This window comes from Sus scrofa, chromosome 15, assembly GCF_000003025.6.
Source record: "Sus scrofa isolate TJ Tabasco breed Duroc chromosome 15, Sscrofa11.1, whole genome shotgun sequence".
Classification (NCBI taxonomy): Eukaryota; Metazoa; Chordata; class Mammalia; order Artiodactyla; family Suidae; genus Sus; species Sus scrofa.
This window is the reverse complement of record NC_010457.5, coordinates 2,812,591-2,884,679: the sequence shown is the minus strand read 5'-3', so window position 1 is coordinate 2,884,679 and position 72,089 is coordinate 2,812,591. Positions and strand designations below refer to the sequence as shown.

The 72,089-nt window shown below is 42.1% G+C and overlaps 1 long non-coding RNA gene across 1 annotated transcript; it reads right to left on the bottom strand.

Annotated features, from left to right (window-relative positions):
• Positions 51,713-65,927, bottom strand: LOC110257069. Its single transcript, XR_002339245.1, has 3 exons — positions 65,649-65,927; positions 55,716-56,298; positions 51,713-53,804 (listed from the first exon to the last, which is right to left on the bottom strand). It is a non-coding gene; the product is annotated as an uncharacterized LOC110257069 (long non-coding RNA).

Below are 72,089 nucleotides of genomic sequence, written 5' to 3'. Positions count from 1 at the left end.
TGATTTTGGAAGTCTTAGCCATGGTAGTCAGAGAAGAAAAATCAAAGGAATCCAAACTGGAAAAAGAAGTAAAACTGTCACTGGAAATGACATGCTGGTACTATGCATAGAAAATTCTCAAGATGCCACAAGAAACTTTTAGAGCTCAATGCATTCAGCAAAGTTGAAGGATACAAAATCAATACACAGAAATCTCTTGCATTTCTACACACTGACCATGAAAGGTCAGAAAGAGAAATTAAGGAAACAATCCCATTTACCATCATACCAAAAAGAGTAAAATACCTAGGAATAAACCTACCTAAAGAGGCAAAAGATCTGTGCTCTGAAACTCCTAAGACACTGATGAAGGAAGACAAAAATGACACAAAGAGATGGAAAGATATACCATGTTTTTGCATTGGAAACATCAGTATTGTCAAAATGACTATACTACTCAAGGCAATTACAGATTCAGTGCACTTCTTATCAAATTACGGATGATATTTTTTGCAAAACTAGAACAAAATTTTTTAAAATTTGTGTGGAAATACAAAAGCCCTTGTTAGTCAAAGCAATCTAGAAACACAAAAACAGAACTGAAGGATCACATCAAGACGGCAGGTTGACAGGACATGGAGTTCACCCTCTCCCACAAATACATAAAAAAAGAAACTCTACCTGCAGAATGATTCTCACAGAACATCTACTGAATGCTGACAGGAGAAGACCTCAGGCTTCCAAAAGGTCAAGAAAATCACCACATAGGTGGGTAGGACAAAAGGAAAAACAAAAAAGAAGAGAGAAAAAGGAATCAGGGCAGCACCAGCATCCCCTGGAGGGAACTGTGAAAGAGGAAAGATTTCTGCATACTGGGAGGTGCCCTGACTGGTGGGGAGATCAGCTAGCAGAGAAGGGGAGCTCCAGAACCCTGCAGAAAAGTGCAGCAGCTGGTCTGAGAAGAGCAAAGCAGAGAGAGGTCCACACAGAAGGTCAGTGCCACCACCTAGCACATCCCAGCCTGAGATACTCAAGCACTGGGGCGGGCAGGTCCCGGATACTGAGGCTTGGGCTTTGGAGGCCAGACCTGGGGAGAACACTAGTGTTGGCTACATGTAACCAGCCTGAGAGTGCTAGGGTTTGGTGCACCACAGTCAAGAGAGTACAAGAGGAGGCCTGGGCCTGCCAAAGAAGCCAGCTATGGTTATTGGCAAGCACAAGAGGAGGGGAGCAGGGCTGCCTAGAAACTTCTTGTTGCATGCAGGCTACCAGGCAGCACCTGCATGGGGTACAGGGGTTGGCACAAGCCACACAAGCCATCTCAGGGTCCAGAAGCGGGCTTGGCTCAGCACTGCCAAGAGTCTCACAACCAGTCACCACACACCGCCTCCCTGGGAAGGTGCACAGCCCAATGCCACCATCATTGCTACTGACAAGAGCCCTGTGACCAGCTGCCACTCATCACCCCCATCTTCCTGGGAGCACACATGCCGCATTGCTGCTGCTTCTGCTGGGGGCCCCACCACTGGGTGCCACTTGCCCATCTCACCTTTCTTGGAGTGAGCAGAGGCTGTGCGCCTGCATGTCCCCTATCAAGGGGACAGTGGTCTGCATAAACTGAGGAAAGGGACAGCAAGCATCCAAACCAAAAGCAGCCCTTACGCTGAAAACATGGTAAACACACAAGCTACCAGGGATGCTCCTACATATCAGTATGTCTCACTACAGACATATTGCAGTCTCAAAGCCTAGAGTAGATAACTGTTTCCCCTAAACAGAGTAAGAAAAATATAAGCCAAATGAAGAAGCAGAGGAACTGTTCTCAGTTTCAAACAAACAAACAAACAAACAAACAGGAGCATTCCCCTGAAGGAGCAAACAATGAAACAGACCTCTGCAGACGGACGGACATGGAGTTCAAAAGGAGGTAATGAAAATACTGAAGGAATGAAAAAAGGCTATCAAAGAAATGCAGATTACTGTAAAAAGGAACTAGAAAATATGAGGAAGAGCCAAGAAAAATTAGAAAATTTATTTGCTAAAACAAAAGCTGAGATAAAGGCATTGAAGACCAGCATGAAAAATGCAGAGGAATGAATAAGTGACTTGGAAGATGGAATAATGGAAATAACCCACTCAGGACAGCAGATAGAAAGCAAAATGGAACAAAATGAAATATAAGAGCTCCATGGAACATGTCATATCTATGCACATTATGGATTCCAGAAGAAAAAAGAGAAAATAAGATGGAAAAAATAGTTGAAAAAATTATGGTTGAAAACTTTCCAAGTCTACAGGTAGAAACAGGTATCTATGTAAGGAAAGCACAGAGGATCCCAAACAAGATGAACCCCAAAAGACCTACATAAAGAAATAGTATAATAAAAATGGCAGAAGTTAGAGAGAATTCTAAAGACAGCAGAGAAAAACAAAGAGTTAATTACAAGAAGGCCCCATAAGGCTATCAGTTGATTTCTGCATGGAGAGCTACAAGCCAGAAGGGAGCAGCAAGATATATTATTAAAAGTTCTAAAAGAGAAAGATCTGAAATTTAGATTCCTCTAACTCAGCAGGATTATCATTTAAAATAGGAGAAATAAAGAATTTCTCAGACAAACAAAACTAAAAAGAGTAGAGCAATACTAAGACTGCCCTAAAAGAAATACTGAAAGATCCCCTCTAAAGAGGAAAGAAGAAGATAGCAGGAGGAACAGTAACAGGATAAACATGAGGATGCAAAAAAGGACATCAAATCATAAAATGTGAGGGAGGAGAGTAGGAAAATGTAGACTTTTCAAAAAATGTATTAAGGCTATATGACTACTAGGTTAAAGCAAACATATGTGGGAAGAGGATAACATACTTAAACAACAGGGCAACCACAGATCAAAAACAAACAATAGATTCACGAAAAGCAAAAAGAAGAGGACACAAGCATAAAATAAGTCATCCAACCACAACAAGAAAAAAAAAGAATATAGGAGAAACAAAGGGGCAACTGGAAAACAGATTTAAAATGGTAATAAATACATACTTATCAAGAATTACCTTAGATGTCAATGGATAGAATGCTCAAATCAAAAGACACAGAGTGGCAGCCTGGATTAAAAAAAAAGACCCTAAAACATGCTGCTTACAAAAGACACATTAGGGCAAAGGACGCATGTAAATTGAAAGTGTGGGTATGGTAAAAGATATTTCATGTGAATGGAAAAGACAGGAATGTGGGTGTTGCAATACTCATGTCAGATAGAATAGACTTAAAACAAAGGCCAGGAGTTCACTTCGTGGCGCAGTGGATAACGAATCCGACTAGGAACCATGAGGTTGCGGGTTAGGTCCCTGCCCTTGCTCAGTGGGTTAAGGATCTGGCGTTGCTGTGAGCTGTGGTGTAGGTTGCAGACGCGGCTAGGATCCCGCCTAGCTGTGGCTCTGGTGTAGGCCGGTGGCTACAGCTCCGATTCGACCCCTAGCCTGGGAACCTCCATATACCACAGGAGCGGCCCAAGAAACAACAACAACAACAACAAAAAGACAAAAGACAAAAAAAAAAAACAACAAAAAAAAACAAAGGCCATAAAGAAAGACAAAGAAGGACACTATTGATAAGAGGATCAATTGAGGAAGAGGATATTGACACTCATCAATTTATATACCCCTAATAGAGGAGCACCCAAATATGTACGACAAATACTAACAGATGTAAAAGGAGAAATGGATGGAAATACGATAATACTAGGAGAACGTTAACACCCCACTGACATTAATGGACAAATCCCTAGAGATAAAATCAATAAGGCATTAGTGATCCTAAATGACACAATAGAAAGGTTAAACTTAATTAATCTATTCTTAGGGCATTACCTCCCCCCAAAAGTAGAATATACATTCTTTTCATGTGCACATCAAACATTATCTAGGATTGACCACATACCGGGGCAAAAAATTAACCTCAACAAATGTAAGAGGGTAGAATTTATTTCAAGCATCTTTTTTGACCACAGTGGCATGAAACTATAAATCGACTACAGGAAGAAATATAAGAAAAAACTAGCTACGTGGGGACTAAACAACTTGCTACTGAAAAACCAATGGGTCAACAAGGAAATCAAAAAGGAAATTAAAGAATATCTTGAGGAGTTCCCATCATGGCTCAGTGGTTAACGAATCCGACTAGGAACCATGAGGTTGTGGGTTCAATCCCTGGCCTCACTCACTCAGTGGGTTAAGGATCCGGCGTTGCCATGAGCTGTGGTGTAGGTTGCAGACACAGTTCGGATCCAGCATTGCTGTGGCTCTGGCATAGGCTGGTGGCTACAGCTCTGATTAGAACCCGAGCCTGGGAACCCCCGTATGCCATGGGTGTGGCCCTAGAAAAGACCAAAAAAAAAAAAAAAACACAGAATATCTTGAGACAGGGAGTTCCTAGTTGTGGTGAAGCAGAAACAAAGCCAACTATTATTCATGAGGATGCAGGTTTGATCCCTGTCCTCATTCAGTGGGTTGGGGATCCAGTGCTGCCATGGATTCTGCATTCCTGTGGCGGTGGTGTAGGCCGGCAGCTGCAGCTCAGATTCAGTTTAACCCCTAGCCTGGGAACTTCCACATGCCCTAAAAAACAAACAAGAACTTTGAGACAAATGCCAATGAAAACATAACCACACAAAATCTATGGGATACCACAAAAACCATTCTTAGAGGAAATTTCAGAGTGATACAGGCCTTCCTCAAAAAACAAACAAACAAAAAATCTCAAATCAACAACCTAATCTATAACCTAAAAGAATTAGAAGAACAAAAGCTAAAGTCAGCAAAAGGAAGGAAATCATAAACAGAGAAAATAAAAGAGAGATTAAAAAATAGAAAAAAATATCAATAAAACCAAGAGCTCATCCTTTGAAAGGGTAAACAAAATTGACAAACCTCTGGCCACACTCACCAAGACGAGAACCCAAGTAAACAAAATAAGAAATGAGGAAGGAGAAATCTCAACTTATACCACAGAAATACCAAAAAAAAAAAAAAATTCAGGAGTTCCCGTCGTGGCGCAGTGGTTAACGAATCCAACTAGGAACCATGAGGTTGCGGGTTCGGTCCCTGCCCTTGCTCAGTGGGTTAACGATCCGGCGTTGCCGTGAGCTGTGGTGTAGGTTGCAGACGCGGCTCGGATCCCGCGTTGCTGTGGCTCTGGCGTAGGCCGGTGGCTACAGCTCCGATTCAACCCCTAGCCTGGGAACCTCCATATGCCGCGGGAGCGGCCCAAGAAATAGCAACAACAACAAAAGACAAAAAAGACCAAAAAAAAAAAAAAAAATTCAGAGAACATTATGAGCAATTATATTCCAACAAATTTGAAAACCCAGAAGAAACAGACAACTTTCTAGAAATCTATAGCCCACCTAAAAATAAATCAAGAAAACAATAGATGCTCTGAATAGACTGAGCACTAGAAATGAAATGGAGTATGTAATGAAAACACTCCAGACAACCAAAAGTCCAGGACCAGATGACTTTGCAGGCTAATTCTACCAAACATACAAAGAAGAACTTGTAACCCATCCTTCTTAAAATCTTTCAAAAGACTGAAGAAGGAACACCCACAAAGACCTTCTGTGAAGCCACCACTACTCTAACACCACAACCAGACAAAGATACTACCCAAAAAGAAAATGATAGGTCAATATACTTGATGAATATAAATGCAAACATTCTCAACAAAATTTTCGCCAACTGAATCCAACAACACAAAAAATGATCATACACCACGACGAAATGGGATTCATCCCAAGTTCACAAGGATGAGTCAACATACACAAAGTCAATGTAATATACCACATTAACAAAAGAAAAGACAAAACCCACATCATCATCTAAATAGATGTAGAAAAAAAATTTTTTTTGTCTTTTTGCCTTTTCTAGGGCTGCTTCCACAGCATATGGAGGTTCCCGGGCCAGGGGTCTAATTAGAGCTGTAGCTGCCGGCCTATGCCAGAGCGACAGCAACTTGGGATTCGAGCCACGTCTGTGACCTACACCACAGCTCACGGCAACACTGGATCCTTAACCCACTGAGCAAGGCCAGGGATCGAACCTGCAACCTTATGGTTCTTAGTCGGATTCATTAATCACTGAGCCATGACGGGAACTCCGATGCAGAAAAAATTTTAACAAAATTCAATACCCATTCATGATTAAAAAAAAATCTCTTACCCAAGTGGGTATAGAGGGAACACATCTCAACATAGTAAAAGCCATTTGTGACAAACCCACAGTCAATATAATATTCAAAGGAGAAAGGCTAAAAGCTTTCCTGCTAAAATCTGGAACAGGCAAGGAAGCCCACCTCTCACCACTTCTATTCAGCATTGCTTTGGCTAGGACTCCCAATGCTATCAGACAAAAAAATAAATAAATAAATGGTATCCAAATTGGAAGAGAAGAGGTACAATTATCACTGTATGCAGATGACATGATACTCCATATGGAAAATCCTAAGGTCTCCACTCAAAAACAACTATGATAAATTCAGCAAGGTAGGAGGATACAAACTTTATGGAAATCTGTTGCATTTCTTCACACTAACAGGGAACGAGCAAAAAGAGCAACTATAAAAATGATCTCTTTACAAATCACATCAAAAAAGGAAATTCTTAGGAAAAAATTTGACCAAGGAGGTGAAAGACTTATGCTGAGAATTAGGAAACATTGATAAAGGCAATTGAAAATGATTCAAAGAAATGGAAAGATACCCCATGCTTTTTGGACTGAAGAATTAATCTTATTAACATGCCCATACCACCTAAAGCAATCTACAGATTTAAGGCAATCCTTATCACATTACCCATGACCATTTTCACAAAAGTAGAACAAAGAATCCTCAAATTTATATGGAATTATAAAAGACACAGAATTGCCAAAGCAATTCTGAGGGAAAAGAACAAAGCTAGAGGCATAGCTCCCCCAGACTTTAGACAATAATACAAAGCAACAGTAATCCAAACAGCATGCCATAAAGCACACATATTCATCAATGTAACAAGAGCCAAGAAATAAATCCACACATACCTGATCAGTTCATCTTCAACAATGCAGAAAAGAATATACAATGGCCAAAAGACAGTCTCTTCAGCAAGTGATGTTGGGAAAGCTGAATCGCCACACCTAAATCCATGAAGTTAGCACACTCCACACATCACACACACACACACACACACACACACACACACACACACACAAACCCACACAAATCCACAATGACGTGAAGACTTAAATATAAGGCATTACACCATAAATCCCCTAGAAGAGAACATAAGCAAAACATTTTATCACACCAATCATAGCAAAGCAAAATGAAAGGGAAGCATCACCTCACAACAGCCAGAAGGGACATCATCAAAAAGGCTATAAACCATAAATGCTAAAGTGGGTGTGGAGGAAAGAGAAATCTGCTACACTGTTGGTAGGAATGTAAGTGGGCTCAACAACTATAGAGAAAACTATGGAGGTTCCGCAGAAACTAAAAACAGAATTATCATATGATAGAGGAAGCCCATGCCTGAGAAGCTATCTGGACAAAACAATAGTTGGAAAAGATGCACCCTATGTCCATAGCAGCACTGTTCACAATAGCCAAGACATGGAAACAACCTACATGTCCATCCACAGATGAATGGATAAAGAAGATATGGTACATATATAGAAGAGAATATGAACCAGCCTTAAAAAAGAAGAAAATAATGCCATTCTGAGCAACATGGATGCAACTAGAGATTATCACACTCAGTGAAGTAAGTCAGAAAGAGAAAAACAAGTCCCCTGTGATATCACTTACTTGTGAAATCTAAAATATGGTACAATGAACATAGGGGTGCGTGTATCTTTTTCAATGAAGGTTTTGTCTGGATATATACCCAGAAGTGGGATTTCTGGGTCATACGGTAGTTCTATAGTTTTCTGAGGTACCTCCATACTATTTTCCATAGTGGTTGTACCCATTTACTTTCCCACCAACAGTGCAGGAGGGTTCCCTTTTCTCCACACCATCTCCAGCATTTGTTATTTGTTGGCTTGTTAATGATGGCCATTCCGACTGCTGTGAAGTGTAACTCATGGTGGTTTCGATTTGCATTGCTTTAATAATCAGTGATGTTGAGCAATTTTTCATGTACCTGTAGGCCACTGGTATGTCTTCTTCAGAGAAATGTCTATTCAGGTCTTTTGCCCATTTTTCAACTGTGTTGTTGGTTTGTTTGTTTGCTGTTGAGCTTTATAAGTTGTTTGTATACTTTAGAGATTAAGCCCTTGTGGACTGCATCATTTGAAACTATGTTCTCCCATTCCAGAGATTGTCTTTTTGGTTTTCTCCTGGTTTCCTTTGCTGTGCAAAAGCTTGTCAGTTTGAGTAGGTCCCATTGGTTCATTCTTGTTTTTACTTCTATTGCTTTGGGAGACTGACCTCAGAAAACATTTGTAAGGTTGATGTCAGAGAATGTTTTGCCTATGTTCTCTTCTTGGAGTTTTATGGCGTCTTGTCTTTTGTTTAACTCTCCCAGGCATTTTGAGTTTATTTTTGTGCATGGCGTGGGGGTGTGTTGTAGCTTCACTGATTTACATGCAGCTGTCCAGTTTTCCCAGCACCACTTGTTGAAGACACTATCTTTTCCCCATTTGATGTTCTTGCCTCCTTTGTCAAAGATTAATTAACCAAGGGGTCTGGGTTTATTTTGGGGTTCTCTGTTCCGTTCCATTGGTCCGTATGTCTGTTTTTGTACCAATATCACACTGTCTTGGTTACTGTAGCTGTGTAACATTGTCTGAGGTCTGGGAGAGTTATGCCTCCTGCTTGGTATTTGTTCCTAAGGACTGCTTTGGCAACACCCCTATGTTCACTGCAGCGCTATTCATAATAGCCAATACAACCTAAAAGTCCATTGACAGATGTATGGATTAAGAAGATATGCTACCTATACACAATGGTATACTGTTCAGCCATAAAAAAGATCCAAATAATGCCATTTGCAGCAACAAGGGTGGAACTAGAGTCTCTCATACTAAGGGAAGTAAGTCAGAAAGAAAGAGACAAATATCATATGATATAACTCTACGGAGGACAGTAGCATTTTACTAATAAAATAGCAAGGCTACACTGGAATATCTTACAGCAGCTGGAACTGAAGAGTGGCAGAATGTGACACACCAAACTAGGACCCTAGGAGTTTAGGGCCTGCCACCCCCAAAGCATGCCAATCTCGTATGTTGAGTATCTTGAGCTGTTGGCACTGGCAAAACAGCAAAGGCAGGGAGAGGCTTTCTCCAAACTCCCCTACCTGCCTAAAGGCAGAGTATCCAAAGACAACTCACTTGCTATAACCCCCCACCCCCCACCCCCCACCGGGAGTGTCATCAACCAGGGAAGATTGGCTCTTAGTACAGGAGAGACCAGAAGTGGAAACAAACTTTGTCACAAACTCTCCTACCTCCCATCTATTCTTCAAAGGCCCATTCCCACTCCTAAAAACAATTTACTCCCCCCTAAGAGGCCTATATCCTCCTCTCCTTTCCTTATTAGGATGGGCTTTTAATTCTGAAATCTCAGCCACCTGAGGGAGTTACTAATTTTTTCCCTGGTACCACCCATATATATCTGAGGTACACATGTTAATACAATTGTTTTCTCCTATTAGCCTTTTACCACAGGAATCTCAGCCACGAGCTCAGAAGGGTAGAGGGAAAATTCTTCCTCCACTACAGAATAAATGGGGATCACTAGAGGCAACAGCATGGATTAAATCTCAGTGTTGAACAAAAGCAGCCAGATACTTCCATCCTATGACTATGTATAATTGTATGTAATAAAAATTACATCCTATGACTATATAGGATTTATTGGTATAATGTAAATGTTTTTATGTTTTATAATACACTTTAAATACATAAACGGAATACAACTCAAACCAAGCCAAAAATAAATAAATAAATAAATAACATTTTAGAATTCAGAATAAGGTACTTTTTTTTTTGGAGGGGGAGAATCACATTTTACTTACTATCTCTCCCCTGCCACCCTCCCCCAACACTGAGCAGATAACTGACCAATCCAGGATGACAGTTGCTGGCGGGGTTCCAGGTGGAATGTTGGGGTTCGTTGTGCCTGGTGGATCCATGGTAACTGAGCAGAGCCCCTTGCTGGATCCGTGCCATGGAGGGGCTGCCGTCCTCTGTGGAGCTTGGCTTCGGGCTGATCCTTGGGAAGCTGAGGGAGGGGCTGGTGTTGCTGCTGCCCAGCGGCTTTGGTTCCTGGTTCACCATCCAGAACCTCCAGTGGGAGACAGTGGCGTGCAGGTCTGTTATCATCTCCTTCGTGGTAGGTCTCTTCTTTACATTGCGACTGCTTCAGTCTGTTCGAAGTCGACTTTACCTGCGACGTGAACAGCAGCTGGCAAAAGCACTGGCTGCACAGATTGAGGAGAAATGCCAACTCATTGACAAGATTCATGCTGCTCAAAAGGAGCATGCCGAGGTGGAGGCATCCTTAGAGAATGCCAGGCTAGAGACAGAGTCATTCAATGTACCTGGCCTCACTAACACCCACAGAGAGATGCTGAGGATCAACCTGATTTTGATGGAGGACCTTGATTCTCTGGCCCAAGACCTGGAGAACGAGAGAGTCAAGCAGACCAAACAAGAACAGGAGATGGTGGAGATGTTCAAGGAGCTCCAGGCCCTGGAAGAGGTCATGAGAACCACCCCTCTACAAGGGGCCTTTCCCAACCAGGAGCACCAAGCACCAAGCCCTGATGGCCCCTTCCCCAGCAGTGGGCCTGGGTATTAGAGCCGACCTCTCCATCCCTGCCACTCAGGCCTCCCAAGCTGCCAGGTCGCATCCATCCCCTCTGAGGGATCCTCAACTGAACTACGCCGAGGCCGGTGGTTGCAGGGAGGCTCTTCAAACTTTACCTGCTGAGCACTGAAGTGAGTTCCTCCCCAGTTATCTTCTACCATCTAAATGTATTTCAGGTCCAAAAACACACCAAGAAATGTGGGACTTTTTCTATATTCACAGAATGCTTGGGTTCTTTCATGTCTGTGGCGAAAGAAATATTGTACTGAAGAGACTAATCTTCAAACTCAGTTTGAAGCTTCCTTAAGCCACATTTCTCAAAACAGTTTTGCTAACTCTTACGCAACAATCTGACAAGTATATAGTATTTTCTGTAGAAATACTGCATTATATCTTTGAAAGTATATGCAGTTCACCAATACAGACTTTTACTTGGAAATAGCAATATTATTTTCCTAGAATTAAATTCCCAATAGTTGTAAATTGGTGAAAGCAACATTTTGCCCATGTTTGTATCATTAAAAAAAAAACCTCTTTTGAAATAAATAGTATGCTTAGAAATAAGCTTTATCATTTAAGATTTACATTCTAATATGACAATGGTTACATTTGAAAAATCAAACTTGATAAATTCCATGCACTTTGTTTCCTTTCCTTACTGAAGTCTGAGCCCAACAGTCACTACCTTTATTTATTGATGGCGTCCTCTCATTAGGCATTAAGCACAGGCGGGTTTTTTTTCACAGTGGAAGGGAGGCAGCGCACAACACTTTTACAATTGGAGGGAATCACACAAGCAACTGACAGAGGCAGCCATCATGATGAGGTGAAGGAGAAGTGCCTGTGGTGACTCAGTGGGGTAAGAACCTGACATCGTGTCTGAGAGGATGCAGGTTTGATCCCAGGCCTGGCTCCGTGGGTGAAGGATCCAGTGTTGCCACAAGCGGGGGTATGGGTCCCAGACATGGGTGGGATCCCAAGTTGCTGTGTCTGCGGTGCAGGCTGGTGAATATAGTCTGATTTAACACCTCATCTGAGAACTTTCCCAGGCCAAGGTTGTGGCCCTGGCCACTGCGCCCCGGGTCCTCTCTCAAGCCTGATAGCCACGCCTCCCCAGTGCGTGGGTTGGGGGGCGGGGGTCCCCCAGTCCACTTTCCGTGGTCGCCTCCCCCTGGCATTAGGAAGTGAGTAACTGTTCTTCTATTCATCGCCAGTGTCTCCAGAAGAACTGGTGCCATCCCCCTTCACTTTTCCTCCTCCTCCTTTCCTTCTCCTTCCAAGGGGTGGAGAGCCCTCCCCTTCTCAAGAACTCTTCCTCTGCCTGCTGGTGGTGGTCCTGGCCGCCACTGGCCGCTCCTCTTCCCTGGCAGCTGTAATGCCCGCGATGCCTCCAGAGAGCCACCTGCTGGGTTTCCGGCCAGCCTGGCCAAGCGTGTCCCCTGATTGCACCCCAGGTCTCCCAAGAACAGATTGTGTTGGCCAAATGCTGGCCCATCTTTCCAGAATTACTGTCGTTGCCCCTTGGATACCCTTTCTCCAAAGCAGACACGCTGTTGCCCCAAAGGATGGAGACTGCTACCCTCCTCAGGACTCTTCCTCTGCCTGCTGGGGGTGGTCATGGCCAACGGGGGCCACTCCTCCTCTGGGCTTCCGCACTGCCATAAAACCCAGGCTACCTGGAGAGACCCCACCTGCAGGGCTTCTGAGCATGCCTAGTTGCCCCACAGGTGCAGCCACGACTCCCATGTGCCTGCTCCATGAAAGCCCCACCCCACACCCCCTGTGGGCTCCCCAAAGTGGAGAGACTCACCCAGCCAGCTTGGCCACGTGTCCCCTCATTGAGCCCTAGGTCGTTCAAGAACAAATTTTGTTGGCCAGTTAGTTTCATCGTGTTCTCTCCTAAGTTGGTTTCCATGAACGGCTGTAAAGGACTGGAAGGAAGTAGAACCTTGGGCACAACTTACTGATGAAAGGCCATCAGCTCATTTACGACCTAGCACTCCGAGGAAAACCTTTCCCTAGAGAGCAGCCTGACACCTTTATTTTTTGACATTTAGTGAAGAGTTTGTTCATACAGAGCAATATACTAATTAACAGAGGGCTTCCTGGCTTTTCCTTATCTCCAAGTTTACACCTTGGGAGTAAATGAGACAAACGTGTGGAAAAAGACACAAGTGTGTGTGCTTGCACACACACAAACAAGCACACAGTTGTTGCTGTTTTAATCAGAGAAAAAGGATCTTGCTAGATAGGCTAGCTTTTGAAATATCATGTATAACTCAAGAGAAAGGAGAAGACACTAAAATGGGAGAAAGGAAAAAAAAAAGAAAAGGGGAAATGCTAGGAAGAAGGGGGAGGGAGAGAAAAATAAATTTCTTTCTGTACTTTAAGCTAACTACATACAAACAAGTTGAGAACATCTCTAAGTGGCAAAGATACTAAGGCTGCCTCACAGCTGGGTAAGGGCATTGTAAAGAGTATGTAAGGAAAGCTTATGGGAGAACCCCACAAGGAAGTGAACTGGGAGGTTTAACCAAGAGACTTAACACCCGCCTTGCCTGAAAAAGCATTTCCATGCCTTTTCAGTTCTGCTCAGCCTCAGTCCATCCTCCTCATAATTATGTAGCAACAATGTGCCCTATGTTCAAGCCAGCAGCCCTGCTAATGCTGCTCCAAGCATTGCTTCTCAGTTTCGCTTCTATAACCTTGCTTGCTCAGTTTCTTCGGCAGGAACATCGTCTGCTCCAGGAATGAGGAGGTTCCGGATTGCTTGCATGGGAGAAACAAGACCCGATATTGTATAAAAGGTGCTGAGAACAAAGACCCGGTGCTCAGACTCTGGAGCTGACTCCTCTGAGCCTGCACTGGTGCCGAATAAACCTTGTTTTTCTGCATCTCCAAGTGCCATTTACCTCCTTCCACGGCCACGGTTTCTGCAGGTTCTCTGGGAGCCTCTTGGTTCTCATCTCCAACAGGCATCAAAGTGTGTAGTACTCCCAAGAAGCCTGTGGGACCCCAAAACAATGCTTGATTATCCAGTCTTCACGGAGTCTTGTAGCTTCCACACCAACTTCTTTGAGCTTCCCATACTGGGCTCCGCTACCCAACATCCACTCAGCTCACAGGCTCACCTTCAGACCCTGGAGAAAGCAGCTGGCCCTTAACTGTTCACAAGACGGCTGACTCCCCCAGAATAAGGTTACTTTTGGAGAGAGTGATAACTACAAAGGGGCCCACTGGGCAGCGGATGTCTCTGGGGGCTGGTAAGGTTCTAGTTCTTCATGTAGGTGGTGGTTATAGAGCTGTGTTCCACATGTGAAAATTCATGGAATCATACTCTAATGTGCATACTTTCCATAGGATGCTACACTTCAGAAATTTAACAAAAATGTGAAAACACAAACTATAATGAGATATCTCCTCACATCTGTTAGAGTGGCTGTTATAAAAGTAAAAAGGAGATAGATAACCACTGTTGGTGAAGATTTGGAACAAAAAGAGAACATTCATGCACAGTTGGTTAGACCAGAAATTGGTACAGCCACATGGAAAACAGGATGGCCATTCCTCAAAAAGTTAAAAATAGAACCATGATATGATTCAGCTGTTCCCCTCTAGGTATATATTCATGTCCAAAGGAAATTATATCATTATCTCAAAGATATACTTACACCCCCATTTTAAATGCAGCATTATTAGCACAAGCCAAGACATGAAAATCACCTATGTGTTCACTGACAGATGAGTGGATAAAGTAAATATATGATTATACACACACATACATGTGTGTGTGTGTATGCATGTATAGTGGAATATTACTTAGCCCTCAAAACGTCCATCAACAGATGAATGGATTAAGAAGAGGTGGTGTATATACACAATGGAATACTACTCGGTCATAAAAAAGAACACAACAATGCCATTTGCAGCAACATGGTTGGAATGTGTGAAGTACATCAGAAAGAGAAAGAGAAATACCATATGAGATCACTTATGTCCTGAATCTAATATGAGGCACAAAGGAACCTTTCCACAGAAAAGAAAATCAGGGACTTGAAGAATAGACTTGTGCTTGCCAAGGGGGAAGGGGAGGGAGTGGGAGGGACTGGGAGCTTGGCGTTAATAGGTGCAGACTGTTGCCTTCGGGATGGATTAGCAATGGGATCCCGCTGGGTAGCACTGGGAACTCTGTCTAGTCACTTATGATGGAACACATAATGTGAGAAAAAAAAATGTATACATGTATGTGTACCTGGGTCACCATGCGGTCCGGTAGAAAAAAATACATATAAATAAATAAAAGTTAAAACAAACAAAAAAAAAACCCAAAGTACTATCTTAGGAAAAAAAAAGAAAAATCCTGAAAGTACTGGAGCCCGTATATTAGGTAGCTTCTAAAAGGCACTAGACACTAACGGAAAAGGTGATTTTCTCATTTTAAAAATTCCATTTTGAGCAGAAGCCTCAGTCTGCACTGACTAGGAAACTTGTATATAACGCATAGCCTTTCTGAGTTAAAGAACAGAAAAACAGAGTTACTACAAACACAGTCAAGGCAAAAGGAGGAATGAATTTGGGGAAGGAGAAAGCCAAAGAAAGTTAGATTCAGATTCTATTTACAAACTCTATCGAATGCACTAACACTGAACCATTTCAGTGTGGAACAGATTCCAGTATGCCAGACAAAGCTAGAACTATGAAATAATATCTGTATTACCACCCATGAGAAAGAGGTTGTAGTTTGAGTCAAACTATGTTAATTTTCTGCTAAAAGAAAATAGGCAAAAAGACAAAATCAACCCTCTGAAGGAGAATAGAACAATATTCAGACTTCTTCACTGCATGATTTTATAACATCCAAGATAGAGTCCAAAATTCATTGATACACCACTGTCCAAGAAAATTAGAGCAAGCCTTGAAATGGTAACAGAAAGTAGTTCTTAGGGCCATGCCTGCAGCATATGGAAATTCCCAGGCTAAGGGTTGAATCAGAGCTATAGCTGCTGGTCTACAGCACAGTTCATGGCAACGTGAGATCCTTGACCCACCAAGACAGGACATGATTGAACCTGCATCCTCTTGGATGCTAGTCAGGTTCATTGCCGCTGAGCCACAAATGGAAACTCCTAGATTTTGTTCCCGGTGAAGTTGTGCTGATCCTTAGAGTTGTGGGAACTCAGCTCAGGAAACATTAGGGTTGAGATAATCATTTAAGCAACACATTGCCATACAACCATTATTACATGTTTGCCATATAAAGGACAAAGCCAGAGTTCCCGACGTGTCGCAGTGGTTAAGGAATCCGACTAGGAACCATGAGGTTGCGGGTTTGGTCCCTGCCCTTGTTCAGTGGGTTAACGATCCCACGTTGCCGTGAGCTGTGGTGTAGGTGCAGACTTGGCACGGATCCCTGTTGCTGTGGCTCTGACGTAGGGTAGTGGCTACAGCTCTGATTCGACCCCTAGGCTGGAAACCTCCATATGCCGCAGGAACGGCCCAAGAAAGAGCAACAACAACAACAACAAAAGCCAAAAGACAAAAAAAAAAAAAAAAAAAAAAAGGACAAAGCCTATATATCACTCCTTTAAATATGAGGCTTTAACGTCAACTCTTCTGGTTATCAATCATGCAGCTTTGGTCACATTACTTGGTTTATCTGAGTTTGATGTCACCTGAATACGGGAACAATATCTCTCTCACATACAATAAATGACATATTTTTAACACAGTGGCCAGTATGTATTTCATTTGAATAACAAATTCAAAGAAAAAATTGTATGCAATGATGATAACACCCTTTAAAATTCATTGTGACTTTTGGAACCCTTCTAATTTTACTGGAATAAAGCTGATGTTGAAGTATTAAAAAAATAAGAAAATATATGATTATACACACCTATACTTGTGTGTCTATGTATGTGTAATGGAATATTATTCAGCCATCAATAGGAATTAAATCTGGTCATTTTCAACATGTATATGCCTTGAGGGCATTATGGTGAGTGAAATAAACCAGAGAAAGAAAGACTATATGATCTCACTGATATGTGGAAACTAAAAAACAAACACAAACCACCAAGCTCATAAGAAAACTTATCGGTGGTTACCAGAGGTGGGGGTGGGTGGATGAAGTAAGTAAAAGAGATCAAAAGGCAAAAACTTCCAGTTATCAACTAATTAAGCCATGAGTATGTAATGTACAGCATACTTCCTGCAGTTAATACTACTATATAGTGTATTTGAAACTTGCGAAGAGAGTAAATCTTAGAAGTTCTCTTAAGAGTAAGGAAACTCAAGTCTAGGAAGAACAGAGTCTCCCAAACAGGATAAACCCAAGGAGGAACACACCAAGACACACAGTAATAAAACCGACAGAAATTAAAGACTTAGGTATTAAAATCAACAAAGGAAAGGCAACAAGCAGCCTGTAAGGGAACCCCTCATAAGACTGTCAACTTATTTTTCAACAGAAACACTGCAGGCCAGAAGGGAGTGGCATGATATATTTAAACGGATAAAAGGGGAAAACTTAGAACCAAGAATACTCTACCCAGCAAGGCTCTCATTCAGATTTGATGCAAAAATCAAAATTTTACAGAAACACAAATGCTAAGAGAGTTCAGCACAACAAAACCGGCTCTACAAAACATGCTGAAGGAACTTCTCTAGGCACAAGGAAAAAGCCACAAGTAGAAATAAGAAAGTCACCGGTAAAGGCAAACATACACTAAAGATAGGAAATATTCCACACACACAATGTAGGATCAAGCACAAATGTAGTATCAAAACCGGCAATCACAAGAGGAGGAGGGTACAAATGCAGGATATTTGAAATTCATTTAGAAGTAAGAAGTCAGCACTTTAAAACAATCTTGTATATATGCAGACTGCTATTTTAAAACTTCATGGGAACCACAAATGAAAAATCCATAAAAGATGTGCACATGAAAAAGGAATATACACATAACACTAAAGACAAGTCACAAAATCATGAGAGAACAAAATCTGGGGGGGGGACTACAAAAAAATTAACAAAATGGCAATAAGAACATATATATCTATAATTGCCTTAAATGTAAAAGGACTAAATGTTCCAACCAAAAGACACAGTCAAAGACACAGGCTGACCGAATGGGATATTCAAACAAGACTCATATATATGCTGCCTAAAAGAGACTCACTTCAGGTCTAGAGACACACAGAACTAAAATTTGCAGATGGAAAAAGGCATTTATGTAAGTGGAAATCAAAAGAAAGCTGGAGTAGCAATACTTATAATTTCCAAGTAGACTTTAAATTAAAAACTGTTACGAGACAAAGAAGGTCGCTACATAATGATCACGTGTATCAATCTGGGACCAATCCAAGAAGATTTAACAACTGTAAAAATACATGCATCCAGCAGGAGAACATCTCAATGTATAAGGCAAATGCTAACAGCCCTAAAAAGAGAAATTGACAGTAATACAGTAATAACTGGAGACTTTAACACCCCATTTACACCGATGGACAGATCATCTACACAGAAAATCAACAAGCACACACAGGTCTTAAACGACACCCTAGACCAGACAGACTTAATCCATATTTATGGAATCTTCCATCACAAAGCAGCAGAATATATAGTCTTCTCTAGTGCACATGGAATATTCTCCAGGATAGATCATATCTTGGGACACAAATCAAGCCTCAATAAGTTTAAGGAAATTGAACTATCCAGCATCTTTCCCAACCATGATGCTACAAGATTAGAAATCAAGGTCAACGAAAAGAAAACAGCAAAAAAAAAAAAAAATGCAAACAGCCTGGGGGCTAAACAATATAAACTACACAAGCCATGCATCACTGAAAAAGTCAAAAAGTAAATTTAAAAAACACCTAGAGATGGGGAGTTCCTATTGTAGCTCAGTAGTTTAAGGACACAACATTGTCTCTGTGAGGATGCAGGTTCAATCTCTGGCCTTGCTCAGTGGGTTAAGGATCTGACGTTGCTGAAACCTGCAGTGTGGGTTGAAGATGTGGCTCAGATCCAGTGTTGCCACGGCTGTGACATATCCCACAGCTGCAGCTTCAATTTGACCCTAGCCGGGGAACTTCTATATGCTGCTGTAAAAAGAAAAAAAAAAAAAAAACAAACCTAGAGACAAATGACAATGAAAACATGATGCTCCGAAACCTAAGGGTTACAGCAAAAGCAGTTCTAAGAGGGAAGGTTATTGCAATACAATCTTAGGAAATAAACAAACAAAAATTTCAAACAGCCTAACCTTATAACTAAAAACAACCTGAAAAAGACAAAAGTTGGTTCTTTGAAAAGATCAACAAAATTGAAATTTTTTAGCTAGTCTCATCAAGAAAAAAGACGGGGGCGGAAGGAAGAGGGCTCAAATCAATAAAATTAGAGACAAAAAAGAAGTTACAACAGATACCATAGAAATGCAAAGGATCATAAGAAACTATGGCAAGAAACTATATGCCAATAAAATGGACAGCCTAGAAGAAACGTACAAACTCTTAGAAAGGTACAATCTCCCAAGTATGAACCAGGAAGAAATACAAAATATGCACAGACCAATCGCAAGTACTGAACTTGAAACTGATTTGACAAATAGGAATTCCCATTGAGGCTCAGCAGGGTAAGAACCTGACTAGGATCTATGAGGATGTTGGTTCTGTCCCTGACCTTGCTCAGGGGGTGAAAGATCTGGCATTGCTTTGAGCTGCAGTGTAGCCTAGGAACTTCCATTTGTCTGTTTGGAGGGGTGGCTCCAAAAAGACAAAAAAATAAATGCATTTTTTAAATAGAAGAACTTCCAACAAACAAAAATTTGGGATGAGATGGCTTAACAAGTACATTCTTTTGTCTTTTAATTCTTGGTCTTTTTACGCCCTCTCCCATAGCATATGGAAGTTCCCAGGGTAGGGATCAAATCAGAGCTACAGTTAGTTGTTGGCCTACACCACAGGAACACCAGATCTGAGCCATGCCTGTGACCGACACCACACAGCTCATGGAAATGCCACATCCTTATACCACTGAGAAGGGTGCCAGGGAGGGAAACCACATCCTCATGAATACTAGATGGTTTTGTAACCCACTGAGCCACAACAGGAATTCTCAACAGGTAAATTTTACCAAATATTGAGAGAAGAGTTAACAGCTCTCCTTCCGAAACAACTCCAAAAAATGGCAGAGGAAGGAATACACACAAGCTCATTCCATGAGGCGACCATCACCCTGACACAAAAACCACACAAAGATACCTCAACAAAAGAAAATCACCGGCGAATATAGACAAAATTCCTCAAGATATTAGTAAACTGAATCTCACGATTAAAAGGATCACACATCGCGATTAAGTGGGATTTATCCCGCAGATACAAGCATTCTTTGATATCCACAAGTCAATCAGTGAGAAATGTGACATTAACGAATTGAAGAATCAAAACTACATGATCATCTCAACAGATACAGAAAAGGCTTTTGAGAAAATTGAACACCCATTTTTGATACAAACTCTCCAGGAAGCGGGCATAGAGGAAACCAATTTCAACGTAGTAAAGGCCATAGGTGACTAATCCACAGCTAATATCATTTCCTCTAAGTTCAGGAACAAGACAAGGATGTCTATTCTCTCCACTCTTATTCAGCATGATTTTGGAAGTCTTAGCCATGGCAGTCAGAGAAGAAAAATCAAAGGAATCCAAACTGGAAAAAGAAGTAAAACTGTCACTGCAAATGACATGCTGGTACTATGCATAGAAAATTCTCAAGATGCCACAAGAAACTTTTAGAGCTCAATGCATTCAGCAAAGGTGAAGGATACAAAATCAAGACACAGAAATCTCTTGCATTTCTACACACTGACCATGAAAGGTCAGAAAGAGAAATTAAGGAAACAATCCCATTTACCATCATACCAAAAAGAGTAAAATACCTAGGAATAAACCTACCTAAAGAGGCAAAAGATCTGTGCTCTGAAACTCCTAAGACGCTGATGAAGGAAGACAAAAATGACACAAACAGATGGAAAGATATAGCATGTTTTTGCATTGGAAACATCAGTATTGTCAAAATGACGATACTACTCAAGGCAATTACAGATTCAGTGCACTTCTTATCAAATTACTGATGATATTTTTTGCAAAACGAGAACAAAATCGTTAAAAATTTGTATGGAAATACAAAAGCCCTTGTTAGTCAAAGCAATCTAGAAACACAAAAACAGAACAGAACGATCATATCAAGACGGCAGGTAAACAGGACATGGAGTTCACCCTCTCCCACAAATACATAAAAAAAGAAACTCTACCTGCGGAATGATTCTCACAGCACATCTACTGAATGCTGACAGGAGAAGACCTCAGGCTTCCAAAAGGCCAAGAAAATCACCACATAGGTGGGTAGGACAAAAGGAAAAACAAAAAAGAAGAGAGAAAAAGGAATCAGGGCAGCACCAGCATCCCCTGGAGGGAACTGTGAAAGAGGAAAGATTTCTGCATACTGGGAGGTGCCCTGACTGGTGGGGAGATCAGCTAGCAGAGAAGGGGAGCTCCAGAACCCTGCAGAAAAGTGCAGCAGCTGGTCTGAGAAGAGCAAAGCAGAGAGAGGTCCACACAGAAGGTCAGTGCCACCACCTAGCACATCCCAGCCTGAGATACTCAAGCACTGGGGCGGGCAGGTCCCGGATACTGAGGCTTGGGCTTTGGAGGCCAGACCTGGGGAGAACACTAGTGTTGGCTGCATGTAAACAGCCTGAGAGTGCTAGGGTTTGGTGCACCACAGTCAAGAGAATACAAGAGGAGGCCTGGGCCTGCCAGAGAAGCCAGCTATGGTTATTGGCAAGCACAAGAGGAGGGGAGCAGGACTGCCTAGAAACTTCTTGTTGCATGCAGGCTACCAGGCAGCACCTGCATGGGGTACAGGGGTTGGCACAAGCCACACAAGCCATCTCAGGGTCCAGAAGCAGGCTTGGCTCAGCACTGCCAAGAGTCTCACAACCAGTCACCACACACCGCCTCCCTGGGAAGGTGCACAGCCCAATGCCACCATCATTGCTACTGACAAGAGCCCTGTGACCAGCTGCCACTCATCACCCCCATCTTCCTGGGAGCACACATGCCGCATTGCTGCTGCTTCTGCTGGGGGCCCCACCACTGGGTGCCACTTGCCCATCTCACCTTTCTTGGAGTGAGCAGAGGCTGTGCGCCTGCATGTCCCCTATCAAGGGGACAGTGGTCTGCATAAACTGAGGAAAGGGACAGCAAGCATCCAAACCAAAAGCAGCCCTTACGCTGAAAACATGGTAAACACACAAGCTACCAGGGATGCTCCTACATATCAGTATGTCTCACTACAGACATATTGCAGTCTCAAAGACTAGAGCAGATAACTGTTTCCCCTAAACAGAGTAAGAAAAATATAAGCCAAATGAAGAAGCAGAGGAACTGTTCTTAGTTTCAAACAAACAAACAAACAAACAGGAGCATTCCCCTGAAGGAGCAAACAATGAAACAGACCTCTGCAGACGGACGGACATAGAGTTCAAAAGGAGGTAATGAAAATACTGAAGGAATGAAAAAAAGGCTATCAAAGAAATGCAGATTACTGTAAAAAGGAACTAGAAAATATGAGGAAGGGCCAGGAAAAATTAGAAAATTTATTTGCCAAAACAAAAGCTGAGATGAAGGCATTGAAGACCAGCATGAATAATGCAGAGGAATGAATAAGTGACTTGGAAGATGGAATAATGGAAATAACCCACTCAGGACAGCAGATAGAAAGCAAAATGGAAAAAAATGAAATATAAGAGCTCCATGGAACATGTCATATCTATGCACATTATGGATTCCAGAAGAAAAAAGAGAAAATAAGATGGAAAAAATAGTTGAAAAAATTAGGGTTGAAAACTTTCCAAGTCTACAGGTGGAAACAGGTATCTATGTATGGAAAGCACAGAGGATCCCAAACAAGACGAACCCCAAAAGACCTACATAAAGAAATAGTATAATAAAAATGGCAGAAGTTAAAGAGAGCATTCTAAAGACAGCAGAGAAAAAGAAAGAGTTAATTACAAGAAACCCCCATAAGGCTATCAGTTGATTTCTGCATGGAGAGCTACAAGCCAGAAGGGAGCAGCAAGATATATTATTAAAAGTTCTAAAAGAGAAAAATATGAAATTTAGATTCCTCAAACTCAGCAGGATTATCATTTAAAATAGGAGAAATGAAGAATTTCTCAGACAAACAAAACTAAATATAGTACAGCAATAGTAAAACTGCCCTAAAAGAAATATTGAAAGATCCCCTCTAAAGAGGAAAGAAGAAGATAGAAGGAGGAACAGTAACAGGATAAACATGAGGATGCAAAAAGGTCATCAAAATCATAAAATGTGAGGGAGGAGAGTAGGAAAATGTAGACCTCAAAAAATGTATTAAGGCTACATGACTACTAGGTTAAAGCAAAGATATAGGAAGAGGATAACATACTTAAACAACAGGGCAACCACAGGTTAAAAACAAACAATAGGGAGTTCCCGTAGTGGCGCAGTGGTTAACAAATCCGACTAGGAACCATGAGGTTGTGGGTTCGGTCCCTGCCCTTGCTCAGTGGGTTAAGGATCCGGCGTTGCCTTGAGCTGTGGTGTATGTTGCAGACTCAGCTGGGATCCCGCACTGCTGTGGCTCTGGCATAGGCTGGTGGCTTCAGCTCTGATTCGACCCGTAGCCTGGGAACCTCCATATGCCACGGGAGCGGCCCAAGAAATAGCAAAAAGACAAAAAACAAACAAAAAAACAATAGATTCACGAAAAGCAAAAAGAAGAGGACACAAGCATAAAATAAGTCATCCCACCACCAAAAATAAATAAATAAATAAATAAAGAAGAAACAAAGAGGCAACTGGAGAACAGGTTTAAAATGGTACTAAATACATATTTATCAAGAATTACCTTAGATGTCAATGGACAGAATGCTCAAATCAAAAGACACAGAGTGGCAGCCTGGATAAAAAAACAAGAGCCTACACAATAGTCAAGAGCTGGAAACAACCCAAATGTCCATCAACAGACATTTGGGATTGGGAAGATGTGGTATAGATACACAATGGAATACTACTCAGCCATAAAAAGAATGAAATAATGACATTTGCAGCAACATGGATGGACCTAGAGACTCTCATACTGAGTTAACTAAGTCAGAAAAACAAATACCATATGACATCACTCATACCTGGTATCTAATATCCAGCACAAATGAACCTTCCCACAGAAAAGAAAATCATGGCCTTGGAGAACAGACTTGTGGTTGCCTGGGGGGAGGGGGAGGGAGTGGGAGGGATTGGGAGCTTGGGGTCAACAGATGCAAACTATTGCTCGCAGAATGGATTTACAATAAGATCTTGCTGTGTAGCACTGAGAACTATGTCTAGATACTTGCAAAGCAGCACGAAAATGGGAGAAAAAATTATGTATACATGTGTGTGTAACTGGGTCCCTATGATGTACAGTGGGAGAAAAAAGCGTTGAGGGCAGTAACAATACAAATTAAATTAAAAAAAAACTAAAAAAAAAAAAAAGAAAACTATTAGGGAAAAGATAAAACTAAAAAAAAAAGTGCCTACAATATGCTGCTTACAAAAGACTCACATTAGGGCAAAGGATGCATGTAAATTGAAAGTGTGGGTATGGTAAAAGACATTTCATGTGAATGGAAAAGACAGGAATGTGGGAGTCGCAATACTCATGTCAGATAGAATAGACTTTAAAACAAGGGCCATAAAGAAAGACAAAGAAGGACACTAATGATAAGAGGATCAATTCAGGAAGAGGATATTGACACTCATCAATTTATATACCCCTAATAGAGGAGCACCCAAATATGTACGACAACTACTAACAGATGTAAAAGGAGAAATGGATGGAAATGCAGTAATAGTAGGAGAACGTAACACCCCACTGACATTAATGGACAAGTCCCTAGAGATAAAATCAATAAGGCATTAGTGATCCTAAATGACACAATAGAAAGGTTAAACATAATTAATATATTCTTAGGACATTACCTCCCCCCAAAAGTAGAATATACATTCTTTTCACGTGCACATCAAACATTATCTAGGATTGACCACATACCGGGGCAAAAAATTAACCTCAACAAATGTAAGAGGGTAGAATTTATTTCAAGCATCTTTTTTGACCACAGTGGCATGAAACTATAAATCGACTACAGGAAGAAATATAAGAAAAAACTAGCTATGTGGGGACTAAACAACTTGCTACTGAAAAAACCAATGGGTCAACAAGGAAATCAAAAAGGAAATTAAAGAATATCTTGAGGAGTTCCCATCATGGCTCAGTGGTTAACGAATCCGACTAGGAACCATGAGGTTGTGGGTTCAATCCCTGGCCTCACTCACTCAGTGGGTTAAGGATCCGGCGTTGCCATGAGCTGTGCTGTAGGTTGCAGACACAGTTCAGATCCAGCATTGCTGTGGCTCTGGCGTGGGCTGGTGGCCACAGCTCCAATTAGAACCCTAGCCTGGGAAACCTCCATATGCCATGGGTGTGGCCCTAGAAAAGACCATCCCCCCCCCCAAAAAAAGACAGAATATCTTGAGACAGGGAGTTCCTAGTTGTGGTGAAGCAGAAACAAAGCCAACTATTATTCATGAGGATGCAGGTTTGATCCCTGTCCTCATTCAGTGGGTTGGGGATCCAGTGCTGCCATGGATTCCGCCTTCCTGTGGCTGTGGTGTAGGCCGGCAGCTGCAGCTCAGATTCAATTTAACCCCTAGCGTGGGAACTTCCACATGCCCTAAAAAACAAACAAGAACTCTGAGACAAATGCCAATGAAAACATAACCACACAAAATCTATGGGATACCACAAAAACCATCCTTAGAGGAAATTTCAGAGTGATACAGGCCTTCCTCAAAAAACAAACAAACAAAAAAATCTCAAATAAACAACCTAATCTATAACCTAAAAGAATTAGAAGAAGAAGAACAAAAGCTAAAGTCAGCAAAAGGAAGGAAATAATAAACAGAGAAAATAAAAGAGAGATTAAAAAATAGAAAAAAATATCAATAAAACCAAGAGCGCATCCTTTAAAAGGGTAAACAAAATTGACAAACCTCTGGCCACACTCACCAAGACGAGAACCCAAGTAAACAAAATAAGAAATGAGGAAGGAGAAATCTCAACTTATACCACAGAAATACCAAAAAAAAAAAAAATTCAGAGAACACTATGAGCAATTATATGCCAACAAATCTGAAAACCCAGAAGAAACAGACAACTTTCTAGAAATCTATAGCCCATCTAAAAATAAATCAAGAAAACAATAGATGCTCTGAATAGACGGAGCACTAGAAATGAAATGGAGTATGTAATGAAAACAACCAAAAGTCCAGGACCAGATGGCTTTGCAGGCTAATTCTACCAAACATACAAAGAAGAACTTGTAACCCATCCTTCTTAAAGTCTTTCAAAAGACTGAAGAAGGAACACTCAGAAAGACCTTCTGTGAAGCCACCACTACTTTAACACCACAACCAGACAAAGATACTACCCAAAAAGAAAATGATAGGTCAATATACTTGATGAATATAAATGCAAACATTCTCAACAAAATTTTCGCCAACTGAATCCAACAACACAAAAAATGATCATACACCACGACGAAATGGGATTCATCCCAGGTTCACAAGGATGAGTCAACATACACAAAGTCAATGTAATATACCACATTAACAAAAGAAAAGTCAAAAACCACATCATCATCTAAATAGATGTAGAAAAATAATTTTTTTGTCTTTTTGCCTTTTCTAGGGCCACTTCCACAGCATATGGAGGTTCCCGGGCCAGGGGTCTAATTAGAGCTGTAGCTGCCGGCCTATGCCAGAGCGACAGCAACTTGGGATCCGAGCCACATCTGTGACCTACACCACAGCTCACGGCAACACTGGATCCTTAACCCACTGAGCAAGGCCAGGGATTGAACCTGCAACCTTATGGTTCTTAGTCGGATTCATTAATCACTGAGCCATGACAGGAACTCCAATGCAGAAAAAATTTTGACAAAGTTCAATATCCATTCATGATAAAAAAAAAAATCTCTTACCCAAGTGGGTATAGAGGTAATACATCTCAACATAATAAAAGCCATTTATGACAAACCCACAGTCAATGTAATATTCAAAGGAGAAAGGCTAAAAGCTTACCTGCTAAAATCTGGAACAGGCAAGGAAGCCCACCTCTCACCACTTTTATTCAGCATTGCTTTCGCTAGGACTTCCAATGCTATCAGACAAATAAATAAATGAATAAATGGTATCCAAATTGGAAGAGAAGAGGTACAATTATCACTGTATGCAGATGACATGATACTCCATATGGAAAATCCTAAGGTCTCCACTCAAAAACAACTATGATAAATTCAGCAAGGTAGGAGGATACAAACTTTATAGAAATCTGTTGCATTTCTTCACACTAACAGGGAACGAGCAAAAAGAGCAACTATAAAAATGATCTCTTTCAAATCACATCAAAAAATGAAATTCTGGAGTTCCTGTTGTGGCGCAGTGGTTAACGAATCCGACTAGGAACCATGAGGTTGCAGGTTCGGTCCCTGCCCTTGCTCAGTGGGTTAAGGATCCAGCGTTGCCGTGAGCTGTGGTGTAGGTTGCAGATGCAGCTCAGATCCCGAATCGCTGTGGCTCTGGCGTAGGCCAACGGCTACAGCTCCTATTCGACCCCTAGCCTGGGAACCTCCATATACCACAGGAGTAGCCGAAGAAATAGCAAAAAGACAAAAAAAAAAATGAAATTCTTCGGAAAAAATTTGACCAAGGAGGTGAAAGACTTATGCTGAGAATTAGAAAACATTGATAAAGGAAATTGAAAATGATTCAAAGAAATGGAAAGATACCCCATGCTTTTTGGACTGAAGAATTCATCTTATTAACATGCCCATACCACCTAAAGCAATCTACAGAATTAAGGCAATCCTTATCGCATTACCCATGACCATTTTCACAAAACTAGAACAAAGAATCCTCAAATTTATATGGAATTATAAAAGACACAGAATTGCCAAAGCAATTCTGAGGAAAAAGAACAAAGCTAGAGGCATAGCTCCCCCAGACTTTAGACAATAATACAAAGCAACAGTAATCCAAACAGCATGCCATAAAGCAGACATATTCATCAATGTAACAAGAGCCAAGAAATAAATCCACACATACATGATCAGTTCATCTTCAACAATGCAGAAAAGAATATACAATGGCCAAAAGACAGTCTCTTCAGCAAGTGATGTTGGGAAAGCTGAATCGCCACACCTAAATCCATGAAGTTAGCACACTCCACACATCACACACACACACACACACAAACCCACAATGACTTGAAGACTTAAATATAAGGCATTACGCCATAAATCCCCTAGAAGAGAACATAAGCAAAACATTTTATCACACCAATCATAGCAAAGCAAAATGAAAAGGAAGGATCACCCCACAACATCCAGAAGGGACATCATCAAAAAGTCTACACACCATAAATGCTAAAGTGGGTGTGGAGGAAAGAGAAATCTTCTACACTCTTGGTAGGAATGTAAGTGGGTTCAACAACTATAGAGAAAACTATGGAGGTTCCGCAGAAACTAAAAACAGAATTATCATATGGTAGAGGAAGCCCACGCCTGAGAAGCTATCTGGACAAAACAAGAGTTGGAAAAGATGCACCCTATGTCCATAGCAGCACTGTTCACAATAGCCAAGACATGGAAACAACCTACATGTCCATCCACAGATGAATGGATAAAGAAGATATGGTACATATATAGAAGAGAATATGAACCAGCCTTAAAAAAGAAGAAAATAATGCGATTCTCAGCAACACGGATGCAACTAGAGATTATCACACTCAGTGAAGTAAGTCAGAAAGAGAAAAACAAGTCCCCTGTGATATCACTTACTTGTGAAATCTAAAATATGGTACAACGAACATAGGGGTGCGTGTATCTTTTTCAATGAAAGTTTTGTCTGGATATATGCCCAGAAGTGGGATTTCTGGGTCATATGGTACTTCTATAGTTTTCTGAGGTACCTCCATACTATTTTCCATAGTGGTTGTACCCATTTACTTTCCCACCAACAGTGCAGGAGGATTCCCTTTTCTCCACACCCTCTCCAGCATTTGTTATTTGTTGGCTTGTTAATGATGGCCATTCCGACTGCTGTGAAGTGTAACTCATGGTGGTTTCGATTTGCATTGCTTTAATAATCAGTGATGTTGAGCAATTTTTCATGTACCTGTAGGCCACTGGTATGTCTTCTTCAGAGAAATGTCTATTCAGGTCTTTTGCCCATTTTTCAACTGTGTTGTTGGTTTGTTTGTTTGCTGTTGAGCTTTATAAGTTGTTTGTATACTTTAGAGATTAAGCCCTTGTGGACTGCGTCATTTGAAACTATGTCCTCCCATTCCAGAGACTGTCTTTTTGGTTTTCTCCTGGTTTCCTTTGCTGTGCAAAAGCTTGTCAGTTTGAGTAGGTCCCATTGGTTCATTTTCGTTTTTACTTCTTTTGCTTTGGGAGACTGACCTCAGAAAACATTTGTAAGGTTGATGTCAGAGAATGTTTTGCCTATGTTCTCTTCTAGGAGTTTTATGGTGTCTTGTCTTTTGTTTAAGTCTCTGAGGCATTCTGAGTTTATTTTTGTGCATGGCGCGAGGGTGTGTTGTAGCTTCACTGATTTACATGCAGCTGTCCAGTTTTCCCAGCACCACTTATTGAAGACACTATCTTTTCCCCATTTGATGTTCTTGCCTCCTTTGTCAAAGATTAATTGACCAAGGGGTCTGGGTTTATTTTCGGGTTCTCTGTTCTGTTCCATTGGTCCATATGTCTGTTTTTGTACCAATATCACACTGTCTTGGTTACTGTAGCTGTGTAACATTGTCTGAGGTCTGGGAGAGTTATGTCTCCTGCTTGGTATTTGTTCCTAAGGACTGCTTTGGCAACACCCCTATGTTCACTGCAGCACTATTCATAATAGCCAATACAACCTAAGAGTCCATCGACAGATGTATAGATTAAGAAGATGTGCTACCTATACACAATGGTATACTGTTCAGCCATAAAAAAGATCCAAATAATGCCATTTGCAGCAACATGGATGGAACCAGAGCCTCTCATACTAAGGGAAGTAAGTCAGAAAGAAAGAGACAAATATCATATGATATAACTCTACGGAGGACAGTAGCATTTTACTAATAAAATAGCAAGGCTACACTGGAATATCTTACAGCAGCTGGAACTGAAGAGTGGCAGAATGTGACACACCAAACTAGGACCCTAGGAGTTTAGGGCCTGCCACCCCCAAAGCATGCCAATCTCGTATGCTGAGTATCTTGAGCTGTTGGCACTGGCAAAACAGCAAAGGCAGGGAGAGGCTTTCTCCAAACTCCCCTACCTGCCTAAAGGCAGAGTTTCCAAAGACAACTCACTTGTTATAACCCCCCACCCCCCACCGGGAGTGTCATCAACCAGGGAAGATTGGCTCTTAGTACAGGAGAGACCAGAAGTGGAAACAAACTTTGTCACAAACTCTCCTACCTCCCATCTATTCTTCAAGATTGGCTCTTACTACAGGAGAGACCAGAAATTGAAACAAATTTTGTGACAAACTCTCATACCTCCCATCTACTCTTCAAAGGCCCATTCCCCCTCCTAAAAACAATTTACTCCCCCCTAAGAGGCCTATATCCTCCTCTCCTTTCCTTATTAAGATGGGCTTTTAATTCTGAAATCTCAGCCACCTGAGGGAGTTACTACTTTTTTCCCTGGTACCACCCATATATATCCGAGGTACATATGTTAATACAATTGTTTTCTCCTATTAGCCTTTTATCACAGGAATCTCAGCTAAGAGCTCAGAAGGGTAGAGGGAAAATTCTTCCTCCACTACAGAATAAATGGGTATCACTAGAGGCAACAACATGGATTAAATCTCAGTGTTGAACAAAAGCAGCCACATACTTCCATCCTATGACTACGTATAATTTTATGTAATAAAAATTACATGCTATGACTATATAGGATTTATTGGTATAATGTAAATGTGTTTATGTTTTATAATACACTTTAAATACTTAAATGGAATAAAACTCAAACCAAGCCAAAAATAAATAAATAAATAAATAACACTTTAGAATTCAGAATAAGGTACTTTTTTTTTTTTTTTGGAGGGGGAGAATCACATTTTACTTACTATCTCTCCCCTGCCACCCTCCCCCAACACTGAGCAGATAACTGACCAATCCAGGATGACAGTTGCTGGCGGGGTTCCAGGTGGAATGTTGGGGTTCGTTGTGCCTGGTGGATCCATGGTAACTGAGCAGAGCCCCTTGCTGGATCCGTGCCATGGAGGGGCTGCCGTCCTCTGTGGAGCTTGGCTTCGGGCTGATCCTTGGGAAGCTGAGGGAGGGGCTGGTGTTGCTGCTGCCCAGCGGCTTTGGTTCCTGGTTCACCATCCAGAACCTCCAGTGGGAGACAGTGGCGTGCAGGTCTGTTATCATCCCCTTCGTGGTAGGTCTCTTCTTTACATTGCGACTGCTTCAGTCTGTTCGAAGTCGACTTTACCTGCGACGTGAACAGCAGCTGGCAAAAACACTGGCTGCACAGATTGAGGAGAAATGCCAACTCATTGACAAGATTCATGCTGCTCAAAAGGAGCATGCCGAGGTGGAGGCATCGTTAGAGAATGCCAGGCTAGAGACAGAGTCATTCAATGTACCTGGCCTCACTAACACCCACAGAGAGATGCTGAGGATCAACCTGATTTTGATGGAGGAACTCGATTCTCTGGCCCAAGACCTGGAGAACGAGAGAGTCAAGCAGACCAAACAAGAACAGGAGATGGTGGAGATGTTCAAGGAGCTCCAGGCCCTGGAAGAGGTCCTGAGAACCCCCACACTACAAGGGGCCTTTCCCAACCAGGAGCACCAAGCGCCAAGCCCTGATGGCCCCTTCCCCAGCAGTGGGCCTGGGTATTAGAGCCGACCTCTCCATCCCCGCCACTCAGGCCTCCCAAGCTGCCAGGTCGCATCCATCCCCTCTGAGGGATCCTCCACTGAACTACGCCGAGGCCGGTGGTTGCAGGGAGGCTCTTCAGACTTTACCTGCTGAGCACTGAAGTGAGTTCCTTCCCAGTTACCTTCTACCATCTAAATGTATTTCAGGTCCAGAACACACCAAGAAATGTGGGACTTTCTCTATATTCACAGAATGCTTGGGTTCTTTCACGTCTGTGGCGAAAGAAATATTGTACTGAAGAGACTAATCTTCAAACTCAGTTTGAAGCTTCCTTAAGCCACATTTCTCAAAACAGTTTTGCTAACTCTTACGCAACAATCTGACAAGTATATATTATGTTCTGTATAACTATTGCATTGTAACTTTGAAAGTATATGCAGTTCATCAATACAGACTTTTAGTTGGAAATAGTAATATTATTTTCCTAGAATTAAATTCCCCATAGTTGTAAATTGGTGAAAGCAACATTTTGCCCATGTTTGTATCATTAAAAAAAAAACCTCTTTTGAAATAAATCGTATGCTTAGAAATAAACTTTATCATTTAAGATTTACATGCTAATATGACAATGGTTACATTTGAAAAATTAAACTTGATAAACTCCATGCACTTTGTCTCCTTTCCTTACTGAAGTCTGAGCCCCACAGTCAGTACCTTTCTTTAGAGATGGCGTCCTCTCATCAGGCATCAAGCACAGGCTGGTTGTTTTCACAGTGGAAGGGAGGCAGCGCACAACACTTTTACAATTGGAGGGAATCACACAAGCAACTGACAGAGGCAGCCATCATGATGAGGTGAGTGAGAAGTGCCTGTGGTGACTCAGTGGGGTAAGAACCTGACATCGTGTCTGAGAGGATGCAGGTTGGATCCCAGGCCTGGCTCAGTGGGTGAAGGATCCAGTGTTGCCACAAGCGGGGGTATAGGTCCCAGACATGGGTGGGATCCCAAGTTGCTGTGTCTGCGGTGCAGGCTGGTGGATACAGTCTGATTTAACACCACATCTGAGAACTTTCCCAGGCCAAGGTTGTGGCCCTGGCCACTATGCCCCGGGTCCTCTCTCAAGCCTGATAGCCACGCCTCCCCAGTGCGTGGGGTGGGGGGCGGGGGTCTCCCAGTCCACTTTCCGTGGGTCGCCTCCCCCTGGCGTTCAGGAAGTGCGTATCTGACTTCTATTCATCGCCAGTTTCTCCAGAAGAACTGGTGCCACCCCCTTCACTTTTCCTCCTCCTCCTTCCCTTCTCCTTCCCTTCTCCTTCCAAGGGGTGGAGAGCCCTTCCCTCCTCAGAACTCTTCCTCTGCCTGCTGGTGGTGGTCTTGGCTGCCACTGGCCACTCCTCTTCCCTGGCAGCGGTAATGCCCGCGATGCCTCCAGAGAGCCACCTGCTGGGTTTCCGGCCAGCCTGGCCAAGCGTGTCCCCTGATTGCACCCCAGGTCTCCGAAGAACAGATTGTGTTGGCCAAATGCTGGCCCATCTTTCCGGAATTACTGTCCTTGCCCCTTGGATACCCTTTCTCCAAAGCAGACACGCTGTTGCCCCAAAGGATGGAGACTGCTACCCTCCTCAGAACTCTTCCTCTGCCTGCAGGTGGTGGTCATGGCCAACGGGGGCCACTCCTCCTCTGGGCTTCCGCACTGCTATAAAACCCTGGCTACCTGGAGAGACCCCACCTGCAGGGCTTCTGAGCATGCCTAGTTGCCCCACTGGTGCAGCCACGACTCCCATGTGCCTGCTCCATGGAAGCCCCACCCCACACCCCCTGTGGGCTCCCCAAACTGGAGAGACTCACCCAGCCAGCTTGGCCACGTGTCCCCTGATTGAGCCCTAGGTCGTTCAAGAACAAATTTTGTTGGCTGGTTAGTTTCATCGTGTTCTCTCCTAAGTTGGTTTCCATGAACGGCTTGTAAAGGACTGGAAGGAAGTAGAGCCTTGGGCACAACTTACTGATGAAAGGCCATCAGCTCAGTTATGACCTAGCACTCCGTGGAAATCCTTTCCCTAGAGAGCAGCCTGACACCTTTATTTTTGACATTTAGTGAAGAGTTTGTTCATACAGACCAATACACTAATTAACAGAGGGCTTCCTGGCTTTTCCTTGTCTCCAAGTTTACACCTTGGGAGTAAATGAGACAAACGTGTGGAAAAGACACAAGTGTGTGTGCTTGTACACACACAAACAAGCACACTGTTGTTGCTCTTTTAACCAGAGAAAAAGGATCTTGCTAGATAGGCTAGCTTTTGAAATATCATGTATAACTCAAGAGAAAGGAGAAGACACTAAAATGGGAGAAAGGAAAAGAAAAAGGAAAAGGGGGAAATGCTAGGAAGAAGGGGGAGGGAGAGAAAAATAAATTTCGTTCCGTACTTTAAGCTAACTACATACAAACAAGTGGAAAACATCTCTAAGTGGCAAAGATACCAAGGCTGCTTCACAGCAGGCTAAAGGCATTGTAAAGAGTATGTAAGGAAAGCTTATGGGAGAACCCCACAAGGAAGTGAACTGGGAGATTTAACTAAGAGACTTAACCCCCGCCTTGCCTGAAAAAGCATTTCCATGCCTTTTCAGTTCTGCTCAGCCTCAGTCCATCCTCCTCATAATTATGTAGCAACTACGTGCCCTATGTTCAAGCCAGCAGCCCTGCTAATGGTGCTCCAAGCATTGCTTCTCAGTTTCGCTTCTATAACCTTGCTTGCTCCGTTTCTTCGGCAGGAACATTGTCAGTCTGCTCCAGGAAGGAGGAGGTTCAGGATTGCTTGCATGGGAGAAACAAGACCCGATATTGTATAAAAGGTGCTGAGAACAAAGACCCGGTGCTCAGACTCTGGGGGTGACTCCTCTGAGCCGGCACTGGTGCCGAATAAACCTTGTTTTTCTGCATCTCCAAGTGCCATTTACCTCCTTCCACGGCCACGGTTTCTGCAGTTCCTCTAGGAGCCTCTTGGTTCTCATCTCCAACAGGCATCAAAGTGTGTAGTACTCCCAAGAAGCCTGTGGGACCCCAAAACAATGCTTGATTATCCAGTCCTCATGGGGTCTTGTAGCTTCCACACCAACTTCTTTGAGCTTCCCATACTGGGCTCCACTACCCAACATCCACTCAGCTCACAGGCTCACCTTCAGACCCTGGAGAAAGCAGCTGGCCGTTAACTGTTCACAAGACGGCTGACTCCCCCAGAATAAGGTTACTTTTAGAGAGAGTGATAACTACAAAGGGGCCCACCGGGCAGCGGATGTCTCTGGGGGCTGGTAAGGTTCTAGTTCTTCATGTAGGTGGTGGTTATACAGCTGTGTTCCACATGTGAAAATTCATGGAATCATACTCTAATGTGCATACTTTCCATAGGATGCTACACTTCAGAAATTTAGAAAAATGTGAAAACAGAAACCACAATGAGATATCACCTCACATCTGTTAGAGTGGCTGTTATAAAAGTAAAAAGGAGATAGATAACTACTGTTGGTGAAGATTTGGAACAAAAGGAGAACATTCATGCACAGTTGGTTAGACCAGAAATTGGTACAGCCACATGGAAAACAGGATGGCCATTCCTCAAAAAGCTAAAAATAGAACCATGATATGATTCAGCAGTTCCCCTCTGGGTATATATTCATGTCCAAAGGAAATTTATCATTATTTCAAAGATATATATTTACACCCCCATTTTAAATGCAGCATTATTAGCACAAGCCAAGACATGAAAATCACCTATGTGTTCACTGACAGATGAGTGGATAAAGTAAATATATGATTATACACACACATACATGTGTGTGTATGTATGCATGCATAGTGGAATATTATTTAGCCATCAAAACATCCATCAACAGATGAATGGATTAAGAAGAGGTGGTGTATATACACAATGGAATACTACTCGGTCTTAAAAAAGAACAAAACAAGGCCATTTGCAGCAACATGGTTGGCACTAGAGACTCTCATCCTGAGTGAAGTAAGTCAGAAAGAGAAAGACAAATACCAGATGAGATCACTTATGTCTTGAATCTAATATAAGGCACAAAGGATCCTTTCCACAGAAAAGAAAATGAGGCACTTGAAGAATAGACTTGTAGTTGCCAAGGGGGAAGGGGAGGGAGGGGGAGGGACTGGGAGCTTGGGGTTAATAGGTGCAGACTGGTGCCTTCGGGATGGATTAGCAATGGGATCCTGCTGGGTAGCACTGGGAACTCTGTCTAGTCACTTATGATGGAACACGTAACGTGAGAAGAAAGAATGTATACATGTAGGTATAACTGGGTCACCATGCTGTCCAGTAGAAAAAAATACATATAAAAAATAAAAATTAAAAAAAGTAATATCTTAGCAAAAAAAAAAATGAAAAATCCTGAAAGTACTGGAGCCCGTATATTAGGTAGGTAGCTTCTGAAAGGCACTAGACACTAATGGAAAAGGTGATTTTCTCATTTTAAAAATTCCATTTTGAGCAGAAGCCTCAGTCTGCACTGACTAGGAAACTTGTATATAACGCATAGCCTTTCTGAGTTAAAGAACAGAAAAACAGAGTTAGTACAAACACAGTCAAGGCAAAAGGAGGAATGAGTTTGGGGAAGGAGAAAGCCAAAGAAAGTTAGATTCAGATTCTATTTACAAACTCTATCGAATTCACTAACACTGAACCATTTCAGTGTGGAACAGATTCCAGTATGCCAGACAAAGCTAGAACTATGAAATAATATCTGTATTACCACCCATGAGAAAGAGGTTGTAGTTTGAGTCAAACTATGTTAATTTTCTGCTAAAAGAAAAGAGGCAAAAAGACAAAATCAACTCCTCTTAAGGAGAATAGAACAATATTCAGACTTCTTCACTGCATGATTTTATAACATCCAAGATAGAGTCCAAAATTCATTGATACACCACTGTCCAAGAAAACTAGAGCAAGCCTTGAAATGGTACCAGAAAGTAGTTCTTAGGGCCATGCCTGCAGCATATGGAAATTCCCAGGCTAGGGGTTGAATCAGAGCTATAGCTGCTGGTCTACAGCAAACTTCATGGCAACGTGAGATCCTTGACCCACCAAGACAGGACAGGATTGAACCTGCATCCTCTTGGATGCTAGTCAGGTTCATTGCCGCTGAGCCACAAAGGGAAACTCCTAGATTTTATTCTCGGTGAAGTTGTGCTGATCCTTAGAGTTGTGGGAACTCAGCTCAGGAAACAGTAGGGTTGAGATAATCATTTAAGCAACACATTGCCATACAACCATTATTACATGTTTGCCATATAAAAGGACAAAGCCTATATATCACTCCTTTAAATATGAGGCTTTAACTTCAAATCTTCTGGTTATCAATCATGCAGCTTTGGTCACATTACATGGTTTATCTGAGTTTGATGTCACCTGAATACGGGAACAATATCTCTCTCACATACAATAAATGACATATTTTTAACACAGTGCCCAGTACATATTTCATCTGAATAAGAAATTCAGAGAAAAAATTGTATGCAATGATGATAACACCCTTTAAAATTCATTGCGACTTTTGGAACCCTTCTAATTTTACTGGAATAAACCTGATGTTGAAGTATTTAAAAAAAGAAAATACATGATTATATACACCTATACTTGTGTGTGTGTGTATGTATAATGGAATATTATTCAGCCTTCAATAGGAATTAAATCTTGTCATTTGCAACATGCATATGCCCTGAGGGATTATGCTGAGTGAAATAAGTCAGTGAAAGAAATACTATACCATCTCACTGATATGTGGAAACTAAAAAACAAACACAAACCAGCAAGCTCATAAGAAAACTTATCGGTGGTTACCAGAGGTGGGGGTGGGTGGATGAAATAAGTAAAAGAGATCAAAAGGCAAAAACTTCCAGTTATCAACTAATTATGCCATGAGTATGTAATGTACAGCATACTCCCTGCAGTTAATACTACTATATAGTGTATTTGAAAGTTGCGAAGAGAGTAAAACTTAGAAGTTCTCTTAAGAGTAAGGAAACTCAAGTCTAGGAAGAAAAGAGTCTCCCAAACAGGATAAATCCAAGGAGGAACACACCAAGACACACAGTAATAAAACTGACAGAAATTAAAGACTTAGGTATTAAAATCAACAAAGGAAAGGCAACAAGCAGCATGTAAGGGAACCCCTCATAAGACTGTCAACTTATTTTTCAACAGAAACACTGCAGGCCAGAAGGGAGTGGCATGATATATTTAAACGGATAAAAGGGGAAAACTTAGAACCAAGAATACTCTACCCAGCAAGGCTCTCATTCAGATTTGATGCAGAAATCAAAATTTTACAGAAAAGCAAAAGCTAAGAGAGTTCAGCACAACAAAACCGGCTCCACAAAACATGCTGAAGGAACTTCTCAAGGCACAAGGAAAAAGCCACAAGTAGAAATAAGAAAGTCACCGGTAAAGGCAAACATACAGTAAAGATAGGAAATATTCCACACACAAATGTAGTATCAAACACAAATGTAGGATCAAGCACAAATGTAGGATCAAAATCGGTAATCACAAGAGGAGGAGGGTACAAATGCAGGACATTTGAAATTCATTTAGAATTAAGAAGTCAGCACTTTTAAACAATCTTGTATATATGCAGACTGCTATTTTAAAACCTCATGGGAACCACAAATGAAAAATCTATAAAAGAGGTACACATGAAAAAGGAATATACACATAACATTAAAGACAAGTCACAAAATCATGAGAGAACAAAAGTTGGGAGGGAAGAGCTACAAAAAAATTAACAAAATGGCAATAAGAACATATATATCTATAATTGCCTTAAATGTAAAAGGACTAAATGTTCCAACCAAAAGACACAGCCAAAGACACAGGCTGACCGATATATATGTTGCCTAAAAGAGACCCACTTCAGGTCTAGAGACACATAGAAATAAAATTTGGGGATGGAAAAAGGCATTTATGTAAGTGGAAATCAAAAGAAAGCTGGAGTAGCAATACTTATAATTTCAAAGTAGAGTTTAAATTAAAAACTGTTTCGAGACAAAGAAGGTCGCTACATAATGATCACGTGTATCAATCTGGGACCAATCCAAGAAGATTTAACAACTGTAAAAATACATGCATCCAGCAGGAGAACATCTCAATGTATAAGGCAAATGCTAACAGCCATAAGAGGAGAAAGTGACAGTAATACAGTAATAACTGGAGACTTTAACACCCCATTTACACCGATGGACAGATCATCTACACAGAAAATCAACAAGCAAACACAGGTCTTAAACGACACCCTAGACCAGACAGACTTAATCCATATTTATGGAACGTTCCATCCCAAAGCAGCAGAATATATAGTCTTCTCTAGTGCACATGGAATATTCTCCAGGATAGATCATATCTTGGGACACAAATCCAGCCTCAATAAGTTTAAGGAAATTGAACGATCCAGCATCTTTTCCAACCATGATGCTACAAGATTAGAAATCAAGGCCAAGGGAAAAAAAGAAAACAGCAAAAAAAAAAAAAAAAATTGCAAACAGCCTGGGGGCTAAACAATATGCAACTACACAACCCATGGATCACTGAAAAAGTCAAAAAGTAAATTAAAAAAACACCTAGAGATGGGGAGTTCCTATTGTAGCTCAGTAGTTTAAGGACACAACATTGTCTCTGTGAGGATGCAGGTTCAATATCTGCCCTTGCTCAGTGGGTTAAGGATCTGACGTTGCTGAAAACTGCAGTGTGGGTTGAAGATGTGGCTCAGATCCAGTGTTGCCACGGCTGTGACATATCCCACAGCTGCAGCTTCAATGTGACCCTAGCCGGGGAACTTCTATATGCTGCTGTAAAAAGAAAAAAAAAACAAACCTAGAGACAAACGACAATGAAAACATGATGCTCCGAAACCTACGGGTTACAGCAAAAGCAGTTCTAAGAGGGAAGGTTATTGCAATACAATCTTAGGAAATAAACAAACAAAAATTTCTAACAACCTAACCTTATAACTAAAAACAACCTGAAAAAGACGAAAGTTGGTTCTTTGCAAAGATCAACAAAATTGAACTTTTTTAGCTAGTCTCATCAAGAAAAAAGACGGGGGCGGGGGGAAGAGGGCTCAAATCAATAAAATTAGAGACGAAAAAGAAGTTACAACAGATACCATAGAAATGCAAAGGATCATAAGAAACTATGGCAAGAAACTATATGCCAATAAAATGGACAGCCTAGAAGAAACGTACAAACTCTTAGAAAGGTACAATCTCCCAAGTCTGAACCAGGAAGAAATACAAAATATGCACAGACCAATCGCAAGTACTGAACTTGAAACTGCTTTGACAAACAGGAATTCCCATTGAGGCTCAGCAGGTTAAGAACCTGACTAGTATCTATGAGGATGGTGGTCCTGTCCCTGACCTTGCTCAGGGGCTGAAAGATCTGGCATTGCTTTGAGCTGCAGTGTAGCCTGGGAAGTTCCATTTGTCTGTTTGGAGGGGTGGCTCCAAAAAGACAAAAAAAAAAAATGCATTTTTTAAGAAGAAGAACTTCCAACAAACAAAAATTTGGGATGAGACGGCTTAACAAGTATATTCTTTTGTCTTTTAATTCTTGGTCTTTTTAGGCCCTCTCCCATATAATATGGAAGTTCCCAGGGTAGGGATCAAATCAGAGCTACAGTTAGTTGTTGGCCTACACCACAGGAACACCAGATCTGAGCCATGCCTGTGACCGACACCACACAGCTCATGGAAATGCCACATCCTTAAGCCATTGAGAAGGGTGCCAGGGAGGGAACCCACATCCTCAGGAATACTAGTTGGTTTCGGAACCCACTGAGCCACAACAGGAATTCTCAACAGGTAAATTTTACCAAATATTGAGAGAAGAGTTAACAGCTCTCCTTCTGAAACAACTCCAAAAACGGCAGAGGAAGGAATACACACAAGCTCATTCCATGAGGCGACCATCACCCTGACACAAAAACCACACAAAGATACCTCAACAAAAGAAAATCACAGGCAAATATAGACACAAAATTCCTCAAGATATTAGTAAACTGAATCTCACGATTAAAAGGATCACACATCACGATTAAGTGGGATTTATCCCACAGATACAAGCATTCTTTGATATCCACAAGTCAATCAGTGAGAAATGCGACATTAACCAATTGAAGAATCAAAACTACATGATCATCTCAACAGATACAGAAAAGGCGTTTGAGAAAATTGAACACCCATTTTTGATAAAAACTCTCCAGGAAGCGGGCATAGAGGAAACCGATTTCAACATAGGAAAGGCCATAGGTGACCAATCCACAGCTAATATCATTTCCTCTAAGTTCAGGAACAAGACAAGGATGTCTATTCTCTCCACTCTTATTCAGCATGATTTTGGAAGTCTTAGCCATGGCAGTCAGAGAAGAAAAATCAAAGGAATCCAAACTGGACAAAGAAGTAAAACTGTCACTGCAAATGACATGGTACTCTACATAGAAAATTCTCAAGATGCTACAAGAAAACCTTTAGAGCTCAATGCATTCAGCAAAGTTGAAGGATACAAAATCAAGACACAGAAATCTGTTGCACTTCTACACACTGACCATGAAAGGTCAGAAAGAGAAATTAAGGAAACAATCCCATTTACCATCATACCAAAAAGAGTAAAATACCTAGGAATAAACCTACCTAAAGAGGCAAAAGATCTGTGCTCTGAAACTCCTAAGACACTGATGAAGGAAGACAAAAATGACACAAACAGATGGAAAGATATACCATGTTTTTGCATTGGAAACATCAGTATTGTCAAAATGACTCTACTACTCAAGGCAATTACAGACTCAGTGCAATTCTTATCAAATTACGGATGATATTTTTTGCAAAACTAGAACAATTTTTTAAAATCTGTATGGAAATACAAAAGCCCTTGTTAGTCAAAGCAATCTAGAAACACAAAAACAGAACTGAAGGATCACATCAAGACGGCAGGTAAACAGGACATGGAGTTCACCCTCTCCCACAAATACATAAAAAAAGAAACTCTACCTGCGGAATGATTCTCACAGCACATCTACTGAATGCTGACAGGAGAAGACCTCAGGCTTCCAAAAGGCCAAGAAAATCACCACATAGGTGGGTAGGACAAAAGGAAAAACAAAAAAGAAGAGAGAAAAAGGAATCAGGGCAGCACCAGCATCCCCTGGAGGGAACTGTGAAAGAGGAAAGATTTCTGCATACTGGGAGGTGCCCTGACTGGTGGGGAGATCAGCTAGCAGAGAAGGGGAGCTCCAGAACCCTGCAGAAAAGTGCAGCAGCTGGTCTGAGAAGAGAAAAGCAGAGAGAGGTCCACACAGAAGGTCAGTGCCACCACCTAGCACATCCCAGCCTGAGATGCTCAAGCACTGGGGCGGGCAGGTCCCAGATACTGAGGCTTGGGCTTTGGAGGCCAGACCTGGGGAGAACACTAGTGTTGGCTGCATGTAACCAGCCTGAGAGTGCTAGGGTTTGGTGCACCACAGTCAAGAGAATACAAGAGGAGGCCTGGGCCTGCCAGAGAAGCCAGCTATGGTTATTGGCAAGCACAAGAGGAGGGGAGCAGGACTGCCTAGAAACTTCTTTTTGCATGCAGGCTACCAGGCAGCACCTGCATGGGGTACAGGGGTTGGCACAAGCCACACAAGCCATCTCAGGGTCCAGAAGCGGGCTTGGCTCAGCACTGCCAAGAGTCTCACAACCAGTCACCACACACCGCCTCCCTGGGAAGGTGCACAGCCCAATGCCACCATCATTGCTACTGACAAGAGCCCTGTGACCAGCTGCCACTCATCACCCCCATCTTCCTGGGAGCACACATGCCGCATTGCTGCTGCTTCTGCTGGGGGCCCCACCACTGGGTGCCACTTGCCCATCTCACCTTTCTTGGAGTGAGCAGAGGCTGTGCGCCTGCATGTCCCCTATCAAGGGGACAGTGGTCTGCATAAACTGAGGAAAGGGACAGCAAGCATCCAAACCAAAAGCAGCCCTTACGCTGAAAACATGGTAAACACACAAGCTACCAGGGATGCTCCTACATATCAGTATGTCTCACTACAGACATATTGCAGTCTCAAAGCCTAGAGTAGATAACTGTTTCCCCTAAACAGAGTAAGAAAAATATAAGCCAAATGAAGAAGCAGAGGAACTGTTTTCTTTTTCAAACAGAAAAACAAACAGAAGCAGTCCCCTGAAGGAGCAAACAATGAAACAGACCTCTGCAGACTGACGGACATGGAGTTCAAAAGGAGGTAATGAAAACACTGAAGGAATGAAAAAAGGCTATCAAAGAAATGCAGATTACTGTAAAAAGGAATTAGAAAATATGAGGAAGAGCCACGAAAAATTAGAAAATTTATTTTCCAAAACAAAAGCTGAGATAAAGGCATTGAAGACCAGCATGAATAATGCAGAGGAATGAATAAGTGACTTGGAAGATGGAATAATGGAAATAACCCACTCAGGACAGCAGATAGAAAGCAAAATGGAACAAAATGAAATATAAGAGCTCTATGGAACATGTCATATCTATGCACATGAGGGATTCCAGAAGAAAAAAGAGAAAATAAGATGGAAATAATAGTTGAAAAAATTAGGGTTGAAAACTTTCCAAGTCTACAGGTGGAAGCAGGTATCTATGCATGGAAAGCACAGAGGATCCCAAACAAGATGAACCCCAAAAGACCTACATAAAGAAATAGTATAATAAAAATGGCAGAAGTTAAAGAGAGGATTCTAAAGACAGCAGAGAAAAACAAAGAGTTAATTACAAGAAACCCCCATAAGGCTATCAGGTGATTTCTGCATGGGGAGCTACAAGCCAGAAGGGAGCAGCAAGATATATTATTAAAAGTTCTAAAAGAGAAAGATCTGAAATTTAGATTCCTCTAACTCAGCAGGATTATCATTTAAAATAGGAGAAATAAAGAATTTCTCAGACAAACAAAACTAAAAAGAGTAGAGCAATACTAAAACTGCCCTAAAAGAAATACTGAAAGATCCCCTCTAAAGAGGAAAGAAGAAGATAGAAGGAGGAACAGTAACAGGATAAACATGAGGATGCAAAAAAGGTCATTAAATCATAAAATGTGAGGGAGGAGAGTCAGAAAATGTAGACTTTTCAAAAAATGTATTAAGGCTATATGACTACTAGGTTAAAGCAAACATATTTAAAGCAAACATATAGGAAGAGGATACATACTTAAACAACAGGGCAACCACAGATCAAAAACAAACAATAGATTCACGTAAAGCAAAAAGAAGAGGACACAAGCAGAAAATAAGTCATCCAACCACAACAAGAAAAAAAAATAAAGGAGAAACAAAGAGGCAACTGGAAAACAGGTTTAAAATGGTAATAAATACATACTTATCAAGAATTACCTTAGATGTCAACGGACAGAATGCTCAAATCAAAAGATGCAGCGTGGCAGCCTGGATGAAAAACAAGAGCCTACAATATGCTGCTTACAAAAGACTCACATTAGGGCAAAGGACGCATGTAAATTGAAAGTGTGGGTATGGTAAAAGATACTTCATGTGAATGGAAAAGACAGGAATGTGGGAGTCGCAATACTCATGTCAGATAGAATAGACTTTAAAACAAAGGCCATAAAGAAAGACAAAGAAGGACACTAATGATAAGAGGATCAATTCAGGAAGAGGATATTGACACTCATCAATTTATATACCCCTAATAGAGGAGCACCCAAATATGTACGACAAATACTAACAGATGTAAAAGGAGAAATGGATGGAAATACGATAATACTAGGAGAACGTTAACACCCCACTGACATTAATGGACAAATCCCTAGAGATAAAATCAATAAGGCATTAGTGATCCTAAATGACACAATAGAAAGGTTAAACTTAATTAACATATTCTTAGGACATTACCTCCCCCCAAAAGTAGAATATACATTCTTTTCACGTGCACATCAAACATTATCTAGGATTGACCACATACCGGGGCAAAAACTTAACCTCAACAAATTTAAGAGGGTAGAATTATTTCAAGCATCTTTTTTGACCACAGTGGCATGAAACTATAAATCGACTACAGGAAGAAATATAAGAAAAAACTAGCTACGTGGGGACTAAACAACTTGCTACTGAAAAACCAATGGGTCAACAAGGAAATCCAAAAGGAAATTAAAGAATATCTTGAGGAGTTCCCATCGTGGCTCAGTGGTTAACAAATCCGACTAGGAACCATGAGGTTGCGGGTTCAATCCCTGGCCTCACTCACTCAGTGGGCTAAGGATCCGGCATTGCCATGAGCTGTGGTGTAGGTTGCAGGCACAGTTCGGATCCAGCATTGCTGTGGCTCTGGCATAGGCTGGTGGCTAGAGCTCTGATTAGAATACTAGCCTGGGAACCTCCATATGCCATGGGTGTGGCCCTAGAAAAGACCCCCCCCCCAAAAAAAAAAAAAAACACAGAATATCTTGAGACAGGGAGTTCCTAGTTGTGGTGAAGCAGAAACAAATCCAACTATTATTCATGAGGATGCAGGTTTGATCCCTGTCCTCATTCAGTGGGTTGGGGATCCAGTGCTGCCATGGATTCCGCCTTCCTGTGGCTGTGGTGTAGGCCGGCAGCTGCAGCTCAGATTCAATTTAACCCCTAGCGTGGGAACTTCCACATGCCCTAAAAAACAAACAAGAACTCTGAGACAAATGCCAATGAAAACATAACCACACAAAATCTATGGGATACCACAAAAACCATCCTTAGAGGAAATTTCAGAGTGATACAGGCCTTCCTCAAAAAACCATCAAAAAAAAAATCTCAAATCAACAACCTAATCTATAACCTAAAAGAATTAGAAGAAGAAGAACAAAAGCTAAAGTCAGCAAAAGGAAGGAAATAATAAACAGAGAAAATAAAAGAGAGATTAAAAAATAGATAAAATATCAATAAAAGCAAGAGCGCATCCTTTGAAAGGGTAAACAAAATTGACAAACCTCTGGCCACACTCACCAAGACGAGAACCCAAGTAAACAAAATAAGAAATGAGGAAGGAGGAGTTCCCGTCGTGGGGCAGTGGTTAACGAATCCGACTAGGAACCATGAGGTGGCGGGTTCGGTCCCTGGCCTTGCTCAGTGGGTTAACGATGCGGCGTTGCCGTGAGCTGTGGTGTAGGTTGCAAATCTCTTACCCAAGTGGATATAGAGGGAACACATCTCAACATAGTAAAAGCCATTTGTGACAAACCCACAGTCAATGTAATATTCAAAGGAGAAAGGCTAAAAGCTTTCCTGCTAAAATCTGGAACAGGCAAGGAAGCCCACCTCTCACCACTTCTATTCAGCATTGCTTTCGCTAGGACTTCCAATGCTATCAGACAAATAAATAAATAAATAAATGGTATCCAAATTGGAAGAGAAGAGGTACAATTATCACTGTATGCAGATGGCATGATACTCCATATGGAAAATCCTAAGGTCGCCACTCAAAAACAACTATGATAAATTCAGCAAGGTAGGAGGATACAAACTTTATGGAAATCTGTTGCATTTCTTCACACTAACAGGGAACGAGCAAAAAGAGCAACTACAAAAATGATCTCTTTTCCAATCACATCAAAAAAGGAAATTCTTAGGAAAAAATTTGACCAAGGAGGTGAAAGACTTATGCTGAGAATTAGAAAACATTGATAAAGGAAATTGAAAATGATTCAAAGAAATGGAAAGATACCCCATGCTTTTTGGACTGAAGAATTCATCTTATTAACATGCCCATACCACCTAAAGCAATCTACAGATTTAAGGCAATCCTTATCACATTACCCATGACCATTTTCACAAAACTAGAACAAAGAATCCTCAAATTTATATGGAATTATAAAAGACACAGAATTGCCAAAGCAATTCTGAGGAAAAAGAACAAAGCTAGAGGCATAGCTCTCCCAGACTTTAGACAATAATACAAAGCAACAGTAATCCAAACAGCATGCCATAAACCACACATATTCATCAATGTAACAAGAGCCAAGAAATAAATCCACACATACCTGATCAGTTCATCTTCAACAATGCAGAAAAGAATATACAATGGCCAAAAGACAGTCTCTTCAGCAAGTGATGTTGGGAAAGCTGACTAGCCACACATACATCCATGAAGTTAGCACACTCCACACATCACACACACACACACACAAACCCACAATGACTTGAAGACTTAAATTAAGGCATTACACCATAAATCCCCTAGAAGAGAACATAAGCAAAACATTTTATCACACCAATCATAGCAAAGCAAAATGAAAAGGAAGCATCACCTCACAACTGCCAGAAGGGACACCATCAAAAAGTCTACACACCATAGATGCTAAAGTGGGTGTGGAGGAAAGAGAACTCTTCTACACTCTTGGTAGGAATGTAAGTGGGTTCAACAACTATAGAGAAAACTATGGAGGTTCTGCAGAAACTAAAAACAGAATTATCATATGATAGAGGAAGCCCATGCCTGAGAAGCTATCTGGACAAAACAATAGTTGGAAAAGATGCACCCTATGTCCATAGCAGCACTGCTCACAATAGCCAAGACGTGGAAACAACCTACATGTCCATCCACAGATGAATGGATAAAGAAGATATGGTACATATATAGAAGAGAATATGAACCAGCCATAAAAAAGATAAAGAAGATATGGTACATAGAAGAGAATATGAACCAGCCATAAAAAAGAAGAAAATAATGCCATTCTGAGCAACATGGATGCAACTAGAGATTATCACACTCAATGAAGTAAGTCAGAAAGAGAAAAACAAGTCCCCTGTGATATCACTTACTTGTGAAATCTAAAATATGGTACAACGAACATAGCGGTGCATGTATCTTTTTCAATGAAAGTTTTGTCTGGATATATGCCCAGAGGTGGGATTTCTGGGTCATACGGTAGTTCTGTAGTTTTCTGAGGTACCTCCATACTATTTTCCATAGTGGTTGTACCCATTTACTTTCCCACCAACAGTGCAGGAGGGTTCCCTTTTCTCCACACCCTCTCCAGCATTTGTTATTTGTTGGCTTGTTAATGATGGCCATTCCGACTGCTGTGAAGTGTAACTCATGGTGGTTTCAATTTGCATTGCTTTAATAATCAGTGATGTTGAGCAATTTTTCATGTACCTGTAGGCCACTGGTATGTCTTCTTCAGAGAAATGTCTATTCAGGTCTTTTGCCCATTTTTCAACTGTGTTGTTGGTTTGTTTGTTTGCTGTTGAGCTTTATAAGTTGTTTGTATACTTTAGAGATTAAGCCCTTGTGGACTGCATCATTTGAAACTATGTTCTCCCATTCCAGAGATTGTCTTTTTGGTTTTCTCCTGGTTTCCTTTGCTGTGCAAAAGCTTGTCAGTTTGAGTAGGTCCCATTGGTTCATTTTCGTTTTTACTTCTATTGCATTGGGAGACTGACCTCAGAAAACATTTGTAAGGCTGATGTCAGAGAATGTTTTGCCTATGTTCTCTTCTAGGAGTTTTATGGTGTCTTGTCTTTTGTTTAAGTCTCTGAGGCATTTTGAGTTTATTTTTGTGCAGGGTGCGAGGGTGTGTTGTAGCTTCACTGATTTACATGCAGCTGTCCAGTTTTCCCAGCACCACTTGTTGAAGACACTATCTTTTCCCCATTTGATGTTCTTGCCTCCTTTGTCAAAGATTAATTGACCAAGGGGGTCTGGGTTTATTTTTGGGTTCTCTGTTCTGTTCCATTGGTCCGTATGTCTGTTTTTGTACCAATATCACACTGTCTTGGTTACTGTAGCTGTGTAACATTGTCTGAGGTCTGGGAGAGTTATGCCTCCTGCTTGGTATTTGTTCCTAAGGACTGCTTTGGCAACACCCCTATGTTCACTGCAGCACTATTCATAATAGCCAATACAACCTAAAAGTCCATCGACAGATGTATGGATTAAGAAGATGTGCTTCCTATACACAATGGTATACTGTTCAGCCACAAAAAAAGATCCAAATAATGCCATTTGCAGCAACAAGGACGGAACTAGAGTCTCTCATACTAAGGGAAGTAAGTCAGAAAGAAAGAGACAAATATCATATGATATAACTCTACGGAGGACAGTAGCATTTTACTAATAAAATAGCAAGGGTACACTGGAATATCTTACAGCAGCTGGAACTGAAGAGTGGCAGAATGTGACACACCAAACTAGGACCCTAGGAGTTTAGGGCCTGCCACCCCCAAAGCATGCCAATCTCGTATGCTGAGTATCTTGAGCTGTTGGCACTGGCAAAACAGCAAAGGCAGGAAGAGGCTTTCTCCAAACTCCCCTACCTGCCTAAAGGCAGAGTTTCCAAAGACAACTCACTTGTTATAACTCCCCACCCCCCACCGGGAGTGTCATCAACCAGGGAAGATTGGCTCTTAGTACAGGAGAGATCAGAAGTGGAAACAAACTTTGTCACAAACTCTCCTACCTCCCATCTATTCTTCAAGATTGGCTCTTACTACAGGAGAGACCAGAAATTGAAACAAATTTTGTGACAAACTCTCATACCTCCCATCTACTCTTCAAAGGCCCATTCCCCCTCCTAAAAACAATTTACTCCCCCCTAAGAGGCCTATATCCTCCTCTCCTTTCCTTATTAAGATGGGCTTTTAATTCTGAAATCTCAGCCACCTGAGGGAGTTACTACTTTTTTCCCTGGTACCACCCATATATATCCGAGGTACATATGTTAATACAATTGTTTTCTCCTATTAGCCTTTTATCACAGGAATCTCAGCTAAGAGCTCAGAAGGGTAGAGGGAAAATTCTTCCTCCACTACAGAATAAATGGGTATCACTAGAGGCAACAACATGGATTAAATCTCAGTGTTGAACAAAAGCAGCCACATACTTCCATCCTATGACTACGTATAATTTTATGTAATAAAAATTACATCCTATGACTATATAGGATTTATTGGTATAATGTAAATGTTTTTATGTTTTATAATACACTTTAAATACTTAAATGGAATAAAACTCAAACCAAGCCAAAAATAAATAAATAAATAAATAACACTTTAGAATTCAGAATAAGGTACTTTTTTTTTTTTTTGGAGGGGGAGAATCACATTTTACTTACTATCTCTCCCCTGCCACCCTCCCCCAACACTGAGCAGATAACTGACCAATCCAGGATGACAGTTGCTGGCGGGGTTCCAGGTGGAATGTTGGGGTTCGTTGTGCCTGGTGGATCCATGGTAACTGAGCAGAGCCCCTTGCTGGATCCGTGCCATGGAGGGGCTGCCGTCCTCTGTGGAGCTTGGCTTCGGGCTGATCCTTGGGAAGCTGAGGGAGGGGCTGGTGTTGCTGCTGCCCAGCGGCTTTGGTTCCTGGTTCACCATCCAGAACCTCCAGTGGGAGACAGTGGCGTGCAGGTCTGTTATCATCCCCTTCGTGGTAGGTCTCTTCTTTACATTGCGACTGCTTCAGTCTGTTCGAAGTCGACTTTACCTGCGACGTGAACAGCAGCTGGCAAAAACACTGGCTGCACAGATTGAGGAGAAATGCCAACTCATTGACAAGATTCATGCTGCTCAAAAGGAGCATGCCGAGGTGGAGGCATCCTTAGAGAATGCCAGGCTAGAGACAGAGTCATTCAATGTACCTGGCCTCACTAACACCCACAGAGAGATGCTGAGGATCAACCTGATTTTGATGGAGGAACTCGATTCTCTGGCCCAAGACCTGGAGAACGAGAGAGTCAAGCAGACCAAACAAGAACAGGAGATGGTGGAGATGTTCAAGGAGCTCCAGGCCCTGGAAGAGGTCCTGAGAACCCCCACACTACAAGGGGCCTTTCCCAACCAGGAGCACCAAGCGCCAAGCCCTGATGGCCCCTTCCCCAGCAGTGGGCCTGGGTATTAGAGCCGACCTCTCCATCCCCGCCACTCAGGCCTCCCAAGCTGCCAGGTCGCATCCATCCCCTCTGAGGGATCCTCCACTGAACTACGCCGAGGCCGGTGGTTGCAGGGAGGCTCTTCAGACTTTACCTGCTGAGCACTGAAGTGAGTTCCTTCCCAGTTACCTTCTACCATCTAAATGTATTTCAGGTCCAGAACACACCAAGAAATGTGGGACTTTCTCTATATTCACAGAATGCTTGGGTTCTTTCACGTCTGTGGCGAAAGAAATATTGTACTGAAGAGACTAATCTTCAAACTCAGTTTGAAGCTTCCTTAAGCCACATTTCTCAAAACAGTTTTGCTAACTCTTACGCAACAATCTGACAAGTATATATTATGTTCTGTATAACTATTGCATTGTAACTTTGAAAGTATATGCAGTTCATCAATACAGACTTTTAGTTGGAAATAGTAATATTATTTTCCTAGAATTAAATTCCCCATAGTTGTAAATTGGTGAAAGCAACATTTTGCCCATGTTTGTATCATTAAAAAAAAAACCTCTTTTGAAATAAATCGTATGCTTAGAAATAAACTTTATCATTTAAGATTTACATGCTAATATGACAATGGTTACATTTGAAAAATTAAACTTGATAAACTCCATGCACTTTGTCTCCTTTCCTTACTGAAGTCTGAGCCCCACAGTCAGTACCTTTCTTTAGAGATGGCGTCCTCTCATCAGGCATCAAGCACAGGCTGGTTGTTTTCACAGTGGAAGGGAGGCAGCGCACAACACTTTTACAATTGGAGGGAATCACACAAGCAACTGACAGAGGCAGCCATCATGATGAGGTGAGTGAGAAGTGCCTGTGGTGACTCAGTGGGGTAAGAACCTGACATCGTGTCTGAGAGGATGCAGGTTGGATCCCAGGCCTGGCTCAGTGGGTGAAGGATCCAGTGTTGCCACAAGCGGGGGTATAGGTCCCAGACATGGGTGGGATCCCAAGTTGCTGTGTCTGCGGTGCAGGCTGGTGGATACAGTCTGATTTAACACCACATCTGAGAACTTTCCCAGGCCAAGGTTGTGGCCCTGGCCACTATGCCCCGGGTCCTCTCTCAAGCCTGACAGCCACGCCTCCCCAGTGCGTGGGGTGGGGGGCGGGGGTCTCCCAGTCCACTTTCCGTGGGTCGCCTCCCCCTGGCGTTCAGGAAGTGCGTATCTGACTTCTATTCATCGCCAGTTTCTCCAGAAGAACTGGTGCCACCCCCTTCACTTTTCCTCCTCCTCCTTCCCTTCTCCTTCCCTTCTCCTTCCAAGGGGTGGAGAGCCCTTCCCTCCTCAGAACTCTTCCTCTGCCTGCTGGTGGTGGTCTTGGCTGCCACTGGCCACTCCTCTTCCCTGGCAGCGGTAATGCCCGCGATGCCTCCAGAGAGCCACCTGCTGGGTTTCCGGCCAGCCTGGCCAAGCGTGTCCCCTGATTGCACCCCAGGTCTCCGAAGAACAGATTGTGTTGGCCAAATGCTGGCCCATCTTTCCGGAATTACTGTCCTTGCCCCTTGGATACCCTTTCTCCAAAGCAGACACGCTGTTGCCCCAAAGGATGGAGACTGCTACCCTCCTCAGAACTCTTCCTCTGCCTGCAGGTGGTGGTCATGGCCAACGGGGGCCACTCCTCCTCTGGGCTTCCGCACTGCTATAAAACCCTGGCTACCTGGAGAGACCCCACCTGCAGGGCTTCTGAGCATGCCTAGTTGCCCCACTGGTGCAGCCACGACTCCCATGTGCCTGCTCCATGGAAGCCCCACCCCACACCCCCTGTGGGCTCCCCAAACTGGAGAGACTCACCCAGCCAGCTTGGCCACGTGTCCCCTGATTGAGCCCTAGGTCGTTCAAGAACAAATTTTGTTGGCTGGTTAGTTTCATCGTGTTCTCTCCTAAGTTGGTTTCCATGAACGGCTTGTAAAGGACTGGAAGGAAGTAGAGCCTTGGGCACAACTTACTGATGAAAGGCCATCAGCTCAGTTATGACCTAGCACTCCGTGGAAATCCTTTCCCTAGAGAGCAGCCTGACACCTTTATTTTTGACATTTAGTGAAGAGTTTGTTCATACAGACCAATACACTAATTAACAGAGGGCTTCCTGGCTTTTCCTTGTCTCCAAGTTTACACCTTGGGAGTAAATGAGACAAACGTGTGGAAAAGACACAAGTGTGTGTGCTTGTACACACACAAACAAGCACACTGTTGTTGCTCTTTTAACCAGAGAAAAAGGATCTTGCTAGATAGGCTAGCTTTTGAAATATCATGTATAACTCAAGAGAAAGGAGAAGACACTAAAATGGGAGAAAGGAAAAGAAAAAGGAAAAGGGGGAAATGCTAGGAAGAAGGGGGAGGGAGAGAAAAATAAATTTCGTTCCGTACTTTAAGCTAACTACATACAAACAAGTGGAAAACATCTCTAAGTGGCAAAGATACCAAGGCTGCTTCACAGCAGGCTAAAGGCATTGTAAAGAGTATGTAAGGAAAGCTTATGGGAGAACCCCACAAGGAAGTGAACTGGGAGATTTAACTAAGAGACTTAACCCCCGCCTTGCCTGAAAAAGCATTTCCATGCCTTTTCAGTTCTGCTCAGCCTCAGTCCATCCTCCTCATAATTATGTAGCAACTACGTGCCCTATGTTCAAGCCAGCAGCCCTGCTAATGGTGCTCCAAGCATTGCTTCTCAGTTTCGCTTCTATAACCTTGCTTGCTCAGTTTCTTCGGCAGGAACATTGTCAGTCTGCTCCAGGAAGGAGGAGGTTCAGGATTGCTTGCATGGGAGAAACAAGACCCGATATTGTATAAAAGGTGCTGAGAACAAAGACCCGGTGCTCAGACTCTGGGGGTGACTCCTCTGAGCCGGCACTGGTGCCGAATAAACCTTGTTTTTCTGCATCTCCAAGTGCCATTTACCTCCTTCCACGGCCACGGTTTCTGCAGTTCCTCTAGGAGCCTCTTGGTTCTCATCTCCAACAGGCATCAAAGTGTGTAGTACTCCCAAGAAGCCTGTGGGACCCCAAAACAATGCTTGATTATCCAGTCCTCATGGGGTCTTGTAGCTTCCACACCAACTTCTTTGAGCTTCCCATACTGGGCTCCACTACCCAACATCCACTCAGCTCACAGGCTCACCTTCAGACCCTGGAGAAAGCAGCTGGCCGTTAACTGTTCACAAGACGGCTGACTCCCCCAGAATAAGGTTACTTTTAGAGAGAGTGATAACTACAAAGGGGCCCACTGGGCAGCGGATGTCTCTGGGGGCTGGTAAGGTTCTAGTTCTTCATGTAGGTGGTGGTTATACAGCTGTGTTCCACATGTGAAAATTCATGGAATCATACTCTAATGTGCATACTTTCCATAGGATGCTACACTTCAGAAATTTAGAAAAATGTGAAAACAGAAACCACAATGAGATATCACCTCACATCTGTTAGAGTGGCTGTTATAAAAGTAAAAAGGAGATAGATAACTACTGTTGGTGAAGATTTGGAACAAAAGGAGAACATTCATGCACAGTTGGTTAGACCAGAAATTGGTACAGCCACATGGAAAACAGGATGGCCATTCCTCAAAAAGCTAAAAATAGAACCATGATATGATTCAGCAGTTCCCCTCTGGGTATATATTCATGTCCAAAGGAAATTTATCATTATTTCAAAGATATATATTTACACCCCCATTTTAAATGCAGCATTATTAGCACAAGCCAAGACATGAAAATCACCTATGTGTTCACTGACAGATGAGTAGATAAAGTAAATATATGATTATACACACACATACATGTGTGTGTATGTATGCATGCATAGTGGAATATTATTTAGCCATCAAAACATCCATCAACAGATGAATGGATTAAGAAAATGTGGTGTATATACACAATGGAATACCACTCAGCCATAAAAAAAAGATCAAAATAATACCATTTGCAGAAACATGGATGGGACTAGAGACTCTCTTACTAAGAGAAGTAATTCAGAAAGATAAAGACAAACACCATATGATATCACTTATATATGGAATCTAATATATGGCGGAAACGAACCTATCCACAGTAAAGAAACAAACTCATGGACATGGAGACCAGACTTGTGGTTGTCAATGGGGAGGGAGTGGGACAGACTGGGGTTAGGGTTTAGTAGATGCAAACTACTGCATTCGGAGTGGATTAGCAATGAGATCCTGCTGTATAGCACAGTGAACTATATCTAATTATTTGTGATGGACCATTATGGAGGATAATGGAGAAAAAGTGTATATATGTATAACTGGGTCACTTTGCCATACAGCAGAAATTGACAGAACATTGTAAATCAAGTATAATAAAAGATTTAATAATCAAAAATCACAAAGGAAATATTAAAAAATTAAAGAAGTCTTAATGAAAATAAATAAAATAAAATTAAGTTGTGATGATGGCTATACAACCATACATTGAAAATAAAAGTCTACAAACAATAAATGTTTGAGAGGAAAGGGGACCCTCCCATACTCTTGGTGGGAATGTAAATTGGTGCATCCACTATGGAGAACTTTATCGAAGTTCCTTAAAAAACTAAATATAGAACTACCATATGATCCAGTTACCCACTCCTGGGCCTACATCCAGAGAAAACTCTAATTTGAAAATATACATGCGTCCTAATGTTCATTGCAGTACTATTTGCAATAGCCAAGACAAGGAAGCAATCTAAATGTCCAACAACAGATGGATGGATGAAACAAGATATATGGAATATTACTCAGCCATAAAAATAATGAAATTATGCCATTTGCAGCAACGTTGGTGGACCTAGAGATTATATTTAATGAAGCCAAATATAATATGATATTGCTTACATGTGGAATCTAAAAAAATGATTCAAATGAACTTATTTATAAAAGAGAAAGACTCCCAGACATAGAAAACACACTTACGGTGAGTTCCGGCGGAGAGCGCGGTGAGAAGTGGATCGCGGCCCTCTGTCCCGGGGCCCTCGGGGCCCTCTGGCCTCGGGAGGCGGTGAACTAGGGGGGCTCTGGGACAGGCCTGACCTGTGCCCTGCAGAGCCCCAGAGTCCTCACGGCCGTCCATGGCCCAGGCCTTGGAGTAGCAGCGAACCTCTCCGCCGCCCCCACCTCCGCGACCAAACGGCGGCGGACCCCACAAGCCCGGGCCCAGCCGATGGCCGGGTCTCTCGGCCCAGCGCTGCAGGGCTTAGGCGAAGCCTCTGCCACATCGCCTTTGCGAGTCCAGCGTGGCAGGGCGAGAAGAATGGCAGCCACTTGAACGCCACGGAGAGCCGTTAGGGCCTCGACGGCCCGAGAAGGCTGCCACCCTTGGGCCTTGGAGCTGTGCGGGTTTGGGACCTGTGCTGGCCGCTCTGTCCCGGTTGGACGAGACCTCACCTCCTCCGGTAAACGACGGACAAAGGCCTTTACGGCCCGGAAGGTGAGCGGAGCCGCATCGACGACGGGTGGAACGTTAGTGGGCCATCGCTGGCTCTTGTTCTACCGAGACCTTGAAGATAGAAATGGCAGAATAACGTACCACATGTGGCCAATAGGAAGTGCCCACCTCCTTTTGGGAAGATTTATTGGCCGTTGAGAGGCCTGTGTATATAATATGAAAAAGCTGCTCTCAACTTTCCCCCCAACCTTTCAGAAGGAAACTTTTTGCTACATCTAGGCCTCCTAGGCCTTCTAGATGTAAAGAGGTTGCCACGGTATGATAGAGTTAGAAAATCACATGTCTTGTAAATGCCCATTTTGGTTTTTTTTTTTTTTTTAATCAAAGAAAAGGAATGTCTTCTGGAAATGACTTTGAGATGGAATTGTTTGACCACCTCTGAAGTGACATCAGGAGCGACAGAGATCCACCTTTGTTCCGTGGGTTAGAGGACATGGAGTGGAAGACTTCAAGGAGGAAGAAGGTTGTGCGCCAGACTGGTCATACTTAGAAGACATTTCCATATTATAACCATTGTTTCGTGTGTGCATTTTATTCCTCACTTCTATATATAGATGACAATAAGCACTTTTTTGAAATATCTAGGCTTTCTAGATTTTCTGAAGTGCCTGACATATGTTAAAAGTAGAGATAGTAAAAAGACATTTTGTAAATATCTTTTTGCTAAAACTCATATGAAATATTGTTTATTTGGGGGGAGGGCGGTTGGCCAAACCACCTCTTTGAATAGTGCATTGTGTTTGTGCACTGGTTCAAGGTCGGGGGAGGAGAAGGAAGTGCAAAGAGCTCTATGCTAGTGTTTATAGCAAGGCAAGGTTAACCGTTGTTCTTTTTACGTGCATTTTGTTTCACTTTGTGTGCATATGGTGTACATAACGGACAAATGAGTCCTAATTTACAACATCTGGTCCTTCTAGATAAAGAGGTTGCCAGTGCATGATAGACATAGAGATAGTAAACTAATACATCCTATACATTTTGTGTCCTGAAAATGTGAGCATTATAGCCCTCTGGGTTGGTGGAGGGGGGAGAGAAGAGAAGGGGGGTGGTCTTATGCTAGAGATTATAACTGTTACATGTCACAGTTTATTCGAGACTGCTCTGTATATAGTGGACAAATTAAGTCCTTATTTGAAACATTTAGTCCACCTAGATGTTTAGACATGCCCGACATATGCTAAATGTAGAGGTAGTAAAATTTCACTTTGTAAACATCTTTTTGCTAAAATTCATAGGAAATATTGTCTTTTGAAATTGGAATTGTTAAACCACCTCTGTGACCAGTAGTTTGGAGTAGGTGAGAAGGAAAGAATTGCAAAAGGTAATATGCTAGTGTGTTTGGACATTTTCAGACAAAACCATTTTTTGTATGTTAGGTGCATTTTGCCTTTCTGTGTATATAGTGTATATAATGGACAAATGAGTCCTAATAGGAGAGAGACCTGAAACAGACCCTTCCCTGATGCCTTGCAAGAGAGATGGTCCTGCTGACATCTTCCTCCCAGACTTCCCTCCTCCAGAGCTGTGAGAATACATTCCTGCCTTCCGTTTGGGTCAATTATGGCAGTCCCTGAAAACTAACACACCTGCATAGCCCAGGTATGGCAATGCTGGTTAACAAGGCACTTCTATGCTCATCTTGTAGATGAAGAAACAAGCACAGAGAACTAAAGCAACTGTCTCTGTAAGTCACGTAGCCCACACTGACCAAGATTAGAATTCAGGAATCAAGAAAAAAATGAGCTGCAAAAAGTTGAGAAGAAGTAGAAGCATGAAAAAAATGGCAAATCCTCCTTCCCTAGAGGCCTGCTAACTCTATGTGGGATGGCCTAGGGTGGCTCTATCTATATATAGGGAAAGGTGCACTAATATGTGTCCCCAAAGGTGCCTCCTCCCCCTACAAATCTAAGCCAACAGAAGCATACCTGCCCCCAAAACTTGTGACTCCCACTGCAGGAATGAATTACTTCTCAAAGGCCTGAATCTGCTAAGGAGAATTTAGTTACTGAAAATGAGGCAAGACAGAAAAAGAGAATGTGAATAGAAATGGCATTTTAATAAGTAATAAGACTTCAAGGGAGGCCAGTGGTTCAGAATCACTTCTGAACTTTTAATGTAAGAATGAATCTACATCATCTTCCAAAAATGTCAGTCCAGCAAAAAGCTTGCACAATTGTGTCCATTTCAAATGCAGCCACAGAAAATAAAAATGAACCTCCAAAAGCCATCAGTGTTAGGGTGGGTTTTATAAATTGATCTCCAGTGTGTACCAGCTATTGTTGAAGTCCAAACTCTGGTGTCAGTAATACCTAGATCTCATTTAATATTAGCTGTAATAAATTGGCTCCACTTATAGTTTATGAAATGGAAAACCACACATGGAGAAATACTGAGGAATTCCCTTGTGATGTGGCAGGTTAAGGATCTGGCAATGTCACTGCAGTGGCTCAGGTCACTATTGTGGTACAGGTTTGATCCCTGGCCTGGGAACTTCCACGTGCTGCAGGTGTGGCTAAAATAAAAAAATGAAAAATAATGTTTAAATAAAGCGATGTTAATCAAGCACCTGCTACCTATTGGATATGAGTCCACACTAGAACATCAGATCTGGGGGTGAACAAAACACACACTAGCCTTGCCCTCACAGATTTTAGAGTGGAGCTCACAAACTAGATTCCAGAAGTAACTCATGGGGTAATATTCACTGGTCTCTAAAGGAGAACACTCTTTAAAAAATTTAATGGGAGGGTGATTTAATAATATTGTCTTCAAAGACACTTTTCAGAGAAGGACAGTGTGAATAAAATGAAACTTGAATAGGCTACAGAATACAGGCAACTGGAGACAAAACCGATACATAATCTTATTCTTTAGAGGAGTGTTTTTCCTCCAACAGAGACAATCACATAAAACTGGTTCTTTATTAAAAAAATCTGTTTTAATTTTACTGGAGTACAGTTGACTTAGAATGTTGTATTAAGTTTTTTAGTTTTCACTGTATGGCAATGTGAATCTCATATACATAAACACATATCCATTCTTTTTCAGATTCTTCTCCCATATAGGTCACTACAGAATATTATAGATTTTCCTGTACTATATATACAGTGGGTCCTTGTTACTTAGCCATTCCATATATGGCAGTGTATATATGCCAATCCCAACTCCCCATTTTATCCTTCTCCCCAACATTTTCTCTTTGGTAATAAGTTTGGTTTTGAATCTTTGAGACCGATTTTGTTTTGTGAACAGATTCTACTGTATAATTCTTTATTAGTTCCATATATTAGTGACCTCATATGATATTTTTCTTTCTCTGACTTAGTACGATAATCTCTAGGTCCATCTGTGTTGATACAAATGGTATTATTTCACTCTTTTTTATGGCTGAGTAATATTCCATTGTTTATATATGTACCATATTTCTTTATCCATTCCTATGTTGACAGACAAGGACAGGTTGCTTCCATGTCTTGGCTATTGTAAATAGTGCTGCAATGAACATTGAGATGCATGTATATTTTCAATTTTGAGTTTTCTCTGGATATACACCCAGAAAGTGGGATTGCTGGATCATATGGGAGTTTTCAAGGAATCTCCATACTGTTCTCCCTGGAGCCTGCAGTAATTTACATTCCCACCAACAGTGCAGGAGGGTCCCCTTTTTTTAACACCCTCTCCAGCATCTATTGTTTGTAGACTTCTTTTTTTTTTTTTTTTTTCTTTTCAGGACCACAGTTGCAGAATATGGAAGTTCCCAGTCTAGGCTCAAATCCAAGCTATAGCTGCCGGCCTATGCCACATCCACAGCAACATGGGATTCAGGCCAAGCCTGTGATCTATAGCAATGTCAGATCCTTAACCCACTGAGAAAGGCCTGGGATCAAGCCCACATCCTCATGATACTAGTTGGATTCATTACTGATGAGCCACAAAAGTTTGTACACTTTTTCATGATGGCCATTCTTACTGCTATGAGATCATACCTCACTGTAGTTCTGATTTGCATTTCTCTAATAAATTAGTGATGTTGAGCATCTTTCATATGCTTTTTTTTGCCATCTGTCTGTCTTTGGAGAAATGTCTATTTAGATACTCTGCCCATTTTCTATTGGGTTGTTTGGTTTTTTGATATAAATAAAGGGGAACTTTTAGTGACAACTATCTTAGAAATTTCCGTCTGTTCTTCTAGGTTTTAAAATTAGCCAGACCTCTGAGCCCATCATTGAAATTAGTACCAGAGGCTGCCCTCTGGGCTCCTCTCAGGTACAGTGTATGGGAGACGCGTCCCCTTCCTATGCATGCCAACTTCAAAAAAGTTCGAAATGGGCAGCTTGAAAATCCAAAGTCACCAATTTAATCTTCAAAGGACCAGTTAACTTCAAGAAACTGCACTTATTAAACAAAGTCCTACTGTATAGCACAGGGAATTATATTGACTATCCTGGGAATATTCAATTATATCGAATATCCTGGGAGTATTCAAATATATTGAATATCCACTTATATTGAATATCCAAGGAATTATAGTGAATAAACCATAACAAAATATAAAAAACAATGTATATACTGAGTCTCTTTGCTGTAGAGCAAAAATCAACACATTGTAAGTCAACTATACTTCAATAAAAAAAAAATTAAAAAAAGAAAGAAACTACCTTGGCTGACAACTCCACACTTCAACTCAATTGTTGGTTTACAGAAAGGAATATGCCCTCCAGCAGACTCAGAGGGGAATCCAAAATATTTCACGAACTGAGAGGAGAGCAAAGCCAATACAGAAGATGTAGTCATGGCAGGAAACAGGCCTCTGTCCAGCCATCATGGCACTTTCCTGGGCGGAGGCAGGGGTGTGAGGCGCAGTCCCTGCACCCTGTACATGGGACACCTCCGTCCTTCAAGGGCCCTCTTCTGGCCTGACACCCTGGCCCCATGACATGACACTGTAAGCACACCAGGCAAAATAACAGCACCAACGGGTACAGTCCTCATGTGAATTCCACGATTTCCCTTTCCTATCGAGCACCAAGAGGTTCAGAAGCAGCCTCTTTAGCAAAGTCTGCTCTTCATGAAGCAGCAGCACTTGCTTCCAGGAGCAACCACTCAGCTTTCACCCAAAGCTACCCTGTCGGGACTTGATGCCATTCCAACTTTCCTTCTTTCCCAGTGAAATCAAGTCACCTTCAGCCAAATGACAAGTTGAAAGCTAGAGGCCAGTGTGATTAACTGCAGTTTTTACATAAAATTTGCATTCTATCCATTAAAGACACCCATCACTTTGAGGACATGGGCTCACCCTGGATTAATGGTGCTGGTCTCTCACTGCAGCACAGGTGAGCGCCAAATCGGAGCAAGTATAACGCCTGTGTTCACGTGGATGTGCTCAACTCACTGACTTTAGAGATAAATGAAAAGGAAGAAACCTTAAAAGCCACCTCCTTCAACTCCCTTTAAAAACCTACTTTGAGGAGCTGCTACAGGGCAGTCCGAGGGAATTATTTTTTTTTTAATTACAGTTACCATTTCTTACTAAATGTTACATTGTCTTTAAGAAAAATCAGAACATATAGAAATACAAGTTTCCAAATACAGGGGAACATATCTTTCAGAGTTAATATATTATGTCCAGGTGACCACAGAAACTGCCAGACACCACAGCCCTCACCTCCCTGGGCTGCTGGAAAGCTGGGGAGCCTCACTCTCTCCAGAGCTCCCTGCTGACATCACTGGGGACTGCCTATGCTCTAGGTGCACCCCCAGGAGGATTTTTGCCTCATCTTTTCAAAGTTGCAAGGGACATCCTTGGAGTTAAAAGTGAGCTGCCAGGGCGTCCTATTATGGCATTTTAGAGACCACTGATCGCTAAGATAGACAGCAGCTTGGCCAGTTGTTGCCAGAGGTACCAATTCTCATCTCCACAAATTACAAATGCCTCAAGTATGTGGTGGGAAAGCCTGCAAACTCTGAATTCTAAGGAAGGTTTTACTTCTCCCTCCTAGAATTTCCTTCCTCTGCCCTATAATATAACTAACCCCAACGCCAGCACATCTTAACCCTGACACTACATTGCTAGGGAATTTACAAAAATGCCTTGAGCACCTCAGATTTAAAACATTTATGATAATACCCACCACGAAATAAAGGCAACCAAATATCTGTCCATTTCAAACTTTAGTCTTTTTTTTTTTTAATTAGAGTGAGGATTTTTCCTTTACTTTTTCACATAACATATGCTCACTATACAGCCTGTTTATTAGATCCAGAATTTTTTTTTAATCCCATTACACACAACCACCATCAAAAATCCTGTCATAGAGCCTGGTGGCATGATTTTAAAATGTTCACTAACAGACTGCTAAAAAAGTTCTCATTTCAGTGTTAAATCCTGACATTCCACTTTTCCATACTCAAAACCCCCTTTCCCTCTAAACCAGTCTTGTCTGGATCTTTTCTCCTGGATTGGCCTCCTTCATCCCTTGGGCCTCCTGCCTCCATCAGTAGAAACAACCCCAATTTCTTAGGCTTCCTTGTATCACTTTTAAGAAGGTAGAGCTTTGTTATGCATTTGATTTTGTTTCTATTCCACTCATCCTCCAAGCCTGCCACAACACACTCAAAAAAGTACCCCATTTGTATTTTAAAAAATAATGTGGATTACATATTTGTCTTACCTGTTTCATAGACTGTTAAACCTTTAGTGACTAGAAATACTAAGCATTTAACAGCAACACGAAAAACTTAATATAGTCCTATGACCTATATTCTAATTTCTTTCTTGTAAAATTTTCCACACATACCTAGTTAAATTCAAATTATTTGTACTAGTTTCCAGGTTCACTAATCATAGGGCTTTCAATAATTTCTGCCCTGTACTCCTCCATTGACATAAACCAAAAAGGTTTTCTGCTTTCTTTTCTCCAAGAAGAGATTGATGACTTTTAAAGACCTAAAATCTTTTTATTAGAATCCCATTAACTATTTAATTCCATCATGTTGAGATTAGCACAAACATATACATTCATTTAAATTGCTCAGAAATGTGAAATTTAATAAAATGTACAAACACATTGCAAAACATAATATAAAACCATAACCATAAACATATGTATCCATCAAACCAGAAGTTGTCAATATAAACTTGGCTGTTTCTACATTTTCCTATTAACTTTTGCTTATTCCACTGAGCTCAGCAAAGTCCCATAATGAAGCATCAAACACTAAGTGCCAAAGGTTTCAGAACAATTCCCAAGGGAGGGAAGGAGAAAAGAAGGAAGATTTCTGAATTTAAAAATGAAAATCATAAAAATTTACGTAGTATATCTGTGGTTGCGAATTAAGAAAAGATCACCTTCACTTAACTTTAGCAACAAAACAGAGCCCTCGGAATAACGTGAGCAGCAGAGAGCTCTACTTCAGGACCCTCTCTCCCTTCCTCCATTCTGTATGGACCTCCAGTTACTCTGCAACCTGAGGCCAATGTGTGAAAATGAGACACCGCAGTGGCGTCTCAAACTTTCATATTCCTCAGAATGACCTGTGCATCTAAGAAATACTAATTCTGATTGAGGGGGTCTGGGCTAGGACCCAAGATTCCACTTTATAACAAGCTCCACTGCTGCTAGTCTGGGGAACGAAAACTGAGTAGCAAATACAGAGACTTCAGCATCTTAGAACTTTGTAATTACTAGGCTTACAGTAAGAATTTTCAAAATGCAGCTATAAAGGATTGACTGGCTCACTTTGTTTTATTAAACTGAAGTGAAAAAGTCATCTTGCTTTTCCTTAATATGAACACAGGTTGAATGCATACTATTGCATATTAACAGAATATATCAGAACCTGGTAACGTGCGTGCCTGGAGGAAGGAACCAGTCAACTGGAGGAGGAGGGAGGGAAGGGAGGATTTTCACTGAACATTATTTTTGTAGCTCTTAAATGTTAAATCACATGGGCAAATTACTTATTCAGAAAAAATAAATTGTATTTTAAATCTTTAAAGCATTTCGTAGGATATTTTCTGGAAGTTGGCTAAATGTTAAACGAATCCATTTCTCAGGAAAGTAAGAGATAGGCCCGGGGAGACCACGTGCCTTAAGTTAGCACTTTTCCTCAAAGAGGGAGCACGTTTTAGTTTAAACACCTTCTAGGATCACGCCAACATTATATTTTTATTATAACATTTTTCAACCTCGTTACTCTTCTCTAGTAACAGAAGGGCCCAGCATCATGCCTCCATTCACAACAGACTCAAAAAAGCTTTTTTGTGCACCCCTAGTAAGTCGGTGCTCACTGCAGAGCACTTTCTACCCTCTTGTCTGTAAGTTTGAAAATTGGGCCTCTTTGCACTAAATGCATTCCTATTATGGGCATTCAAGTTGGTGTTCAGAGCTACAGAGAAGTAATAGCAACTGAAAACAGAAACTAAAGGACGGAATGGGTGAGAATGTGTGTGTATGCACGTGTGTGCACGGGTGTGTCCTCACATAAGCGACCCTATGGCTGACCCCGAGAGTAAACATTAGCTCGACCATCTGACCTGAACTTAACCCCTATTGACCCAGCCCCATCTGCACCCTCCCAGGGTCTCTAAGGCAGACATTCCCTTTGCATAACTTGGTCATGACTCAGCTATAAGCCTCTTTGAAAGTGCCTTCCCCATTTGCAATGGGTGAATTAATATTCATCCCTAAACCCTTAAATGCTTGTTTTGGTTCTGCTTTTTACTGAGTGGCCTTAGAGCAGAGGCCAGACACTGTGTTCTGTTGAGGCTGCCTCACATCTCTGGCGTGTCTGCTCCTCCTCAATTCGTGATGCCTGGCTTGGGTCTCCATCCTCCCTCATCTCTGGCACAACCTGTGCTTATAACTGAGAGCGGGAGTGGCAGGAGCTAAAGGGAACGGGTCAGAGACAGCAAACCCAGGCTGGAGGACGCTCACAGTCCTGCCCCAAGGATCTCTGGCAAGAGTCCAACACATGTGTCTAAAGACTCATGGGCCACCATGCCTGATGCCAGTTTCCAGGTTATCCAGGAGATGAAGCAGTGGTGGGAGAGAGAACTAGAAGCATCAGGGTGGGGGGAAGGAGACCCCAGCAGCACAGAGGATCTTCCTAACCCTCCTGGAAGCACAGATCCCCAGAGGGCGACAGACACAGCCCAGAACCAGCATGGCTCCCAGACACATGGAGGGAGAACTTGATGGGGAGCCGAGCAAGGACCAGGCAGAGCCAAGGACCAGCCCAGGGGGCTGTATTTCCAGCAGGAGCATGGGTGCCAAGCAGGAAAGCAAAGAAAAACTTCAGAATCGTAGGCCCAGAAAATATCATGAAGACTGAGACAAGGCTATCGTTCAGCTCGCGTGGGTGCTCTCGCCCAGGGCTTGAGCTACATTCTGGTTTCCTACCTGCCAGGTGCTGGATGTGAAGTCACCGAGGTGCCTCTGCCCATGTCAGCAGCAGATCAGCGACTGAACGCTACTGAGCTGGCCCTGCAAATGAGAGGCAGGAGAAGCTAGAGTTGCACAGGGCTAGAGGAAGCAGGTACATCTGCCCAACTGCAGTTTCCCCTCACTCAAAACCCTCGGTAGCTCCACCTACCTCACCACCACATCATCATCAAAATCAGCAGCAACTGGGCATAATTGCCTCTAAAGATATCACCTGCTACCATGCTCCTCCCTCTCACCACGCTCGTACCTCTCACCACCTCCTGACAATCCAGCCCTTTGATGATCCTAGAACAAAGTAGGTAAGTCGCTACCCCATGGCCTTTGCACCTGCTGTTCCCTCTTCCCATAGGCACCTTCACAGATCTCTTTCTCTCTCCTCCTTCAATCTTCACTTAATTAGCTTTCCCTGTGTGTTTTCTTTCTACAGTTGTTTATTGTCCCCTTCACCTTTTAAAAGCACATGTGCTGAGAGGCAAGGAAAGGGGAAATAAGTTTCCAGAGAGAAAGAAGAGTATCACAGGAAAAACAACAAATGTCCATCATGTCTTTTTTCTCCTTCCAATGACACAGCCAATTGCTTCCCAATCTTTAAGCTCTAGATTGAAGAACCTCTTCCTTGAAGTTTTCCTTCATGTTGCTCTGCTTCCCTCTGCACCCTTTCTCCAAACTCCCATAGCACCGTCTGTTCCGTGCAAACTCCATACTAACAATAGCACCTGCCTCACTGGGCTCCTGGGGGGACTAGGCCAGTGAATTCATGCTTAGAAAAGAAATAGGACACTGTGGTGCTCTAATTATCCAATAAATCATAGCCATTACTACCATATTTAGTATATTGTATCACATATACTGATTAAAGTTTTATTTCCACAACTAGATCACAAGTAAATTGAGGAAAAAGATCTTACCCTGTATTTTTGAATTTTTCCCCAGAGTACTTGACACAAGTTGTTAATAGTTATGTGTCAACTGATTGAAACCAAGCATTTCCACGTTTAAAGATTCATTTGAAACCCCTCAGGACCTCTGTTTAGACGGTGATTTCAATCATTTACCTCTTCTAGGCCTGACCTTGTGTAAATACAGCAGATTCCTAAAAATGATATTTATTATAGGAACCTTGCTAGAGCATGAATAGCAGAGCCAAAATACTATATAAAAGATCAAACAAATATTGACTCAAAGGAATTTCCCCCAAGGCAGCTATTACAGTCTTATCTTGAACAGAATGTTTGCACAGTTAATTAAGTATTGCTATGGACCCAGCAAAATCCCAGGCAGACCCTGCCAGGCTGACTTTCACATTCTACCATCTTATCACTATTTACAAGTCCCTCCCCTCGAACTCCCTCACCTATCACCACTGCTCATGCAGTGTGTGGATTAAATGATAAGTAAGTCATATGCTTTTTATCCATGGACAAAAGATAAAGGAATCTCAATGCCAAAGATTCCCTTCACCTGCCCACAGCAAATGTGCTGTCTCTACCCTCCCAGAAGTCAGTCAGGATGCATCACTTACTACCTGTTGACTTCTCAGAAATGTATGAAATAGTAGAACCACGTAGAGAGAGGTGTGTACAGTGTCAGGAAACATGCCTCTATACACCAAATACTTATGAGACTTTACTTCCTAGGGTTACAGAGCGTAATAAAGTCTGACACAAGCCCAGAGCCTCCAAATGCACCTCAAATCACAGACTATTCTGTGCAGGAAGCAGGCTACTTACACTGGGTTGTCTAAAGTGTGGACGTGGAGTTCCCATCATGGCTCAGTGGTTAATGAACCTGACTAGGATCCATGAAGATGCGGGTTCGATCCCTGAAATCACTCAGTTGTTTAAGGATCAGCGTAGCCATGAGCTGTCGTGTAGGTTGCGGACACAGCTTGGGTCTGGTGTTGCTGTGGCTGTGCTGTAGGCGAGCAGCTACAGCTCTGATTTGACCCCTAGCCTGGGAACCTCCATAAGTCGAGGGTGCGGCCCTAAAAAGAGCCCCCCCCCAAAAAAAAAAACTACGGAGGTTGACAATTAGGACAGGAAGGGGCAGCAAGAGTTATTCACAACCTTTGACCTTCCCGCCCTCTATCAGCCCTTGTTTCCTGAGCATTTGTAGGATGACGTCATATTCATATGATGGTCCAGGCACTCATCTGGGCCCTGGGAATTCCAGAGGGAATAAACCTACTGAGCCTGCAGGAAGGTTATTCTAGTGACAGAGAGAGAGCTCAGCAAGGGAAATAAGCAACACATACATTGTGTTAGGGATGCAGGGCGCTAAGGAGAAGAGAAAAAGCCCCAGAAAACAAACTAGGGAGGCAGGATATGAACTGTCAAAAGGCCAAAAGGAGGGAGTGAAATTACAGATGAGGAGCCCAGGGCGTCCTGGGCGAGAAGCCCATGTTTGAGTCTGAAGGGAGTGAGGGAGCCCAGCTTGCAGATCAAAGGGGAAGAGTATTTCCAGCAGAGGAGATGCCAATGCTAGAGTCTGTGGCAAAACACAGCTGGCCTGGGAAGGAGGGTGGCATACATGCACAGGGAGAGGTGCAATATGTAAGATCCGAGAAGAGCAGGGACAGGACCATACTTCCAAAATATATGCCCTTTCTTTTTTTTAATGGCTGCACTTGCAGCATATCGAAGTTCCTTGACCAGGGATTAAATCTGAGCTGCAGATGTGATGTATTTTGCAGCTGTGGAAATATGGGATCCTTAAACCTACAGAGCTGGGCTGGGGATCAAACTTGTACCTCTACAGCAACCTAAGCGTCTGCAGTAGGATTCTTAACCCATTGCACCACAGCACAATCACCAACATATGCCTTTTAATCGGTCACAGAAAGCCTACCCCTCTACCCAATTTTCACTTACTCAAAACTCTTCAGTGGTTATTTTTCCAAGAATTTATCTCTTCATATTTCAAGAGAACAACCTGCCCCTTACAAAAGAAAAAAAAAATGTTATAGAGCAAGCCAACATATTTGCCTGGGAAAAAAATCCTAAGTTTCTATTAATAAAAATGGAATTGGTTTGTGGTTTTGAGTCTAAGCTTCTATAGGTTTTGGGACCAGGCGTCACAATAGAGAACATAGCCCAGCACCACAGGCAACTGGACATGCAATGATGCTATAAAGAGATGTCAAGCTGGCTAAAAAGAATAACATGCAGAATTACAGGAGACCGAAGCATTGAAATTTACCACAGGGACTTTTTAAAAATGTTGCAATACCCGAAACTCTTTGGCAAATTTAAACGCCAAGCTGGCTAACGCAATATCCAGACTACACGCCCTACCTGCCCAGCCAGCTTCTCAACAAGAAGATGCTATCAGCCAAGATCTGCAACAGCAGGTTTGGGGGTGGTACCATAAGATCTGCTATCTTCCAATTCCATTCAGTCCCGATCAGTCCAGTTTCAAGCATCCCATATACAGTTTTCTCCTAACTAATTCTACGCAACCCATTGCAGTGACTGTACTGTTGTTGAGAATACACGGTGTCATCAAGGCAGGGAGCATGGACCACAGGCACTATGACAAAAAACAGCTATAATTACTAATACCTTGTAGTCATAATCCTTCCCCATCAGGTTCTGCTGAGGCCACCCCCACTGCCCCACCCACAAAATGGACAAATTCTTGTTGTCTAAGTTATTTCATGCCTCTCCTTGGATGGACGTCATCAAAAGAAAACTAAGTCAGTGGGACTAAAGGAATCTATACAGAGAACGTCATTTCAGAGGAAGAAATGGCTAGAACTTCAGAAAACTGTGGATCAGAGGAGTGAAAGTGAGTTTTGAGGAGACACAAGCAGGAAATGTAAGGCAGGAGAGAACACTTAGAGATGTTACTTGGAGTTTTTTTTTTGAAATATGCACTGAATCTCTTTCTAATATTCTCTGAAAGAGGCAAGTAAAGTTTGCAATTTGGAAATACTTATTACATTAGTTTCTGACCTGTGTTTCTCTGGATGGTAAATTGCATCAACTACTCTTGAAACAGACTTGAGTGAAGAGTCTAGTCCACGGACATAAAAAATGCAGTGAGTTCTTCCCCTGACACAGCACATTCTGCAGTATTGAGGGCAATGACGTTTTCCAAAACAAAGCACAGGAAAGAAGTTACAGGGAAGATAACAACCAGATGTCTCCTACCTGTCTTAGCACCAAAGACAGTTATTCTACAGATGTTCAAATTCACATGCCAAAGTCCTCCCAAACTACCTGAAAAAGCAGCGATTTGGACAAAGATTCATTCTTTTGTGCATTTGTGGCAGTCTCAGCCAAGAGACCAGGTCAAAAAAACCTGCTTCTTGCAATGGTGTTCTGCAGTCATTTAGAAGTTTCTAAGAAGAAGAGCTAAGAAACAAGAACTTTCTCTAGGGATCAGCAATCTAACTGGTCAGTCCTCTCCCCTCCAAGACAACCTATCAGGCAAGTTGAGGAGCATGGTCATGCAGCCTTTGACAATGAAGGCGTTTCCACCCCCTGGGAAGCCCCTGGTCAAAGAGGATTCATACGTAATATAGAATATGCCCCATGGTGAGAAATCAATTAAATTACTCAATTGTAACAAAAAAGATAATAAATTCTCCATTCTGGAATAAAATAAGTATTTGAGACATCGATGATTATTCCAGACTTCTAAAAAATTATAAAAAACTTAAGAAATAAAATCTTTAACTAGCATAAGAACAAAACAAAAATTATCTGAGAGGATCTTCTAATACCAAGGGAAGAAGCAAAGACTATAAAGTACCATTTTATAACACAATGTTAAACACCAAAATCTAAATATATAGGACGGTTTCCATTCTGTTTTACGCTTTCTCCTAGTTTCTTGGTTTTTCACAAGGATCATATATAATGCCCACAATCAGGGAAAACATGAAAATTTCAAAATTATGCCAAAAAGATAGAAATAAAATTACCTTTAAAATGTTATGAGTAAATATACCTGACAGGTAAGTTCCTCTTCTCAGTTTTCTGTATTTTCTGAAGCTTTTAGAATGAGAATGCAGTCATTTACAATGAAGAACAACTTTGAAAAAGATGTTCAAATTATTAAAACGTCAAAGGACTAAAGTATTTATTAAGGGTCATAACTGTATAAATACAAAATGTAATCAGGAAGAAAGCTCCCACCACTGATCAAGCTCCCTTTCACAGCTAAATAAGTTACACGTCACACACCAGTGCTTCTCAGCCTTGAGGATGCACAGGAGCCACGTGGAGGGGGTGTTAGGCCACAGCGATGGGACCTGAGCAGGTCTAATGAGCTCTCAGGTGATACTAATGCTGCCAATCAATAGACCTCACTTCGACGTGGATGGAAGCAACAAGAAGTGAGCAGAGCCTCAGGAAGCCTGCCAGCCTCATTCCAGAGTGAACAGAAGTGAAACGGAACTCAGAATCCCACCTTCTTTCCAAGCAGGGGCACAGATTCCTCTCTCTCCAGTCTGCCCTTGGTGACGAAACACTTAGTCATGTCCTGAAAAGGAGGCCAATGAAATGAAAATAATCATGACTCCAGAATCGAATGAGCTTGTTTAGAGCATTGGATGGCGCCAGCCTTTGACTCCGACTTGGCGGACTGCCTCCGTGCTCCCTAGAATCCTCCATCTCAAACCTCTTGGTGGCTTTCAAACACCGCCTTGTTTCCTACAGTGATTCTGTCACATGCCCAAGAACAGGGGGCAGTTCACAAATTCTACATCTATCCCTCACAGGGAGACCAAAAAAAGAAAAGCAAAAAAGGCAAGCACGTACTCCACTCCACAAGCTGAGCAAGTGCTTACTCTGAGCTGACTGTGAGCATCCTGCGGTTGCTGGGAAGAAGGTGAACTTGTAAACAGTCCAAACAGCTCCTGCCCCTTCTCTCCAGACCTCACACTCCCCAGCCACCTCGGGGTCCAAAGGGAGCTAAGCACCAAAACCCCACTCAGAAACTCCAAAAGCCTCAGGAAGACTGAAGGCCCAAGAAATGACAGAGGCCCTCACCCAATCTCCTCCACCTGGCCAGCCCATCAAGGCGCTAGAGGGAGACTAGTGTTTCCTTTCGGTTTTTGTTTGTATTAAAGCATCGTTGATGTACAGCGTTGTGCCAATTTCTGCTGTACAGCACAGTGACCCAGTCCTACATATATACACATTCTTTTTTCACACGCTCTTCCATCATGTTCTATCCCAAGAGGGTTTTCTCTTCACCCTGAGGAAAAAGGTACCTGGCTGAGAGGCCCCAAGTTCCCCACAGTGAGAACCTCAGAAAGAAACTAACTTAACCCTTCAGAAGAGCACAGAGATTTCCCCCAGTCCCCAGGTCCCCAAAACCACATCTGCCCCTCACCCCCACCCCCACGCTGTCACTTCCTGCCTGCAGTGAACTAATTACACTCAGTGG